The 60,948-nt window shown below is 43.0% G+C and overlaps 7 protein-coding genes and 3 pseudogenes across 8 annotated transcripts in view; 6 read left to right on the top strand and 4 right to left on the bottom strand.

The window, feature by feature from the left end:
* The first annotated feature begins 5,694 nt into the window (after window positions 1-5,694).
* Window positions 5,695-8,354, top strand: LOC133884214 (methyl-CpG-binding domain-containing protein 4-like). The gene is made up of 2 exons (XM_062323562.1): window positions 5,695-5,892; window positions 7,605-8,354. The coding sequence occupies exons 1-2, from the start codon at window positions 5,845-5,847 to the stop codon at window positions 8,121-8,123; spliced, it is 567 nt and encodes a 188-aa protein (XP_062179546.1). The 5' UTR covers window positions 5,695-5,844; the 3' UTR covers window positions 8,124-8,354.
* Window positions 8,355-8,689: 335 nt separating this feature from the next.
* On the bottom strand, window positions 8,690-10,709 carry LOC133884066 (putative B3 domain-containing protein Os06g0632500). The gene is made up of 7 exons (XM_062323456.1): window positions 10,584-10,709; window positions 10,261-10,520; window positions 9,997-10,078; window positions 9,905-9,918; window positions 9,614-9,741; window positions 9,073-9,106; window positions 8,690-8,894 (listed from the first exon to the last, which is right to left on the bottom strand). The coding sequence occupies exons 1-7, from the start codon at window positions 10,707-10,709 to the stop codon at window positions 8,690-8,692; spliced, it is 849 nt and encodes a 282-aa protein (XP_062179440.1).
* Window positions 10,710-14,555: 3,846 nt separating this feature from the next.
* On the top strand, window positions 14,556-18,932 carry LOC133884213 (protein RESISTANCE TO PHYTOPHTHORA 1, chloroplastic). The gene is made up of 5 exons (XM_062323561.1): window positions 14,556-15,021; window positions 15,426-15,636; window positions 18,170-18,339; window positions 18,419-18,485; window positions 18,564-18,932. The coding sequence occupies exons 1-4, from the start codon at window positions 14,689-14,691 to the stop codon at window positions 18,443-18,445; spliced, it is 741 nt and encodes a 246-aa protein (XP_062179545.1). The 5' UTR covers window positions 14,556-14,688; the 3' UTR covers window positions 18,446-18,485; window positions 18,564-18,932.
* A 4,048-nt stretch (window positions 18,933-22,980) lies between these two features.
* LOC133885465 (transcription termination factor MTERF4, chloroplastic) lies at window positions 22,981-24,856 on the bottom strand. Its single transcript, XM_062325185.1, has one exon. It carries the CDS (start codon window positions 24,738-24,740, stop codon window positions 23,265-23,267), a length of 1,476 nt encoding a protein of 491 aa, XP_062181169.1. The 5' UTR covers window positions 24,741-24,856; the 3' UTR covers window positions 22,981-23,264.
* Window positions 24,857-27,735: 2,879 nt separating this feature from the next.
* Window positions 27,736-31,704, top strand: LOC133884064 (uncharacterized; annotated as a pseudogene).
* A 2,675-nt stretch (window positions 31,705-34,379) lies between these two features.
* Window positions 34,380-35,971, top strand: LOC133885689 (transcription termination factor MTERF5, chloroplastic-like; annotated as a pseudogene).
* Window positions 35,972-40,902: 4,931 nt separating this feature from the next.
* LOC133884228 (probable aspartic proteinase GIP2) lies at window positions 40,903-42,373 on the bottom strand. The gene has a single exon (XM_062323577.1). It carries the CDS (start codon window positions 42,335-42,337, stop codon window positions 41,042-41,044), a length of 1,296 nt encoding a protein of 431 aa, XP_062179561.1. The 5' UTR covers window positions 42,338-42,373; the 3' UTR covers window positions 40,903-41,041.
* A 2,614-nt stretch (window positions 42,374-44,987) lies between these two features.
* Window positions 44,988-55,083, top strand: LOC133883972 (probable manganese-transporting ATPase PDR2). Of its 2 annotated transcripts, XM_062323385.1 has the most exons (21): window positions 44,990-45,539; window positions 45,633-45,725; window positions 45,807-46,009; window positions 47,000-47,072; window positions 47,150-47,322; window positions 47,389-47,554; window positions 48,282-48,386; window positions 48,462-48,572; window positions 48,654-48,740; window positions 48,857-49,039; window positions 49,112-49,162; window positions 49,235-49,360; window positions 49,474-49,553; window positions 49,726-49,834; window positions 50,630-50,758; window positions 51,645-51,710; window positions 51,817-51,888; window positions 52,135-52,283; window positions 52,757-52,868; window positions 52,957-53,073; window positions 53,692-55,083. In XM_062323385.1, exons 1-21 carry the CDS (start codon window positions 45,291-45,293, stop codon window positions 54,763-54,765), a joined length of 3,528 nt encoding a protein of 1,175 aa, XP_062179369.1. In that variant the 5' UTR covers window positions 44,990-45,290; the 3' UTR covers window positions 54,766-55,083. The 2 variants fall into 2 exon arrangements, with proteins under 2 accessions (XP_062179368.1, XP_062179369.1); XM_062323384.1 differs by having other exon boundaries at window positions 44,988-45,725.
* A 1,370-nt stretch (window positions 55,084-56,453) lies between these two features.
* LOC133884063 (uncharacterized) lies at window positions 56,454-57,422 on the top strand (annotated as a pseudogene).
* An 823-nt stretch (window positions 57,423-58,245) lies between these two features.
* The window catches only part of LOC133884349 (BI1-like protein), a 4,223-nt gene continuing 1,520 nt past the window's right edge, over window positions 58,246-60,948 (bottom strand). The window contains exons 2-4 of the mRNA XM_062323725.1: window positions 59,027-59,140; window positions 58,786-58,943; window positions 58,246-58,673 (exon numbers count right to left, since the gene is read on the bottom strand). Of these exons, the coding sequence (XP_062179709.1) occupies window positions 58,461-58,673; window positions 58,786-58,943; window positions 59,027-59,140 (485 nt within the window). The 3' untranslated portion in view covers window positions 58,246-58,460. The remainder of the gene's footprint in view (window positions 58,674-58,785; window positions 58,944-59,026; window positions 59,141-60,948) is intronic.

The raw sequence follows: 60,948 nt of genomic DNA, 5'->3' as shown, positions 1-60,948 counted from the left end.
AGATATACCTCAAGAATTACGGAAAACCCTATGGTGTTTGGATATGATAACTATCATGTATTCATCGTAAAGGTGGGTGTGGTAGGCTGAGTATTTGACCCTTAGGGCTTGGCAACTGATTGTGGCCTCTCTCACTTGATGATCAGGTTAAGGAGGAGGATGGAATAGTGGATAAAAATGAATGGGTGGTGATGGGGTAGTGAACAAAAGGGGAGAAAAGTTGTGGTGGTAGGGCAGAAAATGGGATGGAGATTTTTTTGTCAATTAGGGTTTTATTTGGGCCAAGTGGGCTCATTCACCTTGTTCTTTTTTATTTTCACATTGCCACCTACTCCTTTCCCTTGTCCTGCCCTCCCCCTCTTGTATGCTAGGAGGCAATTCTTTTGGACCATTTTACAACACTATGACAAGATTGAGAGAACAATTAATTAAACAATTTTGAGCATCTCTAATTCTACTAACATGTTATTTCATTGTGAAATTTTACAGCAATAATCAAACGGTGAGGCTATAAGTGTGGTGTGGGTTCAGAAGGCCCACCAGAAAGTGCGTTCTATAAAATTTCTTGATAAAACTATGTCCATACCCACTAGTGCCAGAATCAATTATTGGTTTTAAAGTGTAGAAATCCTTTGTATGGGTTGCATACTTAGTTGCAAGCAAGCCAGTCTTTTATGTATGCAGGCATGCAACTATATAATATTTATTCCTCCAATTCCTGGACGGTGAGGTTGCCATATTTACATTTGACATTTCATAAAAAGGCTTCTTACTATATGCAGAATACTTTATTGCATTGGAAACATTCAGTAGCAAATGCATTTTTTGTTTCTGTATTTAATTTTGGCAAGATTTTTCATTTTATTGTAAACTTGAACTTGCTTGCTTTGGTGTGAATGATGAATGTGTTTTCTACACTCAAACTTAGGGCAAGCTAATTACTTAACAACCATGTCATTTTAAATCATATTTTCAAAAGTTTAACAACCATGTCATTTTAGAACCATGCGACCCTACCATTATGGAAATGTAGTAGTTTTATTTTAAAATTTTAGAGATTTCAGGACTACATATGTCCTAGAATCAACAAAGGCTACCATAATGTAACCACTAGTCATGATGCCATATAAATTTTTTAGAGATTGGAAATATTCACAAGCAAATGCATTGTTTGTTTCCATAGTTTGGCAAGATGTTTCATTTTGTTTGTAAACTTGAACTCGCTTGCTTTTGGTGTGAATGAAGAATGTGTTTTCTACACTCAAACTTAAAGCAAGCTAATTACATAGTGTGGCATAATAGAGTGCACATGGTAAATCGTATTCCCAAAAATATAACAACCATGTCATTGAGCTATTATAGTAGCAGCTACCGGTTTTGATAGTTGTTTGCTGTAAATAACATTTTCCCACTCTTCTATTTAATAAAAGCATGCATCCTTATCACAAACATCCTCTTCTATCATACTTTATGGACTAACTCTTTAAGTTTCAAGTATTTAATTGAGATAAGTTTCTTATTGTTGTGATATAATTAACAAGTAATTATGTTTATTTTTTATCTGACAGAGGAAACGAGGATCTGAAGATTATGGTGTCATATACGCTGTTATGTGCTGCGAATGTGATAAATGGCGTTTGATTCCAACAAAAGAAGAATATGAAACTATTCATCAAGACTTCACCAAGAATCCTTGATACTGTAGTAGAAACCCTAATAGGTCATGCAACCACCCATAAGATATTCACTGTGACACTAGTCGTTTTTGGGTCTTGGATAGGCCTAACATTCCAAAGCCTCCGCCAGAGATTGAGAGACAAGTGACCATGAGGAACAATTTCTCTAAAATGGATGTTTACTATGCAACCCCGAAGTGAAGAGGTTTAACCTTGAAGTGAAGAGGTTTCTCAACAAGAATCCAGAGTATAGATCCACCTTCTTAGCTTCAAGCTTCAACTTTGCAACTCCCAAGATTGTTAAAGAGATTGTCTTAGATAGTGCTATTTGGAGGGTTGCCAAGGCTACAAGGGCAAGGCCTATATAGCTAGACATGCTTGACAGATTCTCCGGGTAGCAGATAACTACTATGGAAACCCTAAACTATGTTGGCACCATGCTTCATTAGGTGATGCCAAGCTCAGGATGATTATACACTCCTCATAGGTGTTTATCCTATGTTTTATAGTTTTGATGTCGTTATGTACATATTAGCGCGTTGAGACTTTTCCTTCTATGCTTTAATTCTAGAATACCATGTGGTGCCAAAACTATATTAAAAATTTCTTTCTCATAGTTATGAACATATACTTAACTAACTCTAGTTTTCCTTACCAAAATAGCATATCTCATATTTTTGTCAATTATTATAAATATGCACGCGTGTGGCCATCCCATAAGAATCTAGAAAGCAAAATATGACATAAATGTTGTTCAAACGAGGGTATTGAAACTATAATTTGTTGAAGTCCTTATATATTTGTGTTTAAGTGGAAAGCCAGTGATATACTTTATGGTTAAAAGCGATGCATTTGGTTTTTAGATGTTATTTCTTCATCTTATTCCGAGAAGTGGGGGATCACTCTTTTTTTTTCTGAATGGATTATGATCATATTCTCATTATAACTATTTCAAATAAAAGATGATACTTCACGATGATTAAGTCAGATAAAAGGTCCAATTCATCGCCAATAAAAAGTTTAACAAATGCACATCTAAATGTAAAAACCATTTCGTTTTCAATTGATCCAAACGCCTATCAAATGAAATTTAGTACTTTCCTATTGCTTTTTATTTGCCATCTTCTCAATAGCATATTGCCTAAACCAATTGTGCTCTGGCACTTTTTAGCACCAACTTATCTGGTACGCTTCGACAGCTAGCATCATATATATTACTTTACCTAGGCATGAACCCATCAATGGCACCTTTAAAATACCATGAGCTATCATAAACCATGCCCGGCTGCTCTCTAAGAGTATTTAGGATTCGTTCCATTTACAATCATAGTTAATATAATCTAGAACCGTGTCAGATTAGTTCAGCTGGAAAAACTAGAACCGAAGTCTAGCCTAGCCAGGTTCGGTTCAAGTAAAGGATCATTTCTTGCATTGAACCAGAGAATATACGATCTCACTAGTGGTTTTTACATTTACTCATGGAAACTCTATGAAACCAATATCATAGTCATGTAAGCATGAGGAATGTGTCCATGTGACGGCATGAGAAGGGTTGGTACATAAAGGAATAATAAAAAAGTAGATGTTTTATGGGATTCAATCTTAGGTCTCCAAGAAGGGAGAGAATGCCTTTGCCACTCAATCACATTGCCTTTTGTGTTTTATACACAATTTGTATTACTAAGGTATCTTTTGGACTCCATACCTCAAATGTTTGATGTACATCATGTACTACTGAAGGCTGTTGGTTCATAGTTACGGTTGGACCAATGAACTATGAACCAAGAGCCTCCTAGGTTCATTATCTGGTCTGGTTAAATAACTATATTCGTGGTATATCATAAAGACCTAAGTGCATGGATACAAGCGTGAGCTGACCAACACATTAAAATGCAGGAATCTAAGGATAAAGTATCACCTCTTATATTAAGTTTAAGGGCCTTGTCGAAGAAAAGGTACACCTATGAATAATAAGAAATAACACAAGGTGTGGAGGTGATCATATATGGGACAATAAAGGTAAATGAGTTAAGGAAGGGGATTGCCACTTACACGGATCAAGTGGTGACACAGTGAGCCTAAAAGGAAGAAGATACTTGTGTGATCAAACTTTCTAATCTCAAAACCAGGTGTAGATCGACTTTTGAATATCTTGGACTAGTGCAAGCTACAATTGGTGATTTTTATCACTGGATTTTGTCTAGATGCCCTGGAAGCCACACAAGTGGCGTATGGTACTATCAACAGCCTTAGGAGGTATTTGACGTATAGGGAGACGCGTGTGTTAGATTGAACAAAAGTTCCAGAGTTTTTTCTCTCCAAAACTACATAAATATTTTTACAATCAGATCGTTATCATTACTACTACCTCTGATCGGCCATTTAGTTTTTTTATAAGTCAAATATTTCTAACTTTGACCATCAATAACCGAAAATCATATAGATTGTCAATATAAGATTTATATAACTAGATTTATTATGAAAAATAATTTAATAATATATAACTCTTTCTATTATAAATAATTTATATGTACATATATTATTAATTAAAATATCATATTAGAGACGATGTTAATATCCTCATAATTTTATATTTAGGATCACAATGATAAGACTATTGTATGAATCAGCAAAAAATCACAGGCTCCAAGGGAAAAACCCTCCCATCCAGAAAAACTCCTTCGGCATTTCTAGGATATATATATATATATATATATATATATATATATATATATATATATATATATATATATATATGACACACACATACGGCGAGGCTATTCTGCGTCTATACGCAACTACTATTCACGCTGCGCACATCCTGCAACCACCAGTTACAATCCAAAGAATTACGAGTTACAACTTGTTACATAGAACAGTTATAACTCTGAGTTACAACTCGACCTCCAACATGCACAAAACAACATGAGCCAGCCAACTAGCTTGTGCCACGTCACCCATAATCCACACGCTAGAGCATTGCATGCGGAGAATCTTTTGTTGATTCGAATTGTTAAAATGCAATATCTCTAGAACCATAGATCCGATTTTTGATCCGTTTGATGCATATTATTGGAAAAAATATGCTTAACAAAATAAGATCCATCTAGACTATATTTTTACGAAGTTTTAGAATCATAAAGGAGTTACGTCTATATAGTTACAACATGGTGAATATCGCAGTTACAACATGGTGAATATCGCAGTTATAACATGGCGAACTGCAGTGTTCTCTGGTGATGATAGACACTTTAGTTACAACATGATGAACTCTTTAGTTACAACATTCTGAACACTACAGTTGCAATATGGTCAAGCAGTACAGTTGCAACATGAAAAAATAAAATCAAATTAATTGCATCATGTAGTTAAAAATAGTTACAATATGATGAATACTACACTTACAATACGGTAGACAATCTAGTTACAACATGCATATAGTTGTAACCGCTCTGCCTATGGTTGCAACTAATAGTTGTAACCGCTTTATCTGTAGTTGTAATACAGTATACGGCGAGTTGCAACTCGTGAGTTGCTATTTTGTGATATATATATATATATATATATTAACCATTTTTGGATTTTTGAGACTTGCATAGAAACAGGACAAAAATGATTTTGCTATTTCTCAGCTGTATTGTCGGTATCCCCTTTTTAATAAGGAATTTTTTGTGTGACTTCATGTTGGGTTGAGTATTTAAGTTACGATATTATAGTTATTTTTCAATTGAGACTTATATCATTACGTGGTCTATTTGTGTATGTTATTTTGTTAGTATAAATTAATTATACGGTGCGTCGATAATTGAAGTTATAATTTTACGGGTCGATATTTCGGGTTTAAATTATCGGTTTGCTACCGATATTGAGGTGTTTTCGTTTAAATTAGTTTATTTTTTAATCTGACATTTTTAAATTCGTATCTGTTTCTAACTATTCTATTTTTTTAATTTTGTTTTATATAAAATATGAAAATAAAAACGGTTAGAGTTTTGCGGATCATTCCGGTCCTTTTTCATCGGGCACTTCCGTCCCTCTTTAACCTCTTATCACCCGGACCACCGACCGCGATCTCCCCTGATCCCCTCCCAAGTCCCAACACCCTCCATCACCCTATACAGCATCGACGCCATCGCCGGTGGCTCCTCCGGCCTACCTCGCCGCCGGCATGGCCTCCTCGCCAGCGCCGGGTTCGCCCCCCTCCATCGGCTCCCAGGTTTGCCCTGCCTCGTACTGATCACTGGTACCCTTGTTTGGTTGATTGCCGCAGCTTTGGTTTCTCCCCCCAATCTGCTTGGCCCGCTTGTCGATGTGGGTGGGTTTTTGGTATCGGCTGCATCATGATCAGGTGTTGATTTGGTAGATATTAGTGATTTGGTGGCATATGGTCGTTTGGTTTCGAAAGATTTGGGTAGATTTTGCTCGAGATTGTAGTATGCACATTTCTGATGCAAAAAATGTTGCGCTGCAGCATTAGCTTAAACAATATTAGGGACCTCGGGTTCGGTCGATGCACACATGGGTTCTTCCGCCAGATAACAATTTGACGAAAAAAAATCTTATGGAAAAATTGATTCTACAACAGCCCAAAGTCTCAGCTTTAAAGGCTGTATAACCAAAATAACTGTTAGTTCGAAGCACAGTTTTTATTACATTAGTGGATACAGATGAGAAGTCTGGCTTTTAACGGGCTTGACATATCTTTTAGGCTGAATTTACATTTGTTACTGCAGTAATTAAAGGCATTTGGTTTGATTTGGTGCATATGGTAGCTGCATACACCTAAGACTGTATGCCCGTTACAGGGAGGTTAGGAGCTCCAAAGAACAACAAATTAGTTTATGTTATTCTTTGAATTGAGGCTTGGAACCAAAGAAAGTATGAACAGAAGCACGAGAAATCTGTCCAATAGCACTTGCTCATCTTGTCAAATAAGCCAAGTGACACGGAGTCTGAATCATTTTGGGCAAGTGATGAAGATCCATGTGTCCCTGACATTGCAGGGATGTTAGCTGTTTTTCAGACAATAATATACGTTCTAGAACCAAACTGCATTACTTACGAGCAGTAGTGTGTCTACATAAAAGTAGTGGCATTAGTCAGCCAAAAATAGCTTTTTTGAGCTATCCTGAGGGCAACAGTATAGCAAATCGCTATCTCTAGATAAGATAACGATAAAAAGGGTTGTTTTAGGTGCTGCGGAGGACAATGTTATAGGATATTGCTATCGTACTAACTTTATCTTGGCTAAAGGCAACTGTCGCCATGGAACTAAAATATAATTTTGCAACAGATTCATCATTTGTTTAATATTTCCCTTTCTTTCATCTTCATAAATTTGGAATGCACTTTTCGGTTAGATTAGAGGAGTGACTACCGTCCTATGCTGCATGCATTTGTACCTATACACTCCAAGCACATTTTCTGTCATCCACTGCTAATCTACAAATGGGAGTAGGGAGAGTGGAATAGATTTTAGGGGGATGAGAATAATGGGAAACTTGGTAGTTAAAAGTTGTTTGTACCATAGTTATTTACATTACTGTTGTCTATGAAGCTATTTTACTTTTCTTCTGTGCAGACTTTGAAGAAACTGTGGAATTCCACACTCTTTTAAATTGGATTTTTAGTATTCTTTTGCTGCAGTTACTTCTATGTAACAGAACATGACTTATGTATAACAATATGCAAAAGTTGCTATAAACAATATGCAAAGTAGGATGGTCAAGAACAAAAAAGCCCTTTTATGCACTGTAGTGGAAATTTTCGGTCTTATTGCATCGGCAGTTTTCATTTTTGTAATGTGTTTGCTGGAAAGATGTTTCATTATTCTACTTCACAAAAGATTCATGTCACTAACGTCCCTCTTCAATTTGTTCTTGCTATAATCTATACTTTCATGTTTCAAATACCCTTCTGTTTTGATAGAGAAAACGAGGTTCCACCAAAGATTCTGTTGGCTTGTATGCGGTCCAATGTTGTGAATGTTACAAGTGGCGTATGATTCCAACTAAAGAAGAATTTGAGACAATTCGTGAGAACTTCACTGAGGAACCGTGGTTCTGCAGTAGAAGACGAGACTGTTCCTGTGAAGAGCCTGCTGACATTGAGTATGACAGAAGCCGCATCTGGGTCATCGACAAGCCCAACATACCAAAGCCTCCACCAGAAACTGAGAGATTAGTGGTTATGAGGCGTGATTACTCTAAAATGGATACCTACTATGTCATGCCAAATGGGAAGCGTGCAAGGTGTGCTGGGGATGTAGATAAGTTTCTGGAGGCACATCCAGAGTACAAAGATCGCATATCAGTTTCAAGCTTCAGCTTTGCACCTCCCAAGATTGTTGAGGAGACTGTTTCTCACAACTCTGCGTGGAAGGCTGCCAAGGCCAAGAAGCAGGACAAGGCAGACGCTTCAAGTGGACAAAAGGGATCAAAACTCTAAACCGTGCCTGCTCTATGTTTAGGTGATCATCATGCATTCCTACCTACCTCTACTTAAGTCTGTTTTATTGTAGCGACTTTGCTCTGTGTGCTCTGATGCACCTGAACCTCTTCCTCTGATGTGTCAATTCCCGGGAAAACTCTGAGATGGTTGATAAGTGCTGTAGGACTGTAGTTATTTCCCTAATTAACAGCTTGTGCTATAGGCATCCGTCAGTTATGTGCTTCCTTACTGCAGCATCTCCCAGTTTTGTTCGTAAGTACATGCATGGACTTCTCACTAGCTAGCTGCAGCATAGTAGATAGTAGATCAATGCTGTCCGTGTCCAAGCTAGGGCATTCCTACCAAAATAATCATGTGCCATTTGATTTCATCCAGTATGACACTCATTTCTTCTAGCATTACAAAACCTCTAGATGGCAGTGCTCATCACGCATCTGTAGAATTTAACACGCCTCATATAGTATAGTATAACATATAGAAGATATCAAGAAAGTAACGGATCAGTAGCATTCAGTAACATTACATGAAGACTAGCTGAGTTTGCCGGACCTGATGATAACATTTCATAGAGTCCTCTCAACGATGTTGATGGTGCACTGGTCGCCTTCTCTGTTGTCCCGGCAGAACTCCTTCCAGCCTGACTGGAGGTAGCAGTAGGTGTTGGCCGTCCTGAACGTCGCCTTCCATGATCTCTTGCTCTGAGCCGATGTTTTCAGTGCATTGTGAATTAGAGTTGCATGAGGCTTTAGCAACAAATCAGGAAGCATTCTGGTATGAAGAATTCCCTAGGTGCAGTTAGAAGTGCTCTGTATTCTTCATGTTGGAATGCTCACGAAATTGTGTTTCAGTGCACGGGCTGTAATGATCGTCGTGGTCAAATGCACTGGCATGGGATGTGCCTTCTTTTTATGCACAGAAGTCGGAGAGCATTCTGTTTTCTTCTCACCTGCATGATTGGCTTGCTCTCTGGCGCATTTCCTCTTTCAAACGATAGAGAGTAAATTTAAAAAAAAATGTAACTATTTTAACATATGTTATAGAAAATTATAACTTCTGATGGCTATTTTAAAAACCTATAACTACTTTCATACATATTATAAAAAAACTATAATTTCTTTACTGTGGATTTATCTATCATCCTCTGTGGTATGTAATAAGAGAATCTACTGTTACCAAAGGATGACATGTGGGTCTTCGGGGAGAAAATTGTTTTTTTTAATATGTATCAAAATAGTTATAGTTTTTAGAAATAAATACTAGACGTTGTAGTTGTTTATAAAATGTGTTAAAATAGTTATAGATTTTTAAAATTTACTCAACGATAGATAATACTTTAGGCTGAACAATCGAACAAAAGGTGTGAAAGGTGTGAAAAAGAAGGCGCAATCGTATATAAACGATTGGAAATGATCTCCACATATTCAAGCTTCTGATCAGTGAAATTGCTTACCTGCGAGTGGTTTTTTTTTTTTTTTTGAGCATGTTACCTGCGTGTGGTTGATCACCTGGGGTTTTCTCACCGGCGACATCTCCTGAAATTGCTGTGCCGTAGTACTCTTTCTGGCACCCGCTTGGCTCGAACACTTTCACAGTGAACACCATGTTCCCTTCGTACCTGAACAGCAGGAGGTGGCCTTCAGAGAAACTCTGCCCAGCCATTCCCAAAGAAGGCATGGGATCGATCGCGTTCTAGCCTGATGCGACAAAACTTGCCGAAGGGGCTGAAGACCATGGCCTCTTGCCTGGCATCGTCTCGCGCCATATGATTTCGCACAAACCGTGGAGGGATTGGCTGCAAGCACATTGAACCAGAACATGGAGTAAGCAAACATGAGAAATTGTTTGAGGCAGAAGTGTGGTTCTAGCGGACCATCTTCCTGGAGAATTCACGGAGGAAAATTCTGATGAACTGCGGCCTCGGCGCCTCGCTAACATGTTCTTGCGGGTCAAATCTGCGCAAGAAGTACAAAGTTAGTGCAGGGACTGCAAGATTCTTTAGCCAAAAGTTATGGTCTTGTTGAGGATCATTGTTGCATCAACACTAGCAAATTACTACCACTTGAATAGTTTGACGCCAAGTTTCGAATGGGATGAGTTTGTGCTGGTTCAGTTCCCTGTGTGAGTACCTGTGCACGGAGCGCAGAGTTCCCTGCGGCACAGGCTGGTGTCGAACGCCTTGACGGAGAGCACCCCGCGGCCCTCGTGTCTGAACACGGCGAACCACCCGACGCCGATGCCGTGCGCGCGCGCGAACTCCGCCCACCCGCGCGCCAGGAATGCCTCCTCCTTGCCGCCGCGCCGCACTTCCACGCGCCACACTCTGCCGAGCGCGCCCACCACGAGCACCGCGCCGTCGCTGTCTCCGATCACCCGGGAGACTTTGCTCGGCACACGCTGCGAACGTGCGTGCCGTCACACATTGCATGGCGATCGAAAGGGAGCAAGGGATCAACTGACTCGTGTACTTGGCTGACGGGAGCGCCGCGCCGGCGTGGTTTGGAGGCTTTCCAGATCCTGCAGGCAGCAAGGGAGCAGCACCTTGAAGAACTCACGCCTTTCGAGGTGGTCGACACCGCGCGCCATGGAAGCGAGACGCTCCGGCCGGCGATGGGGCTAGCACTGATGGCCAATGTGGCACGGATCCAAATCAGAGAGGAACAGTAAAATGGGAGAATGCAAACAGTACCGTTCATTTACTGTAGCAAAAGGACTATAGTAGATCAGTCGGTTTACTATAACAATTTTGTTGTTCATGTTACACTGTAGTATAAAATTCGATCCATCCATCTGAAATCCAACGATCCACATCGATTTGAAGTCATTAACTTCATCGATCGGTGAAGTCAGAGGATCCTCTTCCATATTGCACTTGATGAGTAAAAAACTCACACTTCCGCTTCAGGACAATCCTAGGAGGAGATGACCATCCGACTTCCCAAGAGTTGAAGGATTCGAGAGGACTAAGTTCGTACACCTTCTATTTTTGGATTTTAGAGAAAAAGCCGTGTTAAATGGTAAGATTAGCAGATAATCAGTAAGCGTATTTTGAGAATGAACTGTACAATCTGGAGAAATAGAATATACTTTTCACAGGATTCTCCAGGAAGCAGATTATGCAGAACCACAGGTTGTGCCAAACAGGGCCTAAAGCATGTTTGGTACAACTCCAGTTCTAAGGATTCGTGGAGCTAGAGATGTGGATACATCTAGGATATTTGGGTGAGCCATTTTATTTTTATTTTAATCTAAAACTAAAAATTTAAATCACTTTATCTTAACCTACATACTAGATCTGAAATGGGACGAAGAGATGGAGGTCTGCCAAACATGACTTAAATGTCTAAAAGACCAAGTGTCAATGGGAATTTCCCGTGTTGTCTAGTACATTAATTAAGAAGCAAAATTTTCCTTTCTTTTATTAGAGTAATTAGCAAGGTGGCTCATACTAATAGCGTTGATAGCCTTATTGTAATATTTTTTCATGATAATTTTTAATTAAAAATTAATCTCTCTAGCTTTTTTTAATGAGATTAATGTCCTTTAGCTACATAACACATAGAATTAGAAGAAGAGATAAATTATATTAGTGGAGGAGAAAATTATTTATGCTCTAAACTTGTACCTGAATGGTATGCCTACCAAAATCATATGTCAGGTGTAGATAGCTCAACCAAAATCAGAATAGATTTGACTTGTATGTGTGTTGTGTCTTGCTTGATGCGATGATCTTAAGCTACATGATATTTCTCAATCTATTATCTTAGTAAGAGTTTTTTTAGAATTTATTTTTTATTATAAATTTTAGCTATTGATTAATTATGTTTTATATAGACTCTTTATTTAGATATTTGATTTTATAATAATTTGATTTTTTCTAAGACTATTGATATGGATCCATTTTTTTTTCTATTTTAACCCCAATTTTAATTATTATTTATTTTATTTTATTTGGATTCTTCATTTAGATATTTTGCTTCTCAAACCGTATAGAAATCGAACTGCTAATTTTTCATAATTTTTAATTTCAAATTTAGTTATTTATTAATCATATTAGATATGAATTTTTTGGTTTAATCTAGACCATTAGATATCATTTTTTGGTTTAGTTGTCTATATCATTTTTTTTATAATTAATGTGGTAATTTTACGACCTTTAGAGTGAATATAATAGCTCCTTTTAACACTCAAATAGCAATATAATAGATGAGGTGCACGAAGTATTTTTAGTGTGGAAAGTAGTCAAATTTGTGACCTTAGGATGTGCTTCAAGATCCTCGCGGAGCCACCTGCTTCGAGGTTGGCACTTCCTCTTGTTGGAAAACCTCACCTAAGTTCCCGGTCATACATCTTTATTTTCTCATTTACATAGGTGATACTTCATCTACACTTTTTTTTATCATTGTAGATATCAACGAAGCCATTATTTTTTAAAGAAATGTTATTAACAGTTATTGAATATATTATCAACTGAGAGTATTTTCATGATAAATCTAATAATAACATTTTTATCTGATAGATTTTAATATGTTTTATGATTCAGTGGTTAAAGCTTTTAAAGTTTAACTACATATATTTTTAAATAACATCTATTTGAGAATGAAAAGCAGCGGACTCCTGCGAGTTTCACTGTGGTGGTGTGAAAGAGAAACATAGTTTTTGAAGGGTGGGGAGGAGAGCAGAGGTACAACGTGCCTGTTGGGTGCAAGCACCGTCAGCCCATGTTGGCTCAATAGCCATCCTTTTCTTTTATTTAAATTATTTTTTCTTATACACTATAGTTAATTCCCTGCTCTGTTTCAGCTCTCGCTGTCAACACCCGCCGCCGCCGGGCTTCGGGCGGCTGGACACCTTCAGCGCTACATCGAGCTTCGCCGTAGTCGCTCGTGGCCGAGAAGGTTTGGATGGTGTCACGTTCCCCGCCGTCCGAGATCGCTGGGGGGCAGCGTGAAGCTGGAATCGTGTCGCTGAGAAGGACGAACACGGGAAGCACACGGGAGGAACCGTGGGGAAGAGGATTTCCAAGCTCAATAGAAGGTAGCAAATGTCTGTTCGTTTCGCTCAATTACAGCCCCTGGCTTATATGCCCGCTGCAGCCACACACAAACGGGCTAGCCCGCACACCACGCCTACATCTGGAGTTTTTTTTTATTTTTTAACATAAATAATTAAATACATGTATTTCAGAAGAAAATATTTGCAAGAATAGACCCTACCACTCTCTCATATGACGGTTAGGCTCTTACCGTTCCCAGGGGACGTTAGAGGTATAGTTTTGCAAATCTTTTCATCCAAAATACATTTATTTAATTATTTAGGTTAAAAAAATATAAAAAAACTCCCCCCACAGCTGCCCCGCAGCCCACCGCCTCAAGAGGCCTGACTCGGGTTCCTAACAGATGGCTCGACGCCCGAATTTCCCTTTCGCGCTTGACCGTGCGCTCCCGAAGTCATGGACGACGGGCTTTGTCGCGGCCTGCGGGCTGTCGGGGCACGTGGTCACGCGCGGGCAGAGGTAGGATGTGGGAGGCTCGCGTACTTTTTTATAATAGTTTGTGCTGGAAATTTGTTTATTTTTTTGATTTTTTTATGCTGAAAATTTTGTTTAAAAAAGTTTGTGCTGAAAATTTTATTAAAAAAATTTTATGCTGAAATTTTGTTCCAAAGTTTTCTTGTACAATTATTTTCTTAAAACTTTTAAGCTAATTTTTTCTCATTAACTTTTTTAAAAAACTTTTAAGTTAAACTTTTCTCATTATTTTTTTCTCAAATTTTTTAGTTAAACTTTTCTCGTTAATATTTTCTCAAAACGTTTTTTCCAAAACTTTTTCTTAAAACTTTTTCCTTAAAATTTGAGTCAAAATTCTAAAAGAGCCTAGACTTGCCCAATAATATCCGGAGACCAGCTACACCGAGCGCCCTCCCACATGGGCCTCGCGCGCGCCCGCGGCCTGCTCCCGAAGCAAGCAGGCTCGACGCTGGTTCCACCCTGCCCACGTGCGTCGCGTGGACGCTGGTTGTCACAGAGTTGCTGGTTCGCTTGCGCAGGCGCGCGCAAAATAGCCACGTCCCTCGACGCCTTCGGACCTCCACCGAGCATTGCGTGTCCACAGACTCGTCACCGTGGGCTTCGTGCGCCTCGTCGCCTTAAAACTGCACCCATCAGCTTAGAAATAAATACATCTCCATAGGGCCTGATGTGGCTACTTGCGAGCGAATCTCTGTACCAATCCAAATACGAGGGAAACTCGACTGAGATTTCCGCTGAGGTGCAGCAATTGAGTTAACGAAGAAAAAAATTACTCTGTAAAGAATTGCCATCACACAAGTCTTCTGGTGTCGTGTGGCAAGAAAAACCAACGCGTTGGGTCGAACCATATCGTCAGCGTTTTTTTTTTTTTTTTTTTGAGGATCAATATCGTCAGCGTTTCAGACTTTCAGGCTGTGAGAGGGGCAGCCACTACCAGCGGCAGGGTGTGAAGGCGGGAGGACCCTCCGTTCCCCATCCCTTCCCTTCCCCTCTCCTCTCCTCCCCTCCCTCTGCCCCGCGAAAACCTCAAGAACGATGCGTACGCTCAGCGGCGGCTGCGCGTTTGCCATCGCCAACTGCGCGTCTCTGCCCGTTGCTTCCGCCCTGCGGTCACCGTCGGCCACACTCTCCTGGAGAAGCGCAGGCTGCAGGAGGAGGAGTAGGCGGCAGCTCAGTTCAGCTCGCGCGAGCACGGATGATTCCGGTTCCGGTGACAGTGCCGGTGCTGTGGCGGCAGAGGCGTATACCGTGGGAGACAGCTTGCAACGGGAGGAAGGCGGCAGCGGAGAGGGAGGTGCTTCGGCTGAGTCGTCGGCTGGGAAGCAGCCGCCTCCCGTCAATCCCAAGATCGATAAGGAGCTCAAGAAGGTCAGTGGCCTCCTTTGCCCCCTAGGTTTAGTGAAGTATGATTCTAGAGTTCTGTGGGTTCTATAAGTTCGCGCGAAATTTCCTGACAGTTTAGTAACAAGAGCTCGCTTACAATTTTTAGTAGGAGAGGAGTAATTGGTATAGATGCTTTACCATCAATCCAGATTTTCCTTTCTAGGACAGTTGTGTAGAAGGGCTGACCATTTTGCATCTCTCCACTCAATTTATTAGTTGACTAGATTTGCACAAAGAAATGATCAAGGTTTTACTAATACAGCTGGCAGAATTCACCATTGTGTCAACTAATTTCACATTATGTGTGTGAATTGTGACGCTCCAGCTTGTGCAACACATTTGTAATGACTATACGTTTCTGATTGTAATTGCGATACGCTCCTGAACAGGCAGTTCAGAAGACTGCGGCAACCTTTGCACCGAGGGCGTCCACGAAAACAAAGAATCCTGCTGTCCCTGGATCTGCCCTGTACACTGTCTTTGAAGTTCAGGGATATGCCTCCATGCTGATGGGTGGAGCCCTTTCCTTCAATCTCGTGTTCCCATCAAATGAGCCGGACATCTGGAGGTTGATGGGAATGTGGTCCATTTGGATGTTCAGTAAGTAGAATTTTGCAATCTATGTTCTTAGTAAGAGTGTGATTTGCAATTTATTGATATGGTCTACTAGAACCTAATGTTTGTCTCTGTGTTACATCCTGAACTGCTCTTTCTATTTCGCACTCCAGAATAAAAGGTGATGGATTTGTGGTGTCACATGATCACATCTACCCTAGCCAAGACCTTTTGCAATATCAGTATATATTGTTTTCATTTGCATCTTGGTTTAATTTCTGCTAAATGAATTCCCATTATCTTTGATCTGTCTACCCATGCATCTCTAGATTAGCCTTAAATAACATTCCCATTAAATTCAACAATAATCCCTTTTTTATCAGATGCACTGCCTAGCATTTTATTGATGACGATGAGTGCTGCACATTACAATTTCCGATCTCTGAGGCAAGGAATAGTGTCTGATAAGCTAAAAACCTTATTGTTGGTGTACACCCAGCCTGTGTTCACTTTTGGTGATTGGCATACCAAGTGTTGCACAGAATGGTAAAAAAAATGTTTCTAAGAAAATTATAGATAATGCTTCAAGAAGAAACAACATTGTTTGCTTTCTACCGTGCTGTATATTTTATTTTGTTCTGCACAAACAAATTTGATGACTGCTAATCAGAGTGAAGTATCCTTCTCTTCCCATTGTGATCCTGCATTCTTGTTTGAATATGATTTGTCATATGAACCTGACCAAACTCTTGTGGCTTCCATATTCAAGTTATTAGACCATGAAATTGAATGCCCAATTTCAATCCATTATTCTCAATTCTGAGATATAATGAATTCAATTTGATTTAGTAATATCTGGAATATCATGCATTTGTAACTTAGCTTTTTTATTTCACAATAAAAACTTGGTTGGCAAGTTGACATTTGAATCTGAATTCACATGTAGGATATTAAAATCTGAGAACCATGTCTGTGGTCTGCTATGGACAGTCTTTGTACTATTTATTGAGTTAGATGCACTAATTAGTTCACTTCAAAAGCCCTTAGCTCTATGGAATGGACTAGAAGTAGGCTACAAATTTTCTTAATATAAAATTTACACATTCACTTATATCATCATTTTGGATCCGATCCTTTCTTGTATGGCCACAAATCCATCGCAACACACGCATCTCTGCTACATTTAACTGATGGACATTTCAGTATTATTATAAAATGAAAATTTCCTCAAGTTGATTTTGCAAGTTGCAGCAATTCAAAACTTTGCACCCTGTTTTCACATTACAAAAGTGGGCGATCAAGAAGATTGATAAGCTGAGGAGGAACTTTCTATTGAAAGGGGCCGAGGAAGCCAACGGCAGGCATTGCCCTGTTATTTGGAAGCGTGCTTGCCGGCCAAAAAGGATAGGAGGACTCGGCATCTTAGACCTAGACAGGTTTGGCAGAGCGTTGCGTCTCCGATGGTTACGGTTTGAGTGGATGGATGCCGACTGGCTGTGAGTGGGCACTACACCGCCGTGTGACGATATTGACAAGCAACTGTTCAGAACAAGCACACATATCACGCGCAGCAAAGTTTTGGCACTCACACTGGCTTAATGGTCAATCATCGAAGGAGATAGCACCAAGTCTCTTTAAGCTGCTTGGCGCAAGAACAACATAGAGCATGAGGATCTGGAAAATCACAATTGGCCAAGAGGGCTCATGAGGCCGTCTACAGCAGAGCAAATGTCCGAGTTCATTTTGTTATGTGATTTGGTCGAGCAAGTCCAACTGACGGACCAGCCAGACACTAATACATGGAAATGGACAGAGCATGGAGTCTACAATGCAAAGTTGGCATATCTGGTGCAGTTCCAGAGATCTTACAACATGTTCAACGCTAACGCAATATGAAAAGCGCATTCTGAGGGAAAACACAAGTTCTTCGCTTGGCTGCTCATTCAGTCCAAGATCAGCTCACTCTGCGCAACTGGCCCTGCAACACGACCTGCCCCTTGTGTGACCAAGAGCTGGAAACGGCGCTCCACCTTTGTCTGCAATGCAGCTTTGCCAGGGAGGTCTGGGAGCAGGTGCGCGCCTGTACAATGGTGTAGTTGCAGTCCCGCTGGCCGAGACAGTTTTGGAACGGTGGAATGCAGCAATGGAGCCAACCCCAGCAAAGCAATGGTGGAATGAAGAACAACAGCAGCGATCATGATGTATGCAGCATGGCATATTTGGAAGGAGTGCGATCAGAGAATTTTCAACAACAAAGCGATGCCACCGCTGCAAGTTTTCAAACAAGTCCAGGAGGACATTGCTCTGCGGAAGCTAGCCTGCGGGCGGCCGGAGATAGCATAGTTCCTTTGTATATTGTACATCGAGTTTTCTTAGTTTCCTATGTAATACATCACAATGCAATTCACTTGAACTTCTTCCTTCTTAAATGAAAGAGCAGTGCTCCTGCTTATGATTCAAAAGTTTAAAAGAACTTTGCACCCATGTTCTTGAAAATGCTTTGATTCATATTTGTTGCTTATTACTGCATAGAAACCTTTTCCTCAATATATTAACTGAGTGTTATCTACTTCTGCAGCTATACCTTCACTTCGGGCCCGTGACTGCTCAAACAAGGAGAAAGAGGCTCTCAACTACTTGTTTCTCCTGATCCCCCTGGTCAATGTTATTATTCCATTCTTCGTGAAATCCTTCGCTGTTGTCTGGTCAGCAGATACGCTTGCTTTCTTCGTGATGTATGCATGGAAGGTACTTTCTTATGCTAATGTTGTCCTCTCCTTCAGGATTCAGTTCTTAATATATCTTTAATCATATTCGTTCTGCACAGCTTGGATGGCTGCAAAGGTCAGAGTAAAGATCTTTTGTGTGCTTTCTTCGTGATGTATGCATGGAAGGTACTTTCTCATGTTAATTTTGTCCGCTCCTTCAGGATTCAGTTATTAATATATGGTTAATCATATTCGTTTGCACAGTTTGGATGGCTGGCTGCAAAGGTCAAAGTGAAGGTCTTTTGTGACTGAGAAAACAATTGATCCGCAAAGCTTTGCTGGTCTTTTGGAGGGGACCGCTAGATTAATTTATTTTCAAGATTTAGTGCATATAACCTTTTATATGTTGTGTATAAGCATGGAGTATGAAAAAACAGGCTTTTGACTTTTATGTGATAACTAGATGTACCTGAAGTCCCAGATTTTTTTTTTTTTTTGTTGACTAAGAACTAGGCAGCTCTAGATGGGTTATGATTTCCCAACAGATGTTCTCCTGGATACTATCTGTTCTTATTCTGAAAAAAAAAGTGTACCAAATGGAATCAAATGAAGCAGATGCGCAGCTTCAAAACATTTGTATGGTTGAAGTCAGCTTTGAGATTTTGAGGTATATATTAGCATGGAGGAATACCATGTTGTGGATGGTGGATGCTGGCTGGACCTTGGGCACGGTCGGTGTCGTCGTCCGCGGGCGGTAGTGGGTCGCCAACCCATTGCACCCCTCAAACGCAGCCTGCCAGCAACTCTCGACGGTCGCTGCCTAAACTGCCTGTTTTGGATGCACCGATGGGCGAAATGTCGTCTTCCGCCAAGGTGCTTTTGCTGTAGGGGGTTTCGGCACCACGCCAGGGGCTGCAAGCGTTCGCGAGGTAGCTCCTCCGATACAGTAGGGTCCGACCGTCATCAGTTTCGTCATGTCTCTTCCTCGGCAAGTTTAACATCGGTTGGACCAGCAGCCGGCTCTGACACACCGCCTCCTGCTTTCGGGCGTGGCCAACAAAGCTCTTAGGTAGGATCCATTCCCTCTGGGTCGGCAGCTATTGGGGATACTCCTCCTTGCTCCCCCCAAGGGCCTTGCTTGTTGCTTCTCCGCAGATCTCCAAGGAGATTGTTGTCCCCAGCCCTGCGTCGGCGCCAGAGCACTGCATTGTGCCTTGGTGTGTTGCCTTTTTCGAGGAGGAGTCAACTCCGTTGGGCGCTGTTGGCTTACGCTGATCACGCTAGGCGAGGTTTCCTGCCTTAGGACCTAACCAGTATCATCTCTGGTGCCTTCAGTGTCTCGGCGGAGGAGTTTAACATCTCCAGTTTCTACCATGATAGTTTCTTCATCGTTTGCCGTTCACAGTCCGCTCGAGATTCCATTCTCGTCGCCAGTGGTAGGCCCTTGCCGGTTGATGCTCGTTGGTTCTTTCGACCTTGGACGCGACTGGCATACGCGTCTAGCTAAAAAGATCAGAAGAGGACATGTAAAAGATATTATTAAATAGGGAAATTAGATGGTATTGGGTTGTAAGAAACCATGAAAGTTGAGTTTGATAACAAGAAGTTATCTCAACTGATTGGTAATACAAACTTTTCTTAGTTCTGGTTATCATCTAGGGTCTCTGTAGGGGAATTCTAGTGGGCATCAAGGGGGATGCTCTTGAAGTGGAGGACCACTGGGTAGGGGAGTTTTGTATCAAGGTAACCTTGAGAAATAGAAGGTCATATTTTAGATGGGACATGATTACAGTTTATGATCCTACCAATCATGATTTGTTCAATGACTTTATTAAGGAATTATAGGAAATTTATGATAAGGAGTCACTTCCTCTAGTTCTTGAGGGTGATTTTAATCTGATTAGATTCAAGGAGTATTTTAACACAGGTAATATTAACCCAATGCTGGTTGACTTGTTCAATAATTTTATTGACCTTAATCATCTCATTGAGTTGAAAAGGAAGGGGGGGGGGGGGGCTTTACTTGGACAAATAAATAGAGAAGGTTGGTTATGGTGAACTTGGCAGAGTGTTAGTTTCTTGTGATTGGGAAATTAAATTTTCCCTTAGTACTGTGACAAGTCTGATCAGGATTGGTTCAAATCATACTCTCATAGTGTTAGATTCAGGAGAAAAACATATGCCTAGATAAAAGTTTCTTTTAGAAACAGTGGCTGTTGTAGGTAAGTTTTAGAGATAAAGTCTTTCAAAAATGAGGTGAGTGGAATTAAACAATGTCAGAACAAATTTACTCATTGGATAAGTGGTATTTGGCATAGATTTGTGATATTAAAAAGAGAATAAAGAAAAATAATAATCATATGGATGAACTTGATCAGAGAGAAGAACATGCTAGTCTTAATGCTGAAGAATGGGATCTTAGATATAAGTTAGAAGAAGTGATGGAACACTTATATCTCATGTTCATCTACTGGCAACAAAAAGGTTGTCAGGATTGGATTTTACATGGGGACAACACTGGGTTTCTTCATCTCTGGGCTAATGGTAGAAGGAAGTGTCATATTTTTTTCTCTAGAAACTGATAATGGCCTAATTCCTAAGCAAGGTGATTTGGAGAAGTATGTTGTGGGCTTCTACAAAGACCTGTTCGGTTCTAATGCAGATAAACACATCCATATTAAGGAAAAAATTTGGAGCATGGAGCAACATATCCAAAATCAAGATAGGGAGTGCTTGATCAGGGAAAATACAGAAGAAGAGATGCAAAGTGTGGTGGTTAACATGAAGTTGGGCATTGTACCTAGCCCACATTGGTAAAAGCAGGTGCAGTTAACTTGTAGGCTCTCTTTACTGTAGCATCAAACACTATCCATTCATCTGAGATTCAACGTCTCGCGGTGGAGTGAAGTCCGTGCGTGGCTGGAGTTGGGTGGTGCTTCGGTTATGCGGTTCAGTGGAGCTACGGTTGGACTAGACTTCAGACGGACTCGCCTGGTCAAATAGGCCAGAACCAGAAAGTGAACCTTGACAACTTTGCTGGCTCTAGGTTGATTCGATTAGTGTGAAGCCTTGCTGCAATCTGCAACGGCGCGTGCGACCTGCAGTGGCCGTCCGAGTACGCCAAGGCTCGCATTGTGCAGGAATCGTGATACTTGCATTTATTCGCAGGCGCTAGTTAGCAAGCTGACGTGCTCACGAAGTGGAGTTTTTGGGCCAATTCGAGCCAATGTACGTGCTGAGCCGATTTATTCAGTACTAGTAGCATGCAGGTGTAAGTCAGGGCCTTAGGATGGCTCGAGTTGACAGCCAACAGATTGAAGAGGCTTGTCATCTGGGCGCACTGCAGAGCTATAAATGATTTGTAAAGTTTATGATAAACCCTCTGGACGCTCTTGGCATCAGCAAAGTTGTCAAAGTTTATTATAAGGGCCAAACTTGCTACATGTTTAGTGATATCAACCGCGGTCCGCATGGTACTTGTTGACGTTTACACCTATTTGCACCAAAGATTTTTCCATGGATCCTGATGGGTGCAGTGCAGGACGCTGCAATTGCAACAATCCCTTCAAATTTATTTATTTGTCTTGTTTCATTTGTTTTTCATATGCACCGTTAATGATAAATTTGGGAAGAACTCGACTAGAATATGATGACTGATGCCTAGATCTCTCTTGAATTGTATACGGACATTGTCATAACCTTCGGAGAGAAACACAATCCTCAATGCAAATGATACATAGTTCTGAACAAAAATGCCAGGCTCCTCATGCACAGCACAGTCTAACAATATCTGCTCAGGGTTTTGCAAAAATGCACAAAATCAAGTTCAAGTGACAGTGCTGGACAACAATGTGAAGTTTAATATTAGGGGCATTTGCAAATACCTTCTTGATTTTTTATTTTTTTGCAAAGATATCACTCGAATGACAGTTTTAATGGTATTTTTGTAATTTTTTAGTAGCAAGATTGCAATAACATCAGGAGTAGTGGTTTCTTTGCAATTGTCACTTTATATTATATAACATGTGAATCGTCTACATGACATCCATAAAGTTTGATGTAACTCTATGCCTACATTTTTCGATACAGAGAGCAAAATTTCATCCCCAAATTAATTGAAGAAAAAATACAACAAATTTATAGTGTCCGGCAGAGATCACTACCAGAACTCTGAGATAACCATGGCAGTGATTCAAAGTTGCAAACATTGCTCGCACCACATCCAGAGCCTCACGTAACTGAGATACATAACATGACTCCGATACTGCAGTAATTGAAAACATTTGTTTTTTAGAGGGGAACAGTAGGGGAATCCTCTGCTGCGGTAAATATATTAATATAAAGAAGGAAAAGGAACCACTGTACAAAGAGGCACCCAAGCAGGGACAAAAAAACAGGAACGAATCATGAAGGAGGATTGGCTTGAGCGCTAGTAGATTGAAAGGAAGAACTAAACAACTCAGGCTGCTATACAAAGGAAGCCATCCAAACTGAGAAAGGAGCGTTTAAAGGCTCACGTGAGATTGCAGATAAGCTTCCTTCAGGAAATCATTTTTCCATCCAAAAAACCGGAACCCAAAAAACATTTGTTAAGGAGCTGGCAACCCAAAAAAGGAACCTATCTTTCATCGGTCGAGATTTTCCGATGCCATATGAAAACCTATCAACACTCTTCTCTGTCTTCGGTCCTCTGCTCTTTTTATTAACCTCTGCACATACATGAGAAATATGGTTTGATATATGCTTCGGCATAGAAATACAACATTACACAGCTAAACATACAATGTTGAACGACATCCGGATATACTGGACCTCTAAGCTACAGTTTGATTATATCCAGCATTTGAGTTTACCAATCACATACTTCAAAATTGACAATCTAATGACTGCATCATATACAACAGAGCATCAAGCTTAAGACCAACATGCAAGTTCGTCAGATAGCAATTGATACTATGAAGCAAATTATTGAACAAACTCATCGTCGGAGTCATCATAATCGCTGTCTTCATCCTCCTCACTCTCAACTTCCTCCGCAAATGTATTCATGTCGGAAGAATCCTCAGCCTCCATTTCCTCAACCCCGATCGTGTCATACTTCATGCGCTCGTCAAATTTTGCATCAGAACAATTAAGAAGCCATGCAAGAGAGCATGTGAATCCCTTCCTAGCCACCATCTCATGTCGGGGCCTCACAGTCGACTCGAGGCCATATGTGAAGAATGCAGGGAACTCAACCAGCTCCTCCAAATCCCTCTCCATCTCATTCTTAAAGTACTCGAAGTTCATCCTCATTATATCCATGTTCAGTGCGAGCAATTGGGGGCACGCCACAACCATCTTGCTCACTTGCGAGAGCATAAAGCCACAGGCCGTGAGGAAATTAACATGCTTCAGAACCGCAGCTCGCCCAAGGCTAATAGCCTGTGGCATCCTCTCGATTACTCTCCCGAAATCATCATGGCTGACCAAAATGCTCGACTCGAACAAGCTCTGCTGTGCAACAAGCTTGTCCTTCAGCTCAATTCCAAGAACATCGGGGTACTGCATCACAATGGGAGCTAGAGCCTCCTTCCTCACTCCAAACTCCATAAGCGCCTCAATGTTAGGCTTCACCTTATCCTCAAGCCCAAACCCAAGGACATAAGGCTTTTTCTCAATTATTCTCGCAACAGCTAGCCTCTGCAGCCCAATGCCCTCAAGGTGTTCGACGAAAGGCTTTATAATCTTGCCCACGCGCATGCCAAGCACCTCAGGAAAACGGGTGATGACGCAGCCGATCTGCCGCCTCGCCACGCCAATGCCGACGAGGTAGGCGACGGAGGTGCTCATGGTACCCTCGAGCTTGAACCCGAGGAGCTCCGGGTATCGCTCGAGCACGCGCGGCACGTCGGCGGGCCTGACGTCCATCCCCTGGAGGTACTTGACGACGGGGGCCAGGTCCACGACGACGCTGGCGTGGAGAACCTGCGGGTACCGGCGGAGCAGGTCCGGGAGCGCATCGCGGCGGACACCGAGCTTGCCGAGGTAGTCGAGGACGGGGACCATGTTCTTGCGGACGCTGCAGCCGAGCGCGAGCGGGTAGGCGGCAAGGTCCTCGTGGGTGAGGCCGAGGGAGCGGAGGAACTCGGCGCGCTCGCGCATGACCTCGACGGTGACCGGGAGCTCGAGGCCCGCGAGCTCGCCCGGGTCGACGCCGAGGGAGGAGAGGAAGGCGTCGACGTCCGCGCGGCAGGCGGCGCGGTCTCGCTCCATGTCGAGGAGGCTGGGGCGGGCGTAGAGGGTGGAGCGGCGCGAGGGCGGGGGGCGGGGGGAGCGGCGGCCGGCGCGGGGCGGGGAGGATGCGGAGGCGGAGACGGAGGAGGCGCGGAGGCGGAGGAGCCTGCGGAGGTTGTGGGCGGGGAGGAGGGGCAGCGTGCGGTGGACGGAGAAGAGGATCATTGGGATTTGGGAGTGGTAAGAGCTGAGGATGAGTCGAGGAGAGGTTCACGGTAGGCCGTAGTGGGCTCCGACGCTGGGTTGGGGTTGAACCGTTGGAGAACGTAGACGCCGCCCCGGGATGATATTTTAGGGTGTCCTTTCTAAAGGTTGCACTAGATAAGTATATTTCTTTCTAATGGGAAAAAAAGTCATTTTTGAGCTATTCTTATTTAAGGTTTGAGTTTTGGCCAAAATTTCACGGAGCCCCGTATTATGAATTGTGACAGTTTGCAATGTGGGATACTGTTATTCATGAGATGAAAGTTTGGCTGATGTTGCTTAATGTCACCAAGAGGACATCATTGCAGTGATGCTCAAATTAGGTTTTTGCAACTAGGGTGATCATCAATGGTGTCTTTTATTCGAGGCACCTAGTTCAACATATAGATACGCGTATATACTCACATCATCATCCAAACGTACTCATACAACATCTACTGAAGATCGGAGATGTAGAAATTGGAGATCGATAAAATTACAATAGGGGATGATACTAGCTAGGCAAGTTGAAAAAAATGATGAACACAAAATGTTGATGTTGGCTCTAGAGTAGTGTCTATATGTTACTTAATCGTTGTCTATTGGCTGTGCGTCGATTAGTTTTTGTGCTAGTGATCATACTAAAGTCAAACAGTGGCTAGATGAATCATAAGATGATTGTACAAGTTCTCTTCCAAATCCAAAGGATTATCCATAATAATAGTTGTAGCACAATATTATGGCTTGTGAAACTAATAACAAGCGATAATGACGAGGCATCATCCTTTTCAAGAGAGAGAAACTATGGTTGTACAAAGGGACACCGGAGTCTTAGCTAATCTGTCATGGCTTTACTAGTCTGAAGAGTCGACGCTAAACTTGAGTGCGCCTATACATACAACTCATTTACAACTAGGAGATTCAATGGCTAAGATCACTTGGGTTTGCAACACATTCGTATAACTCATTTACATCTAGGAGATTCAATGACTAATATCACTTGGGTTTAATCAAAGAGGCCAAAACATCTAGTTCCAACGGAGGCGTACAAGTGGATGTATGTGAAGCATTTCCCATTTGGTAAAAGCTTTGCCACTCTTGGCCCAAGCTAGCCCTCCCTTAAGATAATGTCTATGATCTCTATGCTGATGGTCAGGCTAACCATTTTTCTAAGGGGCCTGCTGACATTGGGATGTCTGGAATCCAACAAGAATCTGTGATTAGGGAGGCAGAGGAGGAAAACTTTGATATCCTATCACAAATTAGTTCCAAAACTAAGGAGGGGGACAGCTCCCAAGGGTGGGTTGATATTCCCAAAACTACAAAGATCAGAACTTACAAGAGAAAGAACCCAAGTGTTGCAACTAGAGCAAGCTCTAGGATCCCTAGGAATGGGGTTTCCATCCAAACCAAGGCTATGAAGAGAGCTTAGCAGAAGAACTCAACTACAGGTACCTCCTCTAATACTAACCAGTTCACTATTCTAAACAATTCTTCCAATGCTTTTATTGCTAATGTTATCTCAGAACTAGACTTAGTAGATGATAATATAGATATTCAAATTGATGCCTTTAAGGCTGAGGAATTGGCTAGGACTAAGATTGCAGAGGCAAACTATAAAGCTTTCCTGCAAAAACAACATGACAAGGAAGTGTCAAGTGAGGAGAATCTTAAATAGGATATGACCATGGAGGTCATTGACAACTCTACCAGAGGTTTTAACAGTCACAACTCAGAATCTGGAGAGGCCCCAGGGGGGCTGAGCAAAAGAAGGGGAGGGGCAGACCAAAGAAAAAACATAAATAAGGATCTTCATCTGGAATGCTAGAGGACTAGGCAAATCTGTGAGAAGAAAGCAAATTAAGAACTATATCCTGAAAGAAAAGTTGAATATCATTGGCATCCAGGAAACTGTGAAGAAGGTCTTCACAGCTAGTGAACTTAAAGAAATAGCTGGCTCTGAAAACTTTGCTTGGCGGGTGCTTCCTGCCCAGGGTCACTCCGGCGGATCTTAGTGGGGGTCAAGGAGGATCTCTTGGAGCTGGAGCAATGCGAGGTCCACCAGTTCTGCACACCCAAATCACTTTGAGAATGAGAATCTCCAACCTTAGATGGGAGTTTATCTCGGTATATGGCCCCACAGATCACAACACTTCAAAGAATTTTGTTTGTGAACTGAAAGGTATATGTGACAAGGTGTCATTGCCAATCCTCTTTGGAGGCGACTTCAATCTCATTAGAGATGCCCAAGACAAAAATAACATTAATATCAACAAGAATCTGATGGATCTCTTTAATGACTTCATAGCCAACTCTCACTTAAGGGAAATAAGAAGAGTTGGGGTCAAATATACTTGGACTAACAAACAGTTAGACCCAGTTATGGTTAATCTTGATAGGTCCCTAATGCCTTGATAGGTCCCTAATATCTAGTGAGTGGGAACAAAATTTTCCCCTATGTTATGCATGGAGCCTGACTAGAATTAGCTTAGATCATAACCCAATTATCTTGGACTCAGGGGAGGCTGGGATTCAGAGGAGTAGCTATTTCACCTTTGAAAGGCAATGGCTTTCAGTTGACAACTTCAAAGAGCTCGTATGGGAGAGGTGGTTGGAGAAGAAAGATAAAAGACCTGATAATGGCTATTCTATGGACATGTGGCATGATAGCCTATGTGACATTAGATGATTTATGAGAGGCTGGCATAGACACCAGGTTGGGGAACAGAATAAAACTAAGTAGGATATCTTGGCTCAATTGGCTGAGTTAGATGGTAAAGCAGACTCTGAAGGTTTATCCTCGGTGGAATGGGAGAATAGATACAATTTAGAAGGGAACCTTGAAAAAATTCTCTCTATGGAGGAGATCTACTGGAAACAGAAATGTGGCCATACCTTGGTGAAAGAGGGTGACAACAATACAAGATTTTTTCACCTCTTAGCCAATGAAAGGAGGAGGAAGAACCTGATCCTGTCTATGGAGACTGATCAAGGTCATATTAGCTCTGAAGGCCAAATCAAAGAACACATCTATAATTTCTACAAGACCCTCTTTGGATCTGATTGCAGGAATGGATTGAACTTAGCTGATTCATTCTGGGACAACCATGACAAGCTACCTCTTGATGCCTTAGACACCCTGATTCAGCCCTTTTCTGCCAAGGAGGTGGAAAAGGCCTTCAAAGATATGAAAGAAGACTCTGCCCCTGGTCCTAATGGCTTCACTACCACCTTCTTCAAGGTGTTCTGGGATTGGATCAAAATGGACATCTTTGACATGTTCAATGACTTTTATGTTGGGAGGCTAGATCTGAAGAGTCTAAATTATTGGGTTATAACTCTTATCCCTAAGGTCAAGGAGGCCAACACCATTAAACAATACAGACCCATCTGTCTTCTCAACGTTGATTACAAAGGCTTTACCAAGGTCCTCAACAATAGACTCACCCCAGTAGCAAAGAGGTTATTGGTTCAAGCCAAACAACCTTTATCAAAGGAAGAAATATCCTGGAGGGAGTAGTAGTTCTCCATGAAGTAGTTCGTAAGTAGTTCGTGAGTTAAGGAGTAAGAGACAAAAAGGGTTGTTGATGAAAATAGATTTTAAAAAGGCCTATGATAAGGTCAAGTGTAGCTACATGGAAGATGCCATGAGGGGGAAAGGATTCCCCCACATGTGGATTCAATAGGTCATGCAATTTGTTATGAGAGGTAGAGTCTGCATTAATATTAATGGCTAAAGGGGACTATATTTTAGAACCTACCAAGGACTAAGACAAGGTGAACCTCTATCTCCTATTGTAGCTGATAATTTAAATGCTCTGATGGCCAAAGCTGCAACCAAAGGTCTACTCAAGGGGTTGTAGACAACCTGATCCCAGAGGAGATCACTCATATTCAGTATGCTGATGACACAATCCTTATGGTTGATGGCACTGACAGCTCTATCCTCACTCTCAAGATCATTTTTTACTGCTTTGAGTGGTTGTCTAGGCTCAAGATCAATTTCCACAAGAGTAAGGTCTTTGCCTTTGAGATGGACCAATAGCAGCAGGAAAGGGTGGCCAACATGCTTAACTGCAAACTGGGGTAGCTCCCTTTGAAAAATTTCTCGGCATCCCTATCTTTGATCATCATCTAGGGACTGCTGCCTCCTCTGATCTCCTTTCAAAAATGACTATTAGATCCATGGAAGGGTAAAACCTTAATCTCTGGGGGCAAACTGACCCTAACAAACTATTGCTTGACTAGCTTGCCCATGTATACCATGGGTATCTACCTCCTCCCAAAGGGATCCACAAGAAGATGAACATTATCGGATCCAGGTTCTTTTGGAGGGGGGCTGACAATGTGAACAAATACCATATGGCCAGATGGGAGGCTATATGCAGGCTAAGAACTATGGAGGTCTAGGCATCCTGAATACAACTGTCATGAATGAATGCTTGTTGCTGAAATGGGTTTGGAAAATTGTGTTGGGTCGGAGGACATCTGATTCAAATTACTAAGAGCCAAATACATGCCTGAGGACAATTTTTTCACTTCCAGACAGAAAGGCTCTTCCCAGTTTTGGTAGGACTTACATAAGGTTAAACACCTCTTTCACTAGGGGGCTGAGTAGAAAGTAAATAATGGTAGCAAAGTGCTCATTTGGAAGGATGTGTGGCTGGGTGAAACTCTACTGAAAACCCAATTCCCTGAACTCTTTGAACTGTGTGCTGACCCAGAGCTCCTTGTATCTGACTGCTGGGTCAACAATGAGTGGGATCTGTAATTTAAAAGGAGCTTGACTGCTAATGATCTGCTCCAGTGGGAGGAGCCCTAGCTAAATGATAGGGAAGATGAGGTGATATGGTCCCTGGACAAATCAAGGAGATTTACCACTAGGTCGATGTATAGATTTCTTACCTTTGAAGGTGTTTCTAGCAAGGAAGCTGAGAAAATCTGGTCTTGTAAAATTCCCCTTATGATTAAGGTATTCCTTTGGCAGATGCTACATAATAAGCTTCTTGTGACCTCCTCCCTGAAGAAGAGGGTTAGAAAGGGAGCTTGAACTGTTGTCTATGTAATAGGCTTGAGGACGTCAACCATATCTTTTTTGGCTCTGCGATGACTCAATTTTCTTAGAACGCTGTGAGAGATATCTTTGGTTGGAATGGATTCCCCATCTCGGTAGCTGACTTATGGGCAAGCTGGCTTCCGAAGTTTTTCAAAATCTCTCAAACTCTAGGGTTGTTCCTCTTTGCAGGTATAGCTTGGGCCTTGCGGAGGACAAGGAACGTCAGGGCCATCGAGAAGAAGTTTCCTAACAAGCCTACGAACATCCTGATTCTCGCTATATCATTCATGCAGAAATGGAGAATCCTCCTCAGACGAGATGACAAGCTCAAGGTGGACAATGCCTACTCCCAGGTCCGCGAGTGGCTACAAGGATGCGCACCTGTTGATGGCCTCATTTCCGACGTTTATGAGCTCTAATTGGGTATTATTTGGTCGTGTGCAATAGCATATCCATGTCTGTCGCCTAGAACCTGATTTGTTTGATCTCGTGTTTGTGCTGAGTGTCCCAGTAGTCTGATGCTTCTGCTGTCATTCTCCCCCTTCTGATGTCATGTACTTCTATTTACTGTTTTGAATTTTGTTATTGGCTTTCAATAGAAACCGAGGTAATCTCCTTTAGAAAAAAAAAGTTTTGCCACAGTGCCAATATATTTGTACTCAAAGCACCTTTTCAAGCAAAAGGCTCATGATTTTCAAAATTACATGAAAAGATGTCATAATAAGACACATTATAGGTAGTTCCAAAGAAAAGTTCACGCGCTTGTTAACCTAAATACGTGTTATTAAACTTTTAAAACTTTAACAACTACTAAAACATAAAAAAAAACCACGGTAGAACAAAATTACTCATATCTTATTATGAGTTTATTTGTTTTGTCAATATATATTTTAGAAAACAATGGTTAAAACTTAAACGTGCGTAGTGAAGAGTGTATTTGCTAAGGCCGACGCCGTCCGCGCGCTCCTCCGCCGGTACGGCTCACCGACGCGGACATCACCGAGATGGCCCGCCGCGTCCAGCTGATCCTCACCTTCGACCCCGACCGCATCCTGCGCCCCAAGCTCGACCTCTGCGTCTCCCTCGGCGTCCAGCCTCGCAAGCTCGCCACCACGCCGCTCGTCCTCACGCGCAGCCTCGACAAGCACCTCGTCCCTTGTATCCAGTTCCTCCGCGCGGCATCCTTGGCTCCGACGGTGACGTTTGCTACGCGATCTCCCTCACCCCACGCGCCCTCATGGCCGACCTCGTGAAGAACATGTGCCCAACCGTGGACGCCCTCCGCCGCCTCGGGCTCCCGAGAAAGCCATCTCGAAGCTCCTCATCATCGAGATGGGCGTGCTCATGATTTCGCCCCACCGCATCAGCGAGATCTTCGAGGACCTCAAGGCGCTCGGCCTGGGCATAACGGACACGAGCTTCCTCTACGGAACCCGCGCGTTTTGCAGGCTCAGCAGGGAGACGTGGCTCCGTAAGGTGGCCCTGTACCGGAGCTTCGGGGTGTCCGAGGGTGAGCCGCGCAAGGCGATCAAGACGCAACCCACCATACCGCTCTTCTCCGATGAGAGCATAAAGAAGAAGCTCTGGTTCTTCCTGGACGAGCTGAAGCTTGAATTAAGCGATGTAATGGGGCAACCTGTGCTTATAGGGTATAGTTTGCAGAAGAACATCGTACCAAGATGCGCTGTGCTGAGCGTGTTGATGAGGGAGGGGAAGATTGATCCAGACATCAAGTTACTTACAGCATTGCTCGGTAGTAGCAAGATCTTCTCGAAGAAGTACATATTGAGGTATGCTAATGATGTGCCAGATGTTGCTAAGGCATATGAGGGTAAGATTAAATTCGAAGGATTCAAAGATCAGGATGTTTTAGTTCCACTGAAGCGATGAGACTAGTGGTCTAATAGAATTAAATCAATACTGGTTAGGCTGCATGTTTGCAATGCCATTGAGATCAAGGCATGCTATGATTCTAACACTGTTTCATAGTGCGATGTTACTCCATTCCTGGCCATTTTTCACTTTGTACAATCTTCATAGCATCTGCCGTTTTGTAACCTCTGGCCTACAAATTTAGAGACGTAGACCTTGTGATGTTGTCGAAGCAACTTGATCTGGTATGTTTATGCTTTTTAAGCCAGCTCTTCCAATATATTGCGACTTTGAAATGTGTCGCTGGAATGGCCTTAGTGCTTCTTTTACTGTCTGGCTGAAGACCCTGTGTTCCCTTCTATTTGATAAATTCGTCATTTTATTAACAGTTGAGAACATCCTGATTTTTTTTGGAGAACGTGAGAGCATCCTGATTTTGTTGGTCCCTCACGGCATGTAATGTGTGCATCCACTGAATTTCACATACCAAACTGTAGAGCATTTGAAAGTGAAAACTTGTACCTCTGTTGACAAAATGGTTCTTGTGGGTTTGATGCACTTCCTGAGTTACTGTTATATTTGTAAAGTTTATGTGTATATTCAGTGATATTGCACATGAAAATGCCTATTCTAGAATGAAGCTCTTGTCATGGCGAATTACATTGCCACCTTCTTTGTGAGCTGGATAGATGACCATAGTGGAGATACGCTGATGAATCTGCCTATGGTTGCATACTTACATTACATCAACAACATCAGCAAACAATTTTACTGAGAAATACAGAATGGTAACAATATTGTCATAAGGACCTCTTTTCCTTTACCTTGATTCACCAGATGAGTGAAGTAGCTTCCAAATTATCAGCATTGAGACATTACTAGGCTATACTGGTAAACATTATCTCGATATGTGAGTCAATTCAAGACCTGATTGACGTCTGATGGAAATGAACTTTGTTCCACCGTCTCCATTGGAGGAGAAAAGAAGTGCTCGAGGATTGGCACCGAGCTACTCCACTAATTGCTATCCAAGCTTGCACCACTGGCGAGTGCCCACCAGATTCTGCATCTAAGGTGTAGCTCGTGGTTTAGCATGCGCTAATATGCATTGCATGATCTCTAAGAATGCTCGTTCTTGTAATTATTGAATGTAGGATTGATGATTTCTTTTAACTGGTTTAGTTAGTTTTTTTATGTTGTAAAGTTCTACTCAAAATCTGAATACTTGGTTTATTATTAGTCTCAACTGTTTCATACCATTTGAATACTTGGAGGACTTTTAGACCTCCAGGCCACTTGTTATTTTTAGGTCCGATTCTTGAATATGCTATGAACTTATTGATGTAGTTTTTGCAAAGAAGGAAAGGTCTGGGCCTCCAGGGTTGTTTGTTTTCATCCGTATGGTACCTTTAAATGGTGTAAGCTTTTTAACCTCATCTTTGAATTGTGATTTACCAGTTGAAACACGGCAGTACTCTATGGAGTAGTTTGCACGTTTTCACCGAATTTTTCTTGAAAGGCAGCATTTTTTTCATTGATGGTTTGGATTTCTCTGTAGCAATCACATCCAATGGTGACGCACCCATTTTACGATTAGCCTCCAGTCATTTTTGTGGCAGTAAAGCTGCAATAGAATTGGTTTTGCGGCCTTGCGGGGCATCACTTATCCATGTTGCTATGGTCAGTGCTCAGAAAACGAACACATGTCAATTATGCGAATATATAATTATATTTAAGAAACTGGATTAGAAGTCCAGAAAATAAAAGGAGTCCATATGAAGCACGACTGGTAGATCTATTTCTATTAATCAAAGTTTGAGTCCGGAAAGTTCAGAAGAAAAATAAGGACTCCCATGATCATATCAGAACGCCATGCCTGGCACAATAAAAATTTTGGTTTGAAAATTCTGAAAAAAGTAATAATTTTCTAGCAGTACAATTGTCTAATAAGTATAATTTGTAGGTTTACTATACATCACGCGAGAGATAAAAAAAATTCAAAAAAAGGGTCACGCTATTATTCAGTCCTCGATTTTCTTTATTTTTTTCAGCGATGTTGTCAGTCGTTCAATTTATATCCGACGAATGTCTATTTACTTCTTCTCCTCATATTAATTGCTCTGTTTCTCTACTTCTCACAACCGCTTAATCCACGTGACTCACTCCCTCGCCCCGCCCCCTCCTCCTATCGTCTCCAGCAGCTTTTCTGTCGCCACTGCTCCTTCCTCGCTAACTAATCTATTTTCGACTCCCCGTAGCCAACCCCGTCCATCGTCCTCTTGCTGCTCGCGGCTCCGGTGACACCACTGTCGATTCGCCCGCCACCTACCTCCCTCTAAACCCTAGAGTCACCGATGAACCTCGAACCTTAACCCCTCCCCTAAGCTCACCGGCATTCACACGGTTACCTAAAAATCTTGCACACGATTTTAGACGCATGAAGACTAAGAAGTGTGTTAAAAAACAATGTCTTCCTTCTAGTTTCAATTTTTAACTCCGTCTTAACTTGATTCCTCTGACATAACTGTATATCTAACATAACTGTATAAGATGACATTATTACTAACACATGAGATTGTACTCATATAAAATCCAATAAATATAAATTCATGTGTCAGCGACTATGTTACATGTACCGTTAGTGAGATCCAATAAATATAAATTCATACGATACCATATTACCAGTCAGATGATCTCCTTCCGTCCACCCCTGGCTACACAAGATGACATTCGAGTCGACTCAATACTACTCCGGAATCCCAACATGATCCCCTCACTCGGCGGCCGGCGGCTAGTCACCCTCATCCGCCGCGCCGCCGCCGCCGCCGCCGCCTGCACGGATCCTCTCCAACCCCAGCCACAAATCCACGCCGCCCGCCTCTCCCTTCGCTACTACTCGACGCCCCTCGCGAGAACCCCCGATCCGGAACCCTGCCACGCCACCGCCTCCTACCTCGTCGCCTCCTGCGGCCTCTCCCCTGCCGCTGCCGCCGCCATGGCCTCCCGCGGGTTCCGCATCAGCTCCACCGCCAAGGCCGACTCGGTCCTCGCCCTCCTCCGCCGCCACGGCTTCGCCGACGCCCAAATCGCCCGGTTGCTCCGCATGGCCCCGAAACTATTGCTCCTCGACCCCGAAAAGATCATCCGGCCCAAGCTCGATTTCTTCGCCTCCATCGGCTTCCCCGTCGCTTTGCTCGCTAGTAAGTCCCTCCTCGAGCGCAGCCTCGACAAGCACATCGTCCCCAGCATTGAGTTCCTCCGCGGCATCCTCGGCACCGACGCCAACATCCGAACCGCCGTCTCCCGTCACCCGTACGCCCTTCTATTCGACCTCGAGAAGAACATGCGCCCCGCCCTGCAAGCCCTCCGCCGCCACGGCCTCAACGAGGAGGCCATTTCGAAGCTCCTCCTCATCCAGATGGGCGTCCTCAGGATCGCGCCTGACCGCATTGCTGGCATCTTTGAGGACCTTGAGGCGCTTGGCCTCCCTATCACGGACTCCCGCTTTGTCTACGCCTTCCGTGTGATGAGTAGCCTAAGCAGGGAGACATGGCTGCGGAAGGTGGCGCTGTACCGGAGTTTAGGGGTGTCCGAGGGTGAGCTGCACAGGGCGTTCAAGACGCAGCCCACGATACTGCTCATCTCCGATGAGAGCATAAAGGAGAAACTCCGGTTTTTCCTGGATGAGCTGAAGCTTGACTTAAGCGAGGTTATGGGGTATCCTGTGTCCATAGGGTATAGCTTGAAGAAGACTATCCTACCGAGGTGCGCTGTGCTGAGCGTACTGATGAGGGAGGGGAAGATTGAGCGAGACATCAAGCTACTTACCGCATTGCTCGGTAGTTCCAAGAAATTCTCGAAGAAGTACGTATTGAGGTATGCTAACGATGTGCCAGATGTTGTTGAAGCATATGAGGGTAAGATTAAATTTGAAGGATTCAAGGATCAGGCATTCTAGTTCCACTGAAGCCAAGAGGCTAGTATTCCAGTTGAATCGAATCACTGTAGTTTAGACTACATGTTTCCAAAGCCATTGAGATCAAAGCATGCCATGATTCTAACTCTGTTTCGTACTGCGACCTTACTCTTGGACAATTTTTATGCTGTATCGTCTTCATTTGTAGGTTTCAATTTTGTACCCTCTGGCCTGACAGATCTAGAAGCATAGACGTCGCGATGATGTCAAATTACTTGGTCTGTTATGTTGAACCACATTGTTTAACTATTTATGATTTTTAAGCCAGTTATTGAAGTATGTTGTGATTTTGAAACAAGTCGCTGGAACGTACTTAGGTGCTTCTTTTCTTTTCCGGCTGAAGTTACTGCGTTCCTTTCTAATTAGTGAATTTGTCATTTTATTTTGAGTTGATGACTTTTTATCTGTGTTGATCCCTGGCTGCATGTAATGTGTGTACCCACTGAATTTCACTTATGAACCCGTTAAGCATTTAAAAGTCGAAGATGGTAGCTCTGTTCACAAAATGGTTCTTGTGAGTTTGTTGTACTTATTGAGTTGCTACTCGATGTACAAAGTTTATCTGTTTATGTACAGTAGTATTACATATGAGAATGCCTATTCTAGAATGAGGCTCTCTTCTCGGTGAATTACAATGCCACCTTCTATACGAGCTTGATGGATGATCAAAGTGGAGGTAAGGTGGTTAATTGCCTTATGGTTTCAAGCTTGCTTTACATGCATATCAAAAAAAGGATGTTCATTTGGAAACACGAACACTAGCCTACTCAGCTAGTCATGCTCTCTAATAAGCTTGTCCCACTTCCTAGTGCCCACCAGAATGTGCATCCAAGGTGTAGCTTGTGGTTTAGCATCTGTTTATTCACATTGTGTGATCTTAAGTATACTCATAACCTTTGAGTTCTTGAAATTAGAGAATGTAGTATTTCAATTGTTTCTTTTAGCTTTATGATCAGTTCTTGATGTTGTAAAGTTTTGCTCAATGTTTGAATGCCAACCCTTTTTTGGTTGAGAGTTGAGGCAACGAAAATTTTCCTTGGTTTATTAATGGTCTCAATTGTTTCACACCATCTGAATACTTGGGAACTTCTAGTCCTTCAGGCCCCATGCCATTGTCCAAGGTGATTACTGGAGATGCTATGCATACTTGTTAATGAGGTTTCTGCAAGCATGGAGAAGGTCCAGGGTTATTTTTCACCTTTATGGTACTTTTTATGAGTTAAACATTTCAACATCATCTTTGAATGGTGACTCTTTTATCTTATAAATACAGCAGTAAGATATGTTTGCATGAAAGGTGTAAATATGATTTGTATTTCACTAAACAAGCACCACGAATGGCTATTCATTGATTTTGTGGTCAGTCCCTTATCATTTTTGTGGCAGTAAGACTGCAATGGAATTGGATTAGCCAGGCGTCACTTATGCCTGTTGCTATGGTCAATGCTTCTGAGTACTGTACTTACTGGAAGAGTTTTTTTTTTTTGTTGAAAGACCAGACCTGAAAGGGCTGAGCTGATGCTGAATCTCTTTCTCTGGCCAGATGGACTCGTGGCAGCGTGAGAGCTCCAGCCTTGGTAGTGTGCTGCTGGCTGCGGCACTCCCAACATGTGCTCCAGCCGTGGTAGCTGGTGAGGGCAATGGCAGTGGCAGAGCATATAAGGTTTCATTTTTTCATTGTGAGAGGCTTCTACAGTTATACATGGCCAGGGTACATATACTTTGATCGTCCTGCCCGTTTGATAACTGATACGCATGCCAATCAATCTGGTGCTAATCCTTGGAGGACATTTCTGAGCCAGGTGCAGTCTCGTAGAATCTTGTTTTGAACACTTGATACACCAGGTGTACAAAAGCGAAAATCTGAGAATGAGAAGACTTGAATGCGAAATCGCTAGTTGAACAAAATGAAATTTGAGCCAACGAATTATTAGAAACGTTTGGATGGTTCACGTTAAAAAAAAAGAAAATATTGCTTGAATAGAGTGGTGCTAAAATAAAATTTTGATACAGGAGGTACACCATAGAAAAATGAAATTTAAAATCACTGTTTCAAGATCCCAATAAGTAAAGCTTGTTGGAATCATAGAAATTTGATAGTAAAGGACTCAAATTATGTGAAATACAGGCCTTACAGAAAGAGCTAATAGGGGGATTTGGTGACACGAGTGGTGCTTTCTTTTCCTGTACTTTGGAATCCCAACATGCTCCCTTCAGTCGCCGGAGTCTCGACCTCCTCATTTGCTGCACTGCCGTCACAACTGCCGGTGCCATGAATCCTATCCAACCACATCCCCACATTGTCCGTCACATATCACTACTACTCTTCGACGTCTCTCCCCAAAAACCTCGATTCGGAGCCTTGCACTGTCGCTTCCTACCTCGTGGCCTCCTACGACCTCTCCCTTGTCGTCGCCGCCACCTCTGTGGCCTCTTACACGGTCAGCTTCAGCTCCACCACCAAGGCCGACGCAATCCTCGCCGTCCTCTGCCACCATGGCTTCTCTGACGCCCACATTTTCGAGGGCAAAATCTTCATAATGGCAAAAGAATCAAAGTGGCAATGTTTGGAATGACATTTTAACACATGTCAATATTTGAATGACAAATTTATGAAGCACACTCTTTAGAATGGCAAATATCCAATTTTCTCCCCTAACCACAGTGCCCCTCGCCCTTACCACCGACCATGAGTCTGCGGCCATTAGTGTTTACTACTGAGCTAAGTGGTAAACGTTCACTAGTTAGGGAAAAAAACTGATTTTTTTAGTTTTAATTTGAACATAGCAATTTTATAGAAATTTCCGAAAATTCGACAGAAGTCAGTAAAATTTCTTGAAAACCTAATACATTCCATGACACCAAACCAACATAGTTAGCAGATACTTCAAAAACAGATGCAAGAAAAATAAATATCTTTATTTCATCGAGTTCTAAATGACAAATCATCATTACAACAGGACCAAATAGCAAGTCAAAGCCAAGCACAGAAATTAGATGCGACACCCGCCCAAATTCTGCAGGAAAAAAATCACTGATGGGCAGTGGCAACTTTCCTACGTAGTGCCACTCCAGAAACCCAACATGATCCCCTCAGCCGGCGGCCGGCGGCTCGTCCTCCTCATCCGCCACGCCACCGCCGCCGCGGCTGCCGGTGACACAAAGCCTCTCCGACACCACTACCGCGCCACTCTCCCCTCACATCGCTATTATTCGATCGGGTCCCCTCACGAGAACCCTCGATTTGGAATCCTGCCACACCACCGTCTCCTACCTCTCGCCTCTTGCGGCCTCTCCCCTGCTAGGGCTTGTTTGTTTAGGTGAAATGTCGTCCTTGGGACTGTTCGGAAGCCAGTTCCCCTAAAAATTTAGGAGTGCATAGAACTGTTGTGTTCTGACCTGTGAATCTAAATTTCTTGCAAGAATGAGCGTGTGTAGCCATTTCTTCACTCTATGGAGCTTCTCGTCTCGTGGTCTTTTGAACTTTCCTGCCTCATCCTTGAATGCCGAAAAGGTTGGATAGCATCACTTGTTTTGATGCCACTCCACAGGTTTTTTCAAATGTCAGCTTTTCTATCAAACGCCTTATAGCGATGGTTCTGGTTCTCATTTAGGGTTCATGCTTATGGTATTGATTGCTGCAGCTCGCAGCTGAGTTTTTTTTCTTCAAAACTGCTGTTCTTTGTTTTCAGATCTTTTTACAGTTCTTGGGATGTAACGAGAGGTACAATGTTACTTTTGGTGCTTGTCATAAGAAATGAGGTACAAGTATATTGCCGAAGTTAGAATTTTGCGGTATCTTTGAGTACCTCACAAGGACGCTTTCTACTTCCAATGGGCAAAGCTTAACCTCTCCGCCCACACGCAGGTTCAAATTCTAGGACCAGCTCACTGATTGTAGCGCACGGGTACAAATATATAGGCCAGTCACACGCGTACCCTTCGATATCTGGTTTATAGAAACAGCACCAGAAGGAGGCAGGCGGTGTGGCCAGTGCGAGAGGGTCAGCACCGGCGGCAACATCATCACCGACGCGCTGGCGCTGCCCACCAAGCTCCGCCCCGCGCCGGGGCCGCTCGCCACCGCACCGGCGTTCCTGTTCACTTGCGGCAAGGAAGGAAGTTCGAAAATTCCAATGGTACAGAGGGAACTTGAATTTTTTTCAGTAGCATACAGGGAATTCGCCCCTCTATTTATCTCATAGCCAAATCCCCAGCCACCACATGCCTCACTGCTTAACCGCATCCATACAACTAGTTCATGTGCCCCCTCCCGCCTTCCCCCCACCCCACAACCCTCACCCGGCTTCGTTCCTTGACTCTGGTGAATTTCTCATTGTGCCCTTGCCCTCGTCCCATCCATCTTTCTTGTCTCCAACGGTTTCACGTCGGGTCCACCATCGTCAGATGCTGACACGCTAACTCATTTGAGTTTGACGCCCCACCCCAACCCGGACTACTATAGGGTTTCAAGTTTCAAGTTTCGACAGGTTTCAGAACTGCTAGCCAATTGGTTGTTTGGGTGAAACTTCGCCCCCCAGGAATAGTTTTCACGGTATTTTAGGAGGACATAGAAGCTCTCTATTGTGTCCTGATTTGGGAACAAAAAATTCAGTAAGCCTGTGTAGCCTTTCTTCACTCTATGCCACTTTCTCATTTTGTGATGCTTTGAACTTTCCGGGCTCATGCTTAAAAACATACATTTTTCCAAAAAAAACAAATGCTTGAAAACATATATGCTACCAACTGCAGCTCAGTCTTTTGAGCACTTCTATTCATCTCTAAGTTACTTTCCAGTTTCGAAAGAGTAGTGTTTAGCCTCTTCACAACCCAGGTTTGAGAAACACAAAATTTTTACTAGGTATATAAACGCATGGTTTATTAAAATCGTTTACTTATATTGATATTCATACCGGAGAATTAGGTGAAAAAATTACAAGATAAATAAGAGAATCAACGAATAGATGAGTATTAGCAGAAAGTATGAACGACCGAGATAGGTCGTAGGTGCGTAAAGACATACTAGTTACACTTTCCCAAGTTCGAGTCGTAAGACCGCTCATCGTGCTCAACTCCGTTACACGGAATTGGCCAGCAACCACGGCAGATTCTTCTCTCAGCGAGCTCAAGCTGTGCCGGCCGACTTGTCGGTGATCAGCCTATCTATCCGGAATCAACGCTGCTATCTCGACGTTGAACGTCGCTGTCTGGTAGCCTACACAGTCAGTAAACACAGAGTAGGCGAACAATTTATTCGGACAGCGACCACCAAAAACAAAGATCATCTTCTCTGGTGGCACACGGACATACAGATACAAATACAACCCAATCAATGTTCAGGTCGGACACACTGGCAAGTAGCCGCTATTGGCATTGCTTCTAGCCGAGGCGAAAGTTGCTGCAGGTCGTCTGCCGGAACAGCAGGGAGGAGCTGAACCCCAGCCGCGACGCCTCCAGGTCGAACTCCAGCAGGTTGTCCTCCATCATGTGCCCGCCGATCACCACCGACGTCCGTGGAGCTTCGCCGCCGTCCACCACTCCGAGGCAGAGCGCGCCGCCCTTGGTGGCGACCATCGAGTTCGCCCCGAACACCACCCACGATGCGGCCTCGCTCTGCAGCACCAGCTCGATGGTGGGCACGGCCGGGCCCACGCGCGTGCCCCCGACCTTGCTCCCGTCGTAGCACAGCTTGAACGGCGCCACGGGAGGCGCCCGCGGGATCATGGCCGTCTCGGCCGCGAACGCGTCGGTGACGGCCCTGTGGATGGAGGACTCAAGCACGGTGTAGGGTGCCACCGTGCTGAGCTTGGTCCCGCCCACGCCCTTCTTGTCGATGGCCAGCAGCGTCGCGTTCAGCGGCACGGCGCGGCCGTTCACCTTGATGCCCGTCACGCCGATGAAGTACTCGTCGGACTTGTCGCCCTTGGTGGACACGCCGGCGGTGCTCACCGGGTTGACGAGGAGCGGGGTGTAGATGAGCGAGTTGGACAGGTCCACCCCGGGCTGGAACACGTAGGGCGCGTCGCCGAAGATGACGACGCCCGCCGCGCCCCCCGGCGGCAGGCAGAGCGCGAACTTCCGGGAGAAACGGAACGTGGCGGCGAGCTGCGTCGGGAGCGCGAAGCGGGCGCGGCTGAGTGACGCCATCCCCGTGGCGCCGGCCGCGAGTCCCTGCGTAAGGAACGTGGTGCCGCAGGTGAACAGGAACGCCGGCGCCGTGGCGAGCGGGCCCGGCGCGGGGCGGAACGTGGTGGGCAGCGCCAGCACGTCGGTGATGATGTTGCCTCCCGTGCTGACCTGCGTGACCGTGTTCTCCGGGAACCCGCCGCAGGTGTCGTTGAGGCAGGACGGGCTCGGAGCGCCGGAGCAGCTGGTGGCGCAGGCGGCCGAGCGCGCGAGGCGGCACGGCTTGGAATCGCACGGCACGCGGCGGTAGGTCGAGGACACGTACCCGGCCTCACAGTCCACCCAGAGCGTGGCGCCCGCGAGGTTCAGCACCGCCTTCACCGGCACCAGCGGCGTGCGCTGCCGGAAGCCCGTCACGTACTGCTGCGTGGCGTCGTCCTTCCCCACCGGCAGCAGCACGGCGCTCGGGTTGCCGCTGGGCCCGGCCGCGTGGCAGGCGCACAGCAAACAGAGGAAGAAGAGAGCAGCCAGAGGAGGGAGGCGTGCCATGCTGGGAAGGACGCGATGGCGATGTGAAGTGCTAGCAGCGGCAAGCAATGCCTTTTATAGCCAGGTGGGGTGGGGAAGTGGCGCCGTGGCCGAGTGCGACGCCGAAATGGACCAGTCGTCGTGGTGCGTACCAGCATTATTTTATGTCTCCGGCTGAGGGAGAGAGCGAGTCGGCGGCAAGCGGGTAGTAGCTAAACCGCTGACACGTGAGATCTATACCCATTTGTCAATGAGTGTATAGTAGTCATGCAGTGTGTCAAACGATCTCCTTTCGCGCGTGTGTATGCATGTGATGCGTGATTTTGTTATGGGTGAGATCTAGGCGAAAGAATCTCGTCCCCAAACGCTTATCCTGACGCATCGACGTGGCGCCGGTTGTCGCCGCCTCTCACTTGGACTTTTCTAGGACAAGCTGCACGACCTGGTGCTGCTGACGGGTCGTTTTTTTGTTGTGGAGAATTGGAGTCGATCTGGGGTGCTTCTCGGCGAGCCAAAGCCGAATCATCAAACCATGGGATGAAGTCTAGTTTACGACGCTTCTGGACGCACCGCGTACGAGTAAAAAAGGGTGGCCTCTCAGCACGCTGGACACGCACCAGCTTTTGTGCACGCCGGCGCCTGCGGCGAGGGGTGGGGGGAGGCATGGGCGAGGCAGGGATTACGCGGAAAATTGGACCACGGTGGCACGCAGCTGCTGCTGCCGGTGGTGGTGGGCTCTGGCCTGCCGGGCAATCGGCGTCTCAGCATCTGGTTCGGGCCGGTCAGGTCAGCTAGCTGGTGAGCCGCGAACTGAATGAGTCTGCATCAGGCTGCGAACGACGCGGAGTGACTCGTCTTCGATGGTGCGGACTGCTGAGTAGCAATGCAGCTGCTCAACGGCGGAAGTGCTGAGCAGAAAGTACCGTACGGCTGGGCAGGCATTGCAGGCCGGCGCACCACGTCGGAACCTGGGCCGGGCCTAGTTTCGACGAGCCAGCGGATTCGCAGTTGAGAACTTGAGACTGGATAACCGTGTTTCAGTTGGATTGAATCGGCAAAGGCCCAAACTGAAACGGGACATCTTCGGTTCCGTCGCAACTTCTTTCCTTAACCTTGCTCTTCTTTTCAAAAAGAAGAAAACTTTGCTTTATTGAAAGTAATAAATTAGCTCACTACCGGTCCATGATATGCCGGGGAAAAGCTGTAAAATCAATCCCCCGGGGATAACGGATTTATCTGCCCTCGATCGAATCGAGTATGGACAAAGTAGATTAATAGAGAAGTCATAATCATAATCTCAAGTCTAACGGAGCTTGCTGCAACCTCATTCTCACTGTCGACTAATAGCAGCATTAGTTGGCAATTGCCTTCACTAACGAGCCCGACTCTGACTTTGAGAAACGGTTGATTTTTGCTTTCCCGGCCGGTTGAGTTGAGAAATCATTTTTAATTCTATAAGTCACACCTAAAGCAGCGAGTTGAGAAATCATTTTTAATTCTATGAGTCACACCTAAAGCAGCGTACATGTAACCAATTGCTCTTTGTATCAGACCATATGTAGGTGGCCAAGCACATCAAGCAATCAAATATTCATAACTTTCAACAAAGCTGCAATAGTGTGCCAACAATAGTGGTGTCCATGTTCGCATTGTAAGATGACTAGTGACATAAAATGAGCCACTTAACAAAGTTAAGATTGGCTTGAATTGCTCCAACCAACCCGAGCACTACTTGAGTTGAAGAAAACCATCAATATGTTAGTACCATGTGGTTCTAGGGCCCACATATTAGCCTCACTTGATAGTATTTTTTAGTTTATGCATCTTTGTTGGACTAGAACAAAGTTGATTTTTTCTAAGAATAGTGATATCGAACGAGTTTGATGGCCACCGATGCATTTTACTCAACAACCCTGCATAGCAAATTACCATGAATTTACAAGAGAAACACTCGTAAACATATCCGAGGATAAAAAAAAACATATTGTAACCCAGATCAGCTAAACTGCCACATGGTAATGAAGAAGACAATGCGGTTATGGTGGCCTCAAATCCAATCACTTGAAAAGCAGAAAAGCTACATCAAGAGCGCGAGGAAGGGCTATAAGTCCAAACGCAGCTTCTATTGTCACGGCCACAACATATCCACGCTCTAAATTGCATCGTAAGTTAAAATTTTCACGGCCTTCGGGTGCCTTTTCTTTATCTGTCCATAGTTGACTAAAGTGATTATTAAATCATAACCAACATTTTCTATGTGCACGATCTTAAGCCCATCTCCAGTTAAAAAAAAAGCGACTTATGGAGTGAGATGGTAGCACATAAGTCAACTCATACTCACTGTAGAGCAGCCAAACCATGCGTTATCAGAAGGTTCAAACCTAATCTTTAGCTCAATGCATGAATATTAAAATAATATTTGTATATAGGAAAGAGTAACAGAAATTTTCATATCAAAACGTGAGTATTTCGGACTAACAAGAGGAATTTTTTTTATTGGCTATGGATCCCACACAATGGTTTGACACGATTTGAAAGTGAAAAGACAAATGGAACACATAGTAATTAATTTTTTTTTCGTGATGGTTCGAGCATCTTCAAAAGAGTCCATTTTGTCCCCGGCCCATCTAATTGCTCGGCAAAAACTTTGCCAAATTTTAAAAAGAAAAAAAAATAAAAGTCTCGAGAATTCAGATCGCCGTGGGATTCTTCCGCACACAAGAGTCACAAGAGGTTGAGGACGAGCCGCCGAGCAGAGCGGACCGCAGCGGAACAGCAGCGGCGAGAAGACCCTCGCATCCGTCGCGGCCGCCGCCCACCACTGGTAGCCGCTGCCGATCGGATCCCGTCGAGCCGAGCCGGCAAGCCCTCCCCAAACCCCCCACCTGCACCCCCCTCTCCGATCCACATCGAGACCCGATCTGAGTCCCGGCGGCCCGCAGGTCTCCCCGATCCGGGCGGCCGCGGCTGCGGCATGGCGCGGTTCGAGGTGAACGGAAAGTCGGTGCAGGGCGTAGACCTGCTGCGGCGGCGGTACTGGCCGTCGCGCCTCGACTTCTGGCCCTTCCTCGCGCTCTACGTGCTCTGGCTGCTGCTCGCCGTCCCGGCGCTTGACTTCACCGACTCCCTCATCATCCTCGCCGCGCTCTCTGCCGCACACATCCTCGCCTTCCTCTTCACCGCCTGGTCCGTGGACTTCCGGGCGTTCGTCGGGTACTCTAAGGCGAGTCGCCTCTCTACTCTCAACCCATCTAGTCAGCATTGTTTGGGCGGTTTAGTTTTTAGGGCTGAACGCTTGAGCTTGGCGTCCGTGCAGGTCAAGGTTATCCATGCGTCGAATGCGTGCAAGGTGACTCCCGCGAAGTTCTCCGGTTCAAAGGAGATTGTGCCCCTGCATATACAGAGAACTGTGAGTTCTACATCATTCTTCTGAGAGCTGGTGGTGGCTGTAAATTTTTGGTTACCAGCTGTGTTGTTTGGGTCTGTTCAGGTGGCCTCGTCTTCGGCTGCAGGTGAGACAGAGGAGATTTACTTTGATTTCCGGAAGCAGAGGTTCATCTACTCGGCGGAGAAAGATAACTTTTTAAAACTCCGGTACCCAACGAAGGAGTTGTTGGGACATTATACCAAGGCCACCGGTTATGGAACTGAGGCCAAGATTAATACCGCTGTGGATAAGTGGGGTAGAAACATGTAAGCTACAGCTTTGCCCCCTATTTTGTACTGGGCTTTAAGTAGTTGAGCTAGAGAACTTTTAATCGATCGCTTGGATGTAAGTATGTTTGCGAATGACATAATAGATAATGGCATAGATCAACACTAGAAACACAATTGTAGTTTTAAAGTGTAAGGCTGAACTTAATTGTAGGTAAATGGCTTAAACAATGTGCAATTGCCAATTGGAGATAAAACTTGCTCCATCCAGTGTCAAATTCTGAAGGAAATTCCAACTCAACTTACGAGGAATCCATCATGAGATTAGAGGAATATTGCTGATCTGCAACGTACATTCATGTCACATATTATCCAAAGTAAACTCGCATACATTAACAGATAAACCAATTGCGTGCTAGCGTCAAAAAAGTACCTGACGGGATTAGAGCATACATATATATGCTTACATAACTTGTTGCTATATTGAATTCCACAAATAATTGTGTTTGTGGACATGCTTGCAGTCAAAATGTTGGAACTTTTGGCTATCAATGTTATAAGTACTTAGATTGGAGTCTTAAAAATTATGTGTAGAATTGTCTCAAGTACATTCATAGTATTATAATCTTATTGGGTTTTGTATATGTATTGCATTATATTTTAGCGGTCAATGCATTTTGGAGACCATGCCACTGTCCAAAACGAGATGTATTTGTGACCGGAGGGAGTATATGGCAATATCTGCAACCTGTAACTGTTTTCAGTGCAAATTATGAGTATGAAATGCAAAAGAGTAAATGCTGCAGGTTTGATCTTTCAGTGGAATTAAAGTAAGTGCATATTTGGTGTGCCGGGAAGTTTAACTATGGAAACTGGACGCGGATGGCTCCAATTCTATTTGTCTCAAATAACCAAGACACTGCTGAAATTTGCATCAAAATGAACATACTAGATTTGAAATACAGAAGCTTTCATCATGCATGCATCTGTTTAGCAACAATGGCTGACAATATATTGTTTCCTCTCTAGATTTGAGTATCCACAGCCCACATTTCAGAAATTAATGAAGGAGCAATGCATGGAGCCATTTTTTGTTTTCCAGGTTACTTTCTTTTATTTCTGTACCTGTTATTCTGCCCACTTATATATCTTTGATGACATTGAGCTCTTTATTTACAGGTTTTTTGCGTTGGTCTTTGGTGCCTGGATGATTTTTGGTACTACAGTTTGTTTACTCTTTTCATGCTTTTCCTGTTTGAGTCTACTATGGCAAAGAATAGATTGAAGACATTGACTGAGCTACGGCGTGTGAAAGTTGATAATCAGATTGTGTTGACCTATAGATGTGGAAAGTAAGGCTTCTTCACTTGATTGAGTTGTTATCTGCTTCAGTACTTAATTATCAGTTATTTATTCAGATGGGTTAAAATCTCTGGAACGGAACTACTGCCTGGAGATATTGTGTCAATAGGCCGCTCAGCTAGTGGTGAAGATAGATCTGTACCAGCAGATATGCTATTGTTAGCTGGATCTGCGATAGCAAACGAAGCTATTCTTACAGGAGAATCTACTCCCCAGTGGAAGGTTTTCTTTTGTTTTCCCTCTGATTGAATTAATTCGAAAATCTCATTTTGTTTGGGACAATTGTACTTTCACTTGTACCTTTCTAAATTCATTCTGGAGGCCGTTCTAGTTTGCCATTTGGAAATGAACTGTCCTTTGCTGGACTAATATGTTGTGCCATTCTAGATTTGCAATTTTGTTGAAATCCATTACTTCAGTTGACACGCATGCTTGTATATCAAACCGAAAATTTATGTTTTACATGTTACTATAAAAAATTGGAACAAAGTTACCAGGAAGTATCTGTTTCACAGATATAGGTATGGTGGATTTGGCAGTAAACTTTAAGGAAAGTATTGCTTAACAAATATAGTAGGCATGTTATCAAGGTATTAGTGACTAAGCAGCATTTATTTTGGATGCATTTCCTGCCCTACTTAGGAGTAGACAATATGGCTTGTGACAGAACTACCGCAATGGCTGGGGTTTCATCAGAACGTCTCAAATGAGTATTTTTTTGGTGGAACTAAGCTTGTTCAATTCTTTTCCCTACATATAAGGAATACTCCAGTCCTTCTGACCAGAAATGAATGAAATTAACAGTATGCTTCAAATATGCCTTAGGTTTTGTGTTAAGCCAAAACTGTATCATCCATATGATGCAGTTTCCCTGCTCCTATTCATGTGCCATAATTGTCAGAGTGTTTTATTCTTTCAATTCCGGCTCTGACAGATCATCTACTGATAGGTCTCAATTGCTGGCCGTGGTCCTGAGGAAATGCTATCTGTAAAGAGGGATAAAAATCATATCCTTTTTGGTGGCACTAAGATATTGCAACACACTGCGGATAAGGTAGATACATCTATTATGCCAGCTAGCTGTGCTTAACAGAGTTCTACTTTTGCTGACATGTTTACTTTTATACAGTCTATAAATCTTCGAGCACCTGATGGTGGTTGCGTAGCTTTTGTATTGAGGACTGGATTTGAGACTAGCCAAGGGAAATTGATGAGGACTATCTTATTTTCAACTGAGAGGGTAACATGTTTTTCTTCGGTTAAGAAAGTAAATTGTTCTAAGGCATGCAGATGTGACGCTCACATTTTAATGATATAACAGGTTACTGCAAATAACAAGGAAAGCGGACTGTTTATACTCTTTTTGCTCTTCTTTGCAATAATTGCGTCCGGTTACGTACTTATGAAGGTGACACCAGAAAACTATTATCTATAGAGTGAATTATTGTTTTTTGATTCTATCCTACTCTGTAGTTCATTACCTCTTCTTTTCTTTTATTGAAGTGTTGTTCTATCCGTGTCTAGGGACTGGAGGACCCAACAAGGAGCAGATATAAGCTTATATTGAGTTGTTCATTGATTATTACTTCTGTGATACCCCCTGAACTGCCAATGGAGCTCTCCATAGCAGTCAACACATCTTTAATTGCATTAGCTCGGCGCGGTATTTTCTGCACAGAACCATTTAGGATACCATTTGCTGGGAAGGTTAGTATGAAAACCTTACTGACTCTCTGTTTCTTATTTTTTTACAAGCTTTTAAGACATTTCTTCATTCAGGTTGACATATGCTGCTTTGACAAGACTGGGACACTTACATCAGATGATATGGTAAATATGTGCTTATTTATTTCCTTTTTAAGTCAATTGGTGGTTTGAAAACTGACAAAACACTTGTTTCAGGAATTCCAAGGTGTTGTTACTTTGGAAGGGGACGAAGAGTTAATATCTGATGCAAATAAAGTGCCCCTCCGGACTCAAGAAGTGCTGTCCAGTTGCCATGCATTGGTATTTGTCGATAACAAACTGGTATGTTGTGCTCAATAAGCTTATAATTGACTGTTTACGTGAAGGTGTGAAGCATAACCCTGTGAAGGTTATTTATTCCTTTTTGGTTTATGGTATCTTTCATCTTATTAAAGGTTGGTGATCCCCTCGAAAAAGCTGCTATAAAGGGCATAGACTGGATCTACACGTCTGATGAGAAGGCCATGTGTAAAAAGTAAGCTGCCATATGCATCAACCTGCATAAATATGTGAGCAATGAGCTTATGGTTGAGTGAACCTTATCAAATCATAACAATCGATGTCAATGTCATCACCAGGAAAGATTATCTTGGGTGGTTATTACCGGTTTCCTTGCTCCACTGCTGTTGATGTTTTCTTCATTGCAGGCCTGGTGGTCAACCTGTACAGATTGTGCACCGGTACCATTTTGCTTCTCACTTGAAGAGAATGTCTGTTATCGTCCGTATCCAGGAGAAATTTTATGCTTTCATTAAGGTAAAAATTCTGAGAGATCAAATCAAATTATCCGTCTCATGGTTTTTACACAACTCGTTACTTGTTAATATATGGTTGCTACTTGGGATGGTTCAGAAACTGTCTTTTGGCCTTGGTTGTAGACGTGTTGCTCTCAAAGGAATAACCACCTGTGTCTTAAATAATTACTTCTCTTTAGAGTTCAAAGCTGAGTTCACCTTGGCTATCCATTGGGCGAACCCGCGAAGCAGTCTTTTTAAGTTCATATTACTTATATATTTTTCTTCTTTTGCTTGTATATAAACTCTATTTTATTTAATGAAAATCACCATTGGACCTCCCCTCCTGTTTCGGTTAGAAAAGGAAATCATTCTTCTCTAAAATTTATCCAAAAAAATATTAAGCCTTGAAAAAATATATAAAAAACCTAGGGACCTGAATGAACTAATGATACTATCAATCTTCCATAGAGAACTATAGTTGTCTCAGCACCCTGCATGCTTTAGAATGGCCTTTATTCAGTAGTTTTGAGCAGTATCTTTCTTTCTATCACAGTTAACAGGGAAAATATTGTAGCAGGAAAAAAATGTAAAATCATAATATCTACTGAGTTTCATAGTTCAGATAACAATCATGATAACAATTAATTTTATCTACTTATTGTCATAGCCCATCAGAACTGGTCAGTCAAAATCGTTAATGTGGTTGAGAGTGCTGTGAGATTACTTTCATTTACTTTTTTGCTTTTCCCATCTCTTGTTTTGTTTTATCTTCTTTTTGTAGATAACTATGTGTCTTTAACTTTGTGATCTTCAGGGTGCACCAGAGACCATCCAAGAGAGATTAGTTGATTTACCTGCTGCATATGTGGAGACATACAAGAAATACACGCGGCAGGGCTCTCGGGTCTTGGCTCTTGCATACAAATTGCTTCCAGAGATCCCTGTAAGTTCCTATTTGATATGTATAATATCATTAGCAAGCCATTCCCTTCTATTTCATTGTTCTTTGTTAGTGTACTTCCATAAATTTCCTGAGCCAGAACCAAAACTTTTTTTTTATTAACGAGTAAGGCTTGTTTTATCTGACGCGAAGACTGTCAAAATTTCAACTTTTCCAGCATTGTGGTGTTTTGATAATCCAATGATACTCCACATGCATGCAGCTTGTGGTGAGATCCAATGAAATCGGTATAAGTAATTTGAATATTTTCTTTTTTAATTAAAGGCTGTCAAAATTCCAACTTTTCCAGCATTGTGGTGTTTTGATAATCCAATGATACTCCACATGCATGCAGCTTGTGGTGAGATCCAATGAAATCGGTATAAGTAATTTGAATCTTTTCTTTTTTAATTAAATCCGATACGGGCTAGTTGAAACTATAGCTGTTAAAAGAATCAGGTAGATATTTCCAATACATCAGTATCCGATTTCAAAATTGACCTATGTCATTTGATATGTTTCAATTTGTGTACATGACATTTTTTTGTCAAATTGAGGTAATTTTATCTAGAAAGGTCAATCGTGGACTGCAAGGCAATTGTAGGATTAGTGTGTAACACTGGTTTGGATAATCCTAGGGTCACAATAAATCAGGTAGACATTTCCAATGGTTTTTGATTCACTGCCTTGGGATCCAGCAGATAGAATCACAGAGTAACTGCTTAGATATTACATGAAATAACTTTCAAATAGCGTTTATGTGCCTACATGTAACTTATTAACCTTGGTACTTTATGGCTATCTGCATCTGTTTATATTTTTTTGTTTGTTTTTCCGTGTAAAATTTATCTGGTTAGAGTTGTTTGACCTCTTGGCATTTGAATAACAGGTCAGTGAAGCTAGAAGTCTGGAAAGGGATCAAGTGGAGAGCGACCTAACATTTGCTGGTTTTGCGGTATTAACCCTTCCTCTTCTGCATTCAAGTTTTCTTTCCAATTCTCTTTAGTTACTAAAGTTGGTCGACATGTTTTTCTTTTGGTTGTGGGGTTTTGTGGACTCAGGTATTCAATTGTCCTATAAGGAACGACTCTGGTACTGTCTTACGCGAACTGGGACAGTCTTCCCATGACTTGGTATATCCTCCTATTTATCTTGGATCCATTTATTGGTAACAAAGTTTGCTGTATTGGAAACTTGTTTTTGCACCAGTAATGTGACACACACACACACACACACACAAGTACCTCTATACCGGCCAGTATGTTGCCTAAGGCTTGCACACATATTTTGTTTATTAGTAACAGAAACCTGTGAAGAATTAAAATGGATAATTTCTGTTTTATTTGATTAATGTGCTTACTGGCTCCCTGATGTATTAGGTTATGATCACTGGAGACCAAGCTTTGACTGCCTGCCATGTTGCTAGCCAAGTACATATCTCTTCCAAACCTGTTTTAATTTTGACACGAATGAAGACTGGTGGTTTTGAGTGGGTTTCGCCAGATGAAACTGATAGAGCTCCGTACAGGTAAATTGTCTATATGCAATGTTTAACTTCATGGTAGAATGCTTGCATATGTACTGATCTTTTTGTAACTTGGAACTTTTACCGCTCTTTCTTACAAATTGTGAAATTTCCGTACTTTTTGGAAAGATTCTTGCTTTGCACAATCTTTATTCCGTTCCAGTGAGAAAAAGTACTCTCCTCTCTTTGCAATAAATGATATGTTGCTTGTTTTATCATCTGATCTATGGTACAAGCATTGTGGTCAGCAGACAAATTCCAAAAATTGTAGAAAAATGATAATTGTGTCTAATAAAACGATAGTTATTCCAATTGTTTCCTCAAATTACAAATAAATAGGGAATTTTCTCTTGTTATATCTCAGGCATATTGTTGATATACTAAGTATATTGTTTAACATCCTTCTGGCGTTGTAACTACATACAGCTTGTGTCTTTTTTTATGTCCTGTCTAATGTCTTGTATGTTGTTTTGTAGTGCTGAGGTGGTTGCTGTGTTATCAGAATCACATGATCTTTGTATTAATGGCGACTGCTTCGAAATGCTACAAAGGACTGATGCTGTTCTCCAAGTCATTCCTTATGTGAAGGCATGTGTGAACAGATTGCATCCCCTCTACAAAATATGAAGGCCTTCATTTGCATGCTTAACGGTTCCTATAATTGCCATTCTTTTAGGTTTTTGCACGTGTTGCTCCGGAACAGAAAGAACTTGTACTGACTACATTCAAAAGTGTCGGGAGGGTGACAATAATGTGTGGAGATGGAACCAATGATGTTGGTGCACTGAAGCAGGTGAGTACCTGGCTTGAATTCTTCTTAGTTTTGCTCAATTACATGGAACTAGTCAAATTTCTACGACTTGATTCCACATGGTACAATATATGATAGTTTTTACCCATGCCAATTATTGCTTTGATCCCAACATTTTTAGTGACATTGATCTTGTAGAGACTTTTTACTACTGTTTTTTCTTCTTTCTTTTTTTGGTTGAGAGGGCATCATGGTAATACATAGCTTATGTTAGAAGGATGGTACATATTGAAGAAGTTTGAACCAGTAACATTTATGTGATAATGGTTCAGTGGCAGAGGTCCATGCTACTGAAGACCTATGTTAGGCAAGTTGACCTATATTGGCCTGGCGTTTGGTTCTTTTTGTATCATTATTCTGATGCCTATTTGATAAGTGGTAATCTTAATGCAGTAATAGTGAGCCACTTGAAGGTTAATTTTTAATTTCTGAAACTGTGGCTACTATATCTTCTACGTGTTTATTGTTAGGTCTCTTTTTGACTACTGATGCGTTAACTTTTTTTAATTGAAATATAACACTCATGTTATCCACCTTGTGAATTTTGATGGAAAATTTATTAATTTAATGTTATTCATCTCATGATCTCGAAATTTTCAGGCACATGTTGGCATAGCTCTTTTGAATGCTGAACCTGTTCAGAAAGCCGACTCAAAATCCCAGCCTCAGTCATCCAAAGCTGAAAATAAATCAGGGAAGTTGAAAAAACAGAAACTTGCTAATGAAGCATCATCGCAACTGACTCCGCCAGCTAACACTGCTAGAGCATCCAGCAGCCGCCCCTTGACTGCTGCTGAGAGGCAGCGAGAAAAGCTGCAGAAGATGTTGGATGAAATGAATGACGAAAGTGATGGTCGTTCGACACCGATTGTTAAGCTCGGGGATGCTTCTATGGCTTCACCTTTCACGGCAAAGCATGCCTCTGTTGCCCCCACTCTTGACATCATCCGCCAGGGGAGGAGCACCCTAGTCACCACACTTCAAATGTTCAAGATTCTTGGACTCAACTGCCTTGCAACAGCATACGTTCTCAGTGTCATGTACTTGGATGGTGTCAAACTGGGCGATGTTCAGGCTACAATCAGTGGTGTCTTCACTGCAGCCTTTTTTCTCTTCATCTCCCATGCCCGTCCACTCCAAACACTGTCGGCAGAGCGGCCTCATCCTAACATATTCTGTGCATATGTTTTGCTATCCATTCTTGGCCAGTTTGCCATGCACTTGTTCTTTCTGATCACGGCCGTCAACGAAGCATCCAAGTATATGCCAGAGGAATGCATTGAGCCTGACTCAGATTTCCATCCAAACCTTGTCAACACAGTTTCATACATGGTTAACATGATGATCCAAGTGGCAACCTTTGCTGTAAACTACATGGGTCACCCATTTAATCAGAGCATATCAGAGAACAAGCCCTTCAAGTATGCTTTGTATGGAGCGGTTGCTTTCTTCACAGTGATCACATCGGATATGTTCAGGGATCTGAATGACTACATGAAGCTTGAACCCTTGCCAGAAGGAATGAGGGGCAAACTGATGCTGTGGGCAATCCTTATGTTTTGTGGTTGTTATGGATGGGAGCGGCTTCTGCGATGGGCGTTCCCAGGGAAGATGCCAGCATGGGAGAAGCGTCAGAAACAGGCAGTTGCAAACCTGGAGAAAAAGCATGACTAGAATCCTGTCTTGCTTTTTTTTTATTCTCTTCACAATTCATTCTTTACTGTTAACTGGCCATTTCCTACCTCACTAGTCAATTGATCATGTTTTGGCATAGTTGCAATCTAATCTCAAGTCTAGGGGAATTTTGTGAGACTGTAGGCCTTAATGATAGGAAGATACAGGGTCAGTACTTCACATACTTGTCGGTACGGAGGGTAAACAATTTCAGTTACAATATGTATGCTAATGATGACATGAATGTTGATTGATGTACAATGGAAAATACAGATAAGCTATGTTAGGTTTTTACTGTTAAGAGCACTGATTTATTTATTTTGGGCCAATAGCTTTAATTGTATTAAGGAGCAAGATTACAACCGTGCTGAACGCACGTCATAATTATGGCACCTGGTGTTAAGAGCACTGATATTACTGACCTTTTTTAGGTACAGCGCAATATCGATTATTGAAAACTTGTGTGCGAGATTTCCTTCATGGGCACAAGAATTTTTGGGTTGTGGCAGTGAAGATCCGTTTGAGAGCAAGTGTCAGCGCTGACGTTTCAGTGGACTGTTTGATTTGGTGCGGTGGGAACTCGCTGTGCGGCACCGTGAGTCGTCAACCCGGCATAGATCAGATCAATGGCGCACGGCCAAACCAAACAGGAATCCCGCAAAACCGCAACCAGGATCACCATGGAGCTTCGTGATTTGACCCCGACTGTCCAGCACTGCCCTCGACGAGTTCCACCTAGGGTTTTAGTTACCGTTTTGCAAAGGTTACCGGTCCCCGGCGGTAACAGTTACTGTGGTAATTATACAGTAATTTAGTAAAATTTAGTAGAAACTAGTCGAATTTATCAAATTTTTGTTTTTTTTAATTTTAAATTTAAGTTTAGTCGGTAACCGCTCGATTTATAAAAACGGTGCAGACCGAATCGTTCAGTAAACACGATAAACGAGCGGTTACCGACGATATTTGTAATCGTAGTTCCACCGCACTCATTCCGACCGGACCCTTCATAAACGCTACTGTCACACCTCCCGGGGCTATGAAATGAGGTACAACAAATTTGACGCTTCACTCGTTGTCATTTGATACAAGTTAGGGCGATGCCATTTTTCAACCGACTGGGAACGCTTCCAAGTTGAACTTAACTGAAAAGTCAAGCAATTCTAACCTCATGTTTTTTTTTTCAGATTTAGCGAGCATGGTTCTTTTGTCAACAAAGCCCATCCCTTAGATCCCAATCGGATGGCACAATTTTTTTATTCTTCCTTAGCTTCTCCCCCCACCGTGACATAGGGGAAATTAAGTTTTTTCCACTTAAGAATGACAACTCTTTAAATACTATCAACTTCACCGTCCTTAAATTTTTGCTACAGGAAAAAAGTGAACTTCTTAATGGCATACTCCCTATAATATTTTGATCAAAATTCAGTTAAACTTCTAAAACTTTGACCGTCAATAGCTTCTAAAATATTTATTTTAAAAATTTAAAAATATAATATTATAAAAGTATTTTTTAAGATAAGATTTTTATGTTTTCAAAATAGATATTTTAGAAGCTATTAACCTTCAAAACTCTAAAAATTTAACCGAATTTTGATCCAAACGTCATATATTTAAATCCGAAGTGAGTGCTATTTTAGACTCTTTTCCCCGCCACCTGGTGGCCGATCCGACGTGGCAAGGCATCTGAAATGTCCTCCCTGTCCCTAGCTGTGAGCGCACATAGGCGCGGGTTCTTGGCGAGGAAGACAGTGCGGGCGGTGCGCGAGGTGGAACAGGAGGCGGAGGAGGTGGCTCCAAGGGTGAAGCGCGAGGTGGAGGCGTTGCGCGGGGACGCCAGGGCGAGGATCATGAGGCAACTGCTGCGGTTCGACGCGCTGCGCGGCGCGCGGGAGTACAGAAGGAGGGTGGCGGAGAAGCCCGATACCGCAGACGTCTCTCCAACCGTCGAGATGGCAGAGGAGAGCGAGATGGTGCCGGAGCTGCCGGGCGCCGCAGAGCATGACGGCGAGACGGAACCGAAGATGGAGGCCGAGATGGAGGTGGACGGAGGCATGGCCGCCTGCGAACCGAACGCGGCAAGCAGAGGAAACTGAACTGGCGCAGGACGACGCGAATCTTGTGGCCGAGAAGCCAGTGGATGCGGACGCGGATGGCGAATGGGAGATGGTGACGGAGGAACCCCGGCCGCCGGCGTCCTCCGAAGCAGCGCCGCAGTGGCAAGAACCGGCAGGGGAGGAGATCAGGAGGACGGCGGAGGTCGGTGCCGCCGATGCCCTGGACGCGAGGAAGGTGATGGAGATGGTGGCAATGCTCTGTGAGCGTAGCACGCGGCAGTGTGCTGTGATCGGCACGCTGGTGGAGCGTGTGGACTTGCTAGAGCGAGTCGTGCGGCGGGTGGCGGGTGGAGGACACCGAGCGGCGCCGGTGGCGGGGCAAGAAGCTCACAGCCATACATCACACACAAGTGGATATGTGCGCTCACAGCCAGGGGCAGAAAAGTCATTTCCCATGTCTTGCAACGCCGGGTCAAGTCCATAGGCACCATGGGCGGTGACACCTCCACCACCTTGCCGCTTCGCCTGCCTCCCGCCGTCACCGCCGGTTCGGTCATTGTCATGTCCATCCTTTTATGCTCAGGGACCTCCCGACCCTCAAAATCTAACCCCTTCCGGATCCTTAACCTCTCGACATGCTTCAAGCTTGCAAATCGGCCGTCAACCCTGCAAAGCTCAAAATTCAGCCGCTTGAAATATAGGAAGCGTATATAAATTGGTTATGAATCAACTTTTTTTTATGCAAAGAATCCCAAATCAATTGGAATCATGGGTTTTCCTTGGAACTAGTTATTTTGTGCTCTGTTCACAAGATGAATATCAGGAGAGCAAATTTCTTGTTGGCGAAATGGAAATATATCACAATAGTCAGTTCGCTGTTTCACGTTCGATAAATCCGTTGAAAGCTTTGATCGATAACTTCATCCAGTGCTGATTTGCCTTGGTTTCAGTCATACAGAGTTTCCGTGAATCCTTGGTTTATGAATGCTGACGCGACATCGTCGCGTTCTGAAAGTAAGGAAGGGTGCAGTGGTTTGCCGGGATGATCATAGCAATAGTTTTTCAGAACAGCTCGGTTTACAGGTTTGCAGGTACGGTCCATATAAATTCGGGACGGATTCAGAACAAACGTAGCGGATTCCGGCATGCTTGAAAAGAACTCCCGTCTGAAATTTCAGGATTTAGGGGCAACAAAAAAGAATATCTCTGAAGTAAAAACTAAAAACGACCGTCCATTTACATGTTGCCTTGCTGATCTTTCAGGAACTACGAGTATGGTGCTGATTTTCTCAAATCAAAGTCCCATTTGCAAAATGCGAGTTTGCGCATAATTTTTTGAGGCATTTCTCAAGAAAACAGTTCAATTCCCGCATGAATCTGGAAATTATCCCACTTTTCAAACGGGGACTAAGGAAGATGGTACGAATAACATGAAAAAACGACGCAAGGTGACAATTATTAGCAGTATGTCAAGATCTTGACACAGATTCGAACACCACCACCACCTATACTTATGTCGTACTTTAATTGTCCTCTGACGGTAGAGGAACAGCATTACAGGTTTCCACATATATAGGTATTTAGATTACAGTTCAGCAAACCCCAAGCTGATACATTGTCTGTCTGGTACAGATGGACCCACTAGCTATCGGATTGCATGTTCTTGAGCATGTTGAGGATGGTAAGGAACAAATTCAGGATGTCAAGGTAGAGCCCAACAGACGCCCAGATGTACTCATCATAGGTGTGGCGCCTTATCAAGCTTTCGGTGTCATAGAGAATGAAACCTGAGAAAACCAAAGCTCCAAGCCCACCGAACAAAGCAACCGATGCAGGTCCCAATGGGAAGAAAATCTGCAACACAGCGTTTCACAGCACAAATGGTTGTTACAAGCAGTGGATTGCTCAATCGGAAGATTTGTGTAAACGAGAGTACATTCTTTTCAGAGTTTATCATACACAGTACCTGGAGGAAGCTTGTTAAGACAAGGATGGTAAGACCAGAAAACAGAATAGGCCCGAGATATCCAAATTCCTTGCCCTTCTTTGAAGCCCAGAAAGCATATCCAGTCAAAGAAGCAACCACGCCAGCAGTCAATATTAATGCCTCAAGCACAATTCTTCCTGAAATATGTAACTGATTGTTAAAAAAAAAGTGCAACTGTTAACAACAGAACAAATCAAACCATTTGTAGAAAAGAGCAAACCTTGAGTGTTAGCGCAAGCCACACCAATGCTGAAGCTCAAACACAAAGTAAACAAACCCAGGAAAACGAAATTGTGTGGGTGTTTGTGCTGATAATGATACAATGGGATCATCACTGCAGCAAATATCAGAAAAACAGTTAGTAAACCAAAAACCATTCTGCTAAAAGAAAAGAACAATCACAGAATTTCCACTGCTCGGACTTTTCGCAAAAGATAAGGGCAATACAATGATGCTGGCAAACCTAATACAACAGACATGAACATAAGCAGGAATAAACCTCAAAAGGTTCTTTGGACTTTGATCCAAGAGTTCAGACTGTTTACTGATTCCTCCATAACCCACAGAAAGATAACTTCTACTAATCTAATTCTTCATGCATTCTCCTATGCCTGTTCATATCGCAAACAGCTACAGTACATCAAGATAACAAAAACTCTCAATTTGATCAACATGCTATTTTCTATTGAAAGCATATTTTTGCCAGAAATAATAGATATACACCTCCTGGATGCAAAAGCTACCCCCTGCCTTACTCTCGTAAGTCTGAACTCCAAACTCAACTCTAATATATTTTTTCCCTAAAGAGAGTAAGGGAATGGGGGAACAGCTTTGGAGTAATCCTTGGTTTCATAGAAACCTCGATCTATTGCTCAACACTGGATTCTGAAGCCTGATTAGCATCTACAGCCAGAAACTGGATATGCCAACCATCTGCACAATGATGTGTATCTACAAGAATAACAATCATATCCTTTCTTGGAGCGAGGAAATGGACTCTCCATCCTAATTCACAGCTCAATTTGACAACTCACCCAGTATGACAAAATCCCTAAACCAAGAAAAGCCAAAAACTGATATCTGCCCCTCAGAAACATGGCATTTGGGAGAATGCCACTCAGTTTCATGCCTCCACTGGAAAATGCCATTATCTTCGCTTTTATCATATTTTCAAATTATTCCTCAACCCAAATCCCAGTACTAACCCTACAGACCATTATCCTGAGAGGGCTGGGGCAGCTTCATGATTACATCCACCTTTACACCATATGGCTTCTGAAAATGCTGAACCAGCCTTCTTTGTATGCCTTCTTTATTCGTCTCATATAGTGCAATAAACTCTTAATGTTGTAACATGTGTTTAACTAAACGAAGGCATTAGAAGCAATCTATTCTATTGTAAAGGGAACATCTCCACCTCTTAGTATAGAGGGGCAGGGGATCTCATTGTACATTCAAAGATAAAGCTTAGTACTACATCGCATTTCTCTTGTTCCAGTTTATTATTTTTATTTGGCTGTCGGCAACACGATAACAATATCACAACATGTTATCAGCGCAATAACACTCGCATAGGCTTCCTGGTAACTTGATACAACTTGTGTTAAATCAAGGCAACTAACTGTGATGCCCACATGAGACCAATATTGTGCTACTAACGTGTTGCAACATTATGGTCGAGTTGATGACGATCAAGCATTCAATCACCGAAATATTAAATTGGAACAAGAGACATGGGAAGTAGTCTGAAGGTCTCTCAACTTTATTATGCAGTTCACATCCTCTCAATGATGTAACATGGGGATTTGTGTGAACCAGTTTAACTAAACTAAGGCCTATTAGAGTCAACCGGCTCTCATTGCTTATTCTATTGCAGAGGGAACCCTCTATCTCCTTATATTTTATTGTAACCTTCTTCTATGGAGGAGCAGGGAATTTCATTGTACATTAAACGTCAACGGCATAAGAAAAAATAGAGAAAGCTTAGGACCACATCGCCTCTCTCTGTTCTGATTTAATATTTTTGTTGATCGTTGGCAACATGGCCATGATACCATAACACATTATCAGCACGATAACACTCTCGTGTAGGCTTCCTGGTAACTCGATACAACGTGTTAGATGAAGGCAACTTACCGGGAA

This window comes from Phragmites australis, chromosome 11 (genome assembly GCF_958298935.1).
Source record: "Phragmites australis chromosome 11, lpPhrAust1.1, whole genome shotgun sequence".
In the NCBI taxonomy this organism is placed as follows: domain Eukaryota; kingdom Viridiplantae; phylum Streptophyta; class Magnoliopsida; order Poales; family Poaceae; genus Phragmites; species Phragmites australis.
The sequence above is the reverse complement of the archived record's forward strand: the minus strand, read 5'-3'. Positions and strand labels throughout refer to the sequence as shown.

Bases quoted from the DNA above. Each gene is read 5' to 3' on its own strand.
- LOC133884228 (XM_062323577.1), bottom strand. From the start codon at position 42,337: ATGGCACGCCTCCCTCCTCTGGCTGCTCTCTTCTTCCTCTGTTTGCTG.
- LOC133884213 (XM_062323561.1), top strand. From the start codon at position 14,689: ATGCGTACGCTCAGCGGCGGCTGCGCGTTTGCCATCGCCAACTGCGCG. The intron at 15,022-15,425 runs GTCAGTGGCCTC...GCTCCTGAACAG, and splicing joins TCGATAAGGAGCTCAAGAAG to GCAGTTCAGAAGACTGCGGC. The intron at 15,637-18,169 runs GTAAGTAGAATT...CTACTTCTGCAG, and splicing joins GTGGTCCATTTGGATGTTCA to CTATACCTTCACTTCGGGCC.
- LOC133883972 (XM_062323384.1), top strand. From the start codon at position 45,291: ATGGCGCGGTTCGAGGTGAACGGAAAGTCGGTGCAGGGCGTAGACCTG. The intron at 47,323-47,388 runs GTAAGGCTTCTT...TTATTTATTCAG, and splicing joins TTGACCTATAGATGTGGAAA to ATGGGTTAAAATCTCTGGAA. The intron at 53,074-53,691 runs GTGAGTACCTGG...CGAAATTTTCAG, and splicing joins ATGTTGGTGCACTGAAGCAG to GCACATGTTGGCATAGCTCT.
- LOC133884066 (XM_062323456.1), bottom strand. From the start codon at position 10,709: ATGGCGCGCGGTGTCGACCACCTCGAAAGGCGTGAGTTCTTCAAGGTG. The intron at 9,107-9,613 runs GTAACATGCTCA...ATCGTTTGAAAG, and splicing joins AGGTGATCAACCACACGCAG to AGGAAATGCGCCAGAGAGCA. The intron at 8,895-9,072 runs GTGAGAAGAAAA...TCTTCATACCAG, and splicing joins AGAGCAAGCCAATCATGCAG to AATGCTTCCTGATTTGTTGC.
- LOC133885465 (XM_062325185.1), bottom strand. From the start codon at position 24,740: ATGATCCTCTTCTCCGTCCACCGCACGCTGCCCCTCCTCCCCGCCCAC.
- LOC133884214 (XM_062323562.1), top strand. From the start codon at position 5,845: ATGGCCTCCTCGCCAGCGCCGGGTTCGCCCCCCTCCATCGGCTCCCAG. The intron at 5,893-7,604 runs GTTTGCCCTGCC...CTGTTTTGATAG, and splicing joins CCCCCTCCATCGGCTCCCAG to AGAAAACGAGGTTCCACCAA.